This window comes from Heterocephalus glaber, unplaced genomic scaffold (genome assembly GCF_053883595.1).
Source record: "Heterocephalus glaber isolate CG9 unplaced genomic scaffold, H.glaber_assembly_v1.0 deba00001479, whole genome shotgun sequence".
NCBI classification, from domain to species: domain Eukaryota; kingdom Metazoa; phylum Chordata; class Mammalia; order Rodentia; family Bathyergidae; genus Heterocephalus; species Heterocephalus glaber.
The window spans coordinates 2,833,727-2,902,648 of NW_028258316.1; the positions used below are offsets into that span (position 1 = coordinate 2,833,727).

At 57.0% G+C, this 68,922-nt stretch overlaps 1 protein-coding gene and 1 long non-coding RNA gene across 8 annotated transcripts; one reads left to right on the top strand and one right to left on the bottom strand.

Annotated features, from left to right (window-relative positions):
- Positions 1 to 8,893: 8,893 nt before the first annotated feature.
- Positions 8,894 to 21,542, bottom strand: LOC110350145 (uncharacterized). 2 transcript variants are annotated; one of them, XR_002396507.2, is made up of 3 exons: positions 20,761 to 21,542; positions 17,157 to 18,700; positions 8,894 to 15,590 (listed from the first exon to the last, which is right to left on the bottom strand). It is a non-coding gene; the product is annotated as an uncharacterized LOC110350145 (long non-coding RNA). The 2 variants fall into 2 exon arrangements; XR_002396506.2 differs by having other exon boundaries at positions 15,823 to 18,700.
- A 78-nt stretch (positions 21,543 to 21,620) lies between these two features.
- Positions 21,621 to 56,298, top strand: Olfm1 (olfactomedin 1). Of its 6 annotated transcripts, none has more exons than XM_013073780.3 (6): positions 21,621 to 21,905; positions 34,374 to 34,523; positions 38,628 to 38,783; positions 40,871 to 41,090; positions 47,697 to 47,803; positions 54,681 to 56,298. In XM_013073780.3, exons 1-6 carry the CDS (start codon positions 21,840 to 21,842, stop codon positions 55,353 to 55,355), a joined length of 1,374 nt encoding a protein of 457 aa, XP_012929234.1. In that variant the 5' UTR covers positions 21,621 to 21,839; the 3' UTR covers positions 55,356 to 56,298. The 6 variants fall into 6 exon arrangements, with proteins under 6 accessions (XP_012929234.1, XP_004849060.1, XP_087039098.1 ...); XM_004849003.4 differs by lacking the exon at positions 21,621 to 21,905 and adding an exon at positions 32,620 to 32,845; XM_087182972.1 differs by lacking the exon at positions 21,621 to 21,905 and adding an exon at positions 33,946 to 34,124.
- The last annotated feature ends 12,624 nt before the right edge of the window (positions 56,299 to 68,922 follow it).

Sequence of the window (68,922 nt, forward strand, 5' to 3'; positions counted from 1 at the left end):
TAAATAGCTCACAATAAGGCAAGGGCAGAGAAATCAGATTCCTCCCTGCCCCAATCCTTGGCCTCTCATTATAAACAACTCGTCCCCCGACTTAGAATATTCCTCCTCCACATTTAAAAATCCGAGGAACCGTGTGCGTGCATGCATGTGTGTATTTGCACATGATTATTTGCACTGACAGCCCGTCCTCAGATGACAGGCGGCCACTCGACATGCTGGCGTGTGTCTCTCCTTTCCAAACTATGTCCTGTGCTCTTGGCAGATCCAGATACAGAGACTGTCATTGTCTTTACAGCCACACTGAACAGCCAAGGTCACTCGGTATTTTACTCATTTGTCCCCAGCTGACAGAGGTGGAAGAGGTCTCCAACCTCGCTGTCAAAGTGGCTCTTGCACCTCTGTCAGTTGGGCTAGATATCACCACATTTCCCTCCTTGGGGATTTCACAGTATTTTGCATTCCGTATTAGTTTCCTACAGCTGCCATAACAACGTACCACGAACCAAGTGGCCCAAGGCCACAGGAATTTATCATCTCATTTCTCAAGGCAGGAAGCCCAAGAGCAGGGTATGGACAGGTCACGGTCACGGGGCCCAGTAGGGAGAGCCCCCTTGCCTCCCCGAACTTCTGCTGGCTGCTAGTGATCCTTGGTGCAGGAACACTCACAGACCAGTCCTCACCCACTGTCCCAGGCCACCGTCTCCTTGTGCACCTCCCTTTTCTTACCGAGATGCCAGTCATATGGGATCGGCTGCACCCTTAAGACCTTCATCTTCACTTGATGCCAACTGCAAAGAGCCTACTTCCAGGAGGGTCACAGTCACAGGGACGAGGGTTAGGACTTCCAGGTGTCTCAGAGAGGAACTCTGAGCAGCAGAAAGTTTTTATTGAGCACCGTCTATGAGCCAGGAGTATACCAGCCAGCAGGCACAGCACCACGGTCATGAATGAAAAGACTGGCATTCTCATCTCTGCAAGCTTGCATCCTACTGGAGAAAAGAAACCAGAAACAAATAAGTGGAACATATGAGTCTCTTATTGCTGTTGTAACAAATTACTGCCCAGTTGGCAGCTTACAACAACTCCTGTTTTCTCTCTCACAGTGCTGGAGGTCAGACATCTGCATTTGGTCTCACTGGGCCACATCAAAGTATCAGCAGGGCTCATTCTTTGGGGGGCTCTGGAGGAGGAGCCATGTCCTTGGCCTGTTCAGCTTCTAGTGGCCACTGGCAGACCCTGGTCCATGGGGGATGTGATGGTTAGGGTTAATTTGACTGGCTTTGGTACCCACCCTGGGGATGGGTGGCTCACACTTCTGGGTGTGTCTGGGTGGGTTATGGAAGTGTGGCCTTGGCCCTTCACCCCTTCCCATCTGGCAATCTTCCCCTCCTCTGCTTCCCTGCTGACATGAACTAGTCATCTTTGCTTTATCACATCCTTCTGCCATGATGTTTCCGCTGTGCAGCAGCCAACCATGGACTGAACCCTATGAAACTGTGAGCCACATAAACCTCTCTTTTAAATTGTGAGTGTTGATGTTGTGTCCAGCAATGGGAAAGCTGCCTAAGTCAGGGAAGATCAGGCTATAGTGGACATGTGACCAGGGCAATGAGGGCCATCATTGGGGGTCCCAACTGGGGGAGTTTGCCTGTGGGGTGGGGACAATGAATCAGACAGCTCTTGGAGTTAAAGGGCAGAAATATAGAGCAGAATCGAAGGGGACAAAAACCAGGCAGTTTGGGTTTGGGTTTTTCACTGTTGTTTTGTGCAAGACAGGACAATGGCAGCATGCTCCCTGCTGGTGATCCAGTCAGGAGCAGGAGCAGGAGCAGGGCCAGCAGCCAGCATCAAGGTGCAGAGGGCAGCCAGCAAATGGCCAAGGGCTATTGCTCCATTGGCTGGTGCCTTCCTGACTGCACTGTAGGTCGCGGGTACAGGTGCTACCCAGCATCTGCCAGATGCCATCAGGGTTGTCACTGCAAGCTGTGTGTCCTGTGCTATGGAAACATGAGTCATGGTCAGATTCTGACCACCCTGGCCTTCATCCAGCTCAGACACCGGGCCCTTGCTTCCCAGATCCCTGGTGGTGATATGTGGTCCGAGGCTGGACCATGGGTGGAGGGACCATCGCTGCTGCTTCCCCTGGGGGCTGGGTGGGTGCTGAAGTGTGCTGGAGAGAGGAACTGGGTGAGTCCTGACCACCCACTCCCTGTGCACACTAGGGGTGAGGATGGATTGGCAGAGTTGCTGGCAAACACATCTTAAACCAGCACACACTTCAGCCAGTAAAATCAGGCAGAAAGCCCACTCGGGACAGGGACTCATGTTGGGGACACCCGGAAGGCCCAGGGCTGGCTTACTGGTGTTCTGAGGTCTCTGGGGAGAGAGCTTGGCTAGGGCTGCAGGCCCTAAGTGGTATGGGTTTCTGACCCAGCCTGGGCAGGGATATGTATTAGATTCCCCCATCCTTCCTGAACACTTAGTGTGTCCCACACTTAGTGTGCCAAACCCAGCAAGGGGCAGGGCGTGGAGGGTGGGACCTTGCTCCCAAAGTCTTATGGCAGTGTCAGTCCCTGCTAGGTGGGCCTTGTTGTGGACTAGAGGGTGCAGGGGGAGGATGCTCTGGGAGGTGGGGAAAAAGCCAGACTCCTGGACCAAGGAGGACAAGGGCCCACCATGAAGCAGGCTCCCACCTCCCTGGCCCACTGTCTCTGACATGCTCCCAAGTCTGGATAGGAAACTCACCCCACTGAGACCCTCACCTGAGTATGAGGGGCCAGAGAGGAAGGGAAATGAGAATGTGGAAGGGAGCCGAGGCTGGGCCAGCCCCTGCTTGGGGTGAGGCAGTATCTCTGCCAAAGGTGGGGCCTCCTCTGCCAATGCATGGACATCTCCCATGCCTTCTCTGAGAAGCCCACCTTGCCCTTCCAGCCCTGAGCAGAGCAGGCATCAGCTCACTTGAGGGCCTGGAGTGTGGCCCAGCAAGACCCCGAGTCTGGAGGAGGGGGTGCAGAGCCACAGCCAACCCCTGCCTGCTGAGGCTGCACTGCCTGCAAGGCTCTGTCCCATGTCCTTCATCTGAGTGCTTGCCTGGGCTGGGGATGCTGCTGGCAGGGCAGCCTGGGGATGCTGTTCAGGGTCTGGAGCTGTCTGCCAAGATGGAGAGGATTTTACCCCTGCCAGTGGCCTCCATCCTTGCAGACGTGGGTGGACAGCCCGAGGGTGGGAGCATCCACCTTCTCCTGAGAAAGGTCAGGACACCAGGCCCACCCCAGCCACCCGGGCAAAGGTACAGGCTGGTGGTCACACAGTAATGGAGCAGCCACAGTCCTGGTCTCACCATGAGAAGACAAACAGATCACCAAGTGTGGCTAGGACACTGGGAAGTGTCCCGGACGCATGCGAGGTCAGTGTATGACAAGGCAGGGCTTTGAGGCCAGGGAGTACGCAACTTGCTCTGGGTGCTGGGACGAACTCACTAGGGTCACAGCAAAAGAAATCCCAGGAGAGGGAAGATCTAATCATAGAAGGTGGAACCCTAAACTTACTAGAGAAAACATGAGATTTGTTGGGCAAAATCCCAGAATATAGAAGGCCTAAAACTAAGCATCCATTTTTTAAAAAATGGCAAAGCACCCTGTCATAAAAATTAAATATTTTCATGTGTTAGGAAAAGTCAAAGAACAAGAAGAAAATGGAGGAGAACATATTTTCAACATACAATAAAAGGCTAATTTCCTTAATATTTAAATCCTCATACAAGGGGCTGGGATATAGAATGCTTGCCTGTCTATCATACGAGGCCCTGGGTTTGATCCTCAGCACTGAAAACAAAACAAAAACCAAAAAAGCCCTGAAGCTGTAACTCCTCTTACAAATCCACTAGAAAAGGATCAAGAACCCAACAGAAAAAATAGGCGAAGTACATGAAGGGTTAACAAATAAGAAACACAAATAAATTTGAAATGGCAGTTTTAAGAAAAGCTCGGTAATTATATCAGAAATATAAATCACAGTGCCATGTGATTGTTAAAATATGCACATAAAATAGTGGAGGAAATATTGATTCAATTCTTTGGGAGATAATTCAGTTCTGTGGGCTAGAATAAAGATGCACATAACTTGGGGTGGGACATTGTCAGTCCCATGCTTTTATTAGCGCACAAGGACACAAGGGCATGTAGTGCAGGAATTTTAGCTGCACAATATTAGAAATAGCTTCTGTGTTCATCAATGGTAGAAGAGTCAAATTCACTACAGTAAAACAGTGGAACATAGGCAGCTGCTGAAAAGAGCCAAGAGAGGCTATCGGGACAGGAGGTGGGGTGGCTGGGCAGAGGTGTGTAACGTGTCATGCATGTGTCTATGCAAAGGAATGAGCACGGTATGTGTGTGTCATGGTTTGGTTCTAAAATGTCCTCCCAAAGCCTCGTGTGTTTGGAGGTGAGGCTTTTGGAAGTCAAGTGAATCATGAGGGCACTGAACTCAGCTGTGGATTAATCCATGGATAGTTCATGTGCGGTCAGGAGGTGGGCTCTGGTTGGAGGCTTAGGTCTCTGGGGGTGGGGGGTGACCTGAAAGGATGTGTTATCCCTGGCTCCTCCCTTCTTCCTCTCTCTTTGCTTCCTAGCTGCCGTGGGTGGAACAGCTTTCCTCTGCCATGCCTTTCCAATGTGCTGTTTCTGCCTTGGTGCCAGCCAGCCATGGTCTAAACCCTCTGAAACTGTAAGCTAAAATAAACCTCTCTTCCTTTAAATTGTGGGTGTTGGGCACATTATCTCAGCAGTAGGAAAGTGATTAATACAAAAAATTGGTAGCAGAAAAACTGAGTTGTTGCTGTGACTGTACCAGACCATGTGGCTCAGAAGTTTTTGGATCTTGCCCAAGAGAGGAGTTTGGAAAGGTTTAGAGATGCTAGATAGAGAACACTTCGGATGCTCTTAAGCACAGATTGATAGAAGATGCTGGTGGAAGCTGAGGAGACCAGGACATTGATAGGAATGTGGACAGTAAAAGCCAGGCTCATGAGGTTTCAGTTGGGAATGGGAATTCTATTGGAAACTGGACCAGAGGCCATATGCTTCTTTCTAGTGAAGAATTTGTCTATATTTTAATCCATGTCCTAAGACTTTTATGAGGCTAAATTTAAAGGTGGTACAGTCATTAATCTGGGGGCAGAAATTTCAAGGCCAACATTCAAGCTGTGGCATGAGCAGTGCTGGCTTCTTTTAGTCAGCACTATAATGAGAAATATGTACAAAAAGCAGAGCTAAATGATTTGAAAAATTTGTAGCCTGGCCAGAGAAGAAGTGCCTATAAAGTTGGGGCCAAGGAAAGTGTGGTTGTTTTAAAGATTAGCCACTGAAAAGCAGTCAAACACTTGGTGTTGGAATAATACAGAAGACAGCTTGAGGGCATCTCAGGAAATGGCCAGACCACATCCACCACAGACTCAAGGGTATAAAAAGGTGAACTCCTTTGAAAGATTTGCTTTCAAAAAAAATAGCCCAAGGGTACCCCGTTCATTTAGGGCTGACTAAGGAAGCTTATCTCTGAGTTTAGCCATCCAGGCACCTAGAGGCCACTCTAGCCATGGTCCGAGGGAGCCTAGCCTCTACTCAAACTGGCAGCAGACATTAGCATCATCCATGTGGTGCTGGTTTTTGAGGCATGCAGAAAGTAAAAGTCATGGGTGGGGTTGTGGAGATTTCCATCCAGATTTCAGAGAGGACAATGTGTAAAGCTGTCGGAATAAAGCCAAAGTTGCACTGAAGACCCTAGAAAGTCAGAGATACCAGGAATGAGAAATGCTTGCTGAGAAAAACAACAGGGAGTGAGTGGGACCCACCCAGGAAAGGCCATGTAGGCTGCAACCAGCCAGGCCATAGAAGGGGTGCTGCCCAAGCCTTTGGAGCAAACTCGTAACCTGCCCTGAGTGTCGAACATGGAACTACAGGATTTAATGTTTGCCTTGCTGGGTTCCAGTCTTGCTTTGATCCAATTCTTTTCTATCCACCTATTTTCCCTTTTGGATTGTAAATGTTTATCCTGTGCCACTGGATGTTGGTGTATTTAACTTTTTGATTTTTACAGGGAGATAAAAACAGCCAACAGTTTGCCTTGAGCCTCAGGATATTTTGGACTAGGACTTTTCAGCAATGCTGAAAATGTTAACACGAGCAACTCTTAGACATAGACTAGATGTGTTTGTATTTTGTATAAACGTATTTTGGGGACTGGACTGGAATGTTATGGTTTAGATCTAAAGTGTTCCCTAAAAGTCTGATGTGTTCAGAGATGGGGCTTCTGGAAGGTGATTGGATCATGGGGTGCTATACCATCAGTGGATTCATTGATTGATGAGTTCATGTGCCTGATTGGAAGGATGGGTCACCAGGGACATGACCTGGAAGGGTGCACTCCTGCCCCTGGCCCCTCCCATCTTCCTCCTTCTTTCTGCTTCCTCACTGCTAAGGAGAGAGCAGCTTTCCTACACCAGGTCCTTCCACCCTGCTGTTTCTGCCTTGGAGCCAACCAATTATGGACTGAACCCACTAAAGACATGAGTCAAACAAACTTCTGCTCCTCTAAGTTGTGGGTGTCAAGTATTTTGTCCCAGTGATGGAAGGTAACTAATGTAGCATATATGCAGGAAATGCATGCACAAGAATATATGTGCATATATATATATATAAGCATGGGTATACACACACATATAAATATATATAAAAACACATTACAAATGTATGTATATGTAACACATGTGTATATGTATGCATACATGTGTGCATGATATACATGGGTATGTGAAGATGCATCCATCCATTTATGCATCTATTTATTCGTCTACCTGTCTATCCATCTACTTGCCCATGGACCTATTATGCATCCAGCTGTCTGTCTACTCATTAATCCAGCATCTATCCATTCAATTATCTATCCATCCACCCGTTTATATATCTATCCATCCAGCCAGCTAACCAACTAGCCACCGTCCATCTATCTATCCCTTTATTATCTATTATCTCCTCCCTTGTTAAAAACTATAGCAGAGGTTCTCCTGGGGAGGGAGCCAGGAGAAGGGGCTGTAGGAGGCCTGGGGCAAAAGGACTTGCTTTGCACTGTAAACCCTTTCACTTTCTGTTAGAACTTGGTACTTAGTATGCTTCACCTAGTTAAGAAAAAAGTATGCATCCTTCTGGTTTTTGCCATTTGCTGGAGAGACAGACAATCAAATAGACCCACAACTCTGCAGCTCCCTGGAGGCCATTGGGTTGCCCAAGTGCTGCTCGTATTACCAACTGCCAGATCCAAGAGTCAAGGTGGAGGAGCTTCATGCCCTGGGCGGGGGTGCGGAAGAACCCTACAGAGGGTGTGCCAAAGAAGGGTGCTGGGCTCGGCAGTGGGAAGCCTGACCCAGCAGCTGGATGGGTCCCCAAAGCTCCCCTTACCTGGCAGCAAGGTCACTGGTCCAGGGCAAGGGAGTCTCTGAGCCCCATCCATCTCCCTCTTGGAGAGGCCCAAGTCTCTCTTGTGTCTCCCCTAGGGCTGACGGTGGAGGTCACCACACCTGGAGTGTGGATGCCTGCAGCTTCATGGTGGTGGGGACTGTGGCTGCACTGGAGGAGCAGGGACAGGGTGCTGGGGAGGAGCGTGGAGGTGGAGGTGGAGGTGGAGGTGGCTGGAGTCGGGGAGGGACAGCAGCCCAGTGGGAAGGTGCCGCCTGTCTGTGGTGTTCCGGGTCTGTGCAGGGCACCCGGGAGGCAAAGCGCAGTGGGCAGGGCGTGCAGGGAGTTCCCGAGGATCAGCACCTCCCGAGTGCCCTCCCTACGTTCCCACAGGGCCCACTCCACGGTGAGCACTGAAAAAATGCGTTTTAGCAGAAACTCAATGAAGTCTAGCCTATGTCCTTGTCACCCTCTCCTCCTGAGTTGGCCTGCGTGGGGTGTAAAGGACCTAGTTTCTTTGCTGTTTGCAGAGCAGAACTGGCCCGAAAGGAAAAGGGTTTGGGACTGGGACATGTGAAAATCCCCACTGACCCTCAAAATGGAAGATGCCCGTGTTCTGTGCCTCCCCGGATGGGGACCGTCATCTGCTGAAGGAATAAATAGGCCACGTCACAGGGCTGGGGAGATGTCCCTGCACCTGCTAAGAGAATCCATCCGCTCAGTCGATACTCGCTGTGACAGTGCACCGTCCCTCACAAGGCCTGTTGCTCCCTGCCTGGGGACCCCGGGAGGCTCATCAGCCTGGTGACACCCTGGCCATCGGCACCTGCTCAGCTCAGCCAGGCCCGGCAGATTGGGGAGAGGGGTCCATGCTCAACCCATCCCTGGTCCCAGGAATAGAATCAGCCACACCCGAGTCCTCCCTCTCCATTGCCTCCAGAAACAGGGGCTGGGAGAACACACTGTCAGGCCCCTTGGGCAGCGCCACCCCACAGTACTCACCACAGCTGCCCACCCCCTTGCTGGGGACTGTGGCAAGGCGAGGAAACCAAGCAGCACCCCTGGGTGCAGCAACCACGGGCTAAGGCATGATGGGCATGGTGCACCATGGGGTGGCCTCCCAGACCCGGGGAACAGCCTCCCTCTGGCAGGACTAGCCTCCCAAGAGTCAAGCCAGAGAGCCCTGGGCCCTGGAAGATGGGGCTTCTCCGTTCACCCCAAGACAGGAGGTGGGAAGGGGCCCCAGCTGTGGACACAGGTGTAGGTGGCGGGGCTTGGGAGAAGAGAGGGAAGAGCAGGATGCACAGGCCAGTGTGGTAGAAAGTTCACTTCCAGGAAGGGCGGAAAGGACAGAGCGGCTTTAGTGACACAGGAGATAGTGACAGAGACCTTCACTCAGGTCTCCATCACTGACAGGACCACGTGGGATGAGAAGGACAATATGCTTGAGTCCCAGGTCCTTGGAAAGCCGCCACCTGCAGTGCTGGAGGAAGCTCAGGCCTCATTGTTAGGGCTCTTGTCGACTGATTTGCATTTGTTTATTCCACAGGCATCTGCCAGCACCTGCTCCAGATCTGAGGCTTTGGCAAGTCGGAAGTGGCCTGCACCCCACAGCTGGCGGGCACCCCAGTGTACAGTGGGCTGCTGGCTCCACCCCTCCGCCCTCACTCTGATTCAAAGCAGTGTCTCCAAGCTGCAGAGGATCACGTGGATGTCTTCAGCTGGATGGCCCTGCCTGTGCCTCTGCCCTGCCTCTGAGCAGACCCGGGCCCTGCAGGTCCTTCACCTCAGTGGAAAGGGGAGCCAGGCCAGGACTCCCAGCACTCTCCTGGCTGTAAATCTGCCCTGTCCCACTGAGTCCTGAGTGCTGGAGGTTGCTGGGCCTCCTTCAGGAGCGGATGCTCAGGACGTGGAGGAAAGGAATGTTGAGCGGGGGTAGCTCCCAGCTGTATCGTGATGATCAGATGCAGATCCTAGGCGCAGCTGCTTTTCTCTCAGCAATGACAGGTGGGCGCAAGGCCAGGTGAGTTCACAGCACAGAGCCCTTGGAAGAGGCCCTGGCACAGCGGGGCCACCATCTAAGGGTCATTTTGTATTATGAGTGGGGGTCTTGAGCAGGACCTAGCACCATGCTGGAAACAAGGGTTCTTAAAATGAGTCTTCTGGGTACTCCCCCGGGGCTGCCAAAGGTGGAAGGCGGAAGCGTGGCTTGTCCTTTAGTGATACCAAATTCACTCATTCACCACGTTCTGTGGCAAATGATTTTTTACCAAACAGGGCCACCAGGAGGTGTCCCGTCCCTCAGACGTCCTGTCCTGTGACGCTGGCCCTCTTCCTACCTTGGGGCAGGCCGTGTTCCCTCTGCTTGATTCTGGGCAGACTGTGCCACCTCAGCTAAGAGAGCCCAGAGGAGGCAACATGATGTGGCTCCCAAGACAGGTCACACGAGGGCCGTGCACTTCCTCTGCCTTGTTCTCCTGGATGACGTGACCGCTAATGGTGATCTGTGAACTTGAATGGAGTATGAAACGCCAGGAGACTACTGCGGCACAGCTGTGGGTGTGCGTGTGGCTGGCTGACCCGGAGGCCGGCAAGCTGAGGGATGAAGGTCCACCCAGATGCGGGGGGCACTACCATTGGGCTCATAGTCTGGATGGAATAAAAAGGGGAAGAAGGAAGAAGTTCCCCCAGTTTGGAAGAGCCCCAGTCTTTGCCATTGCCTCTGCACACCAATCCCCAATTTCTTCATCTTTCAGCGTAGCCTTGCTCCAGCAATGCTGCGAGCTTCCAGGCCTCTGACTCTGGGCCGGGCAGTGTCCTCGTTTCCTCTTCTGTGGCTTCCATCTTCCTGGGCTGAGCAGCTACTGGACCCCACACTCTCCCACCTCTGATGCTGTAAGCTACCTGATAAACCCCTAGCCCCCGTCAGAAGTGAGCATGCACTCTTCAAGGATTCTCTTCCTCTAGAGAACCCTATCTAATATGCTGACCTCCCCAGTGTCCAGAGGCTGGGCTGGGAGGCAGCCTCACGGAACGGCCCCAGCAGCCAGCTATGTGAGGGACACGGCTGCAGAACAGTGCCGCCACCCCTGGATTTTCTCCCATCCTTGAGCCACCGAAGCTGACACTGTAGGAGCAGAGTCAAACTGTCCCTCTGAGCTAAACCACAATGATGGATCTGTGAGCAGAACAAAGCCCGTTGTTCAAGCACGAAGGTGGAGTGACTCGGCATGCTGCATTTGAGCAGAATGTGGCTTTCAGAAGGGACTGCTGTGACCAGAACCTACAGCATCTGTGCCAGCTCTGACACCAGGAGCTCGAGGAGGCTGGAGAAGCTTGCAGGAGACTGATGCCTTAGTTGCTTTCTTCACCACTGAGAAGCAATACCTGGCACCCACTACTTAAAGTTGGAGGGGTTTATTTTGACTCACCATCAGGAGCTCCAAGGCAGAACAGCATGGCAGAGGGGCATGGTGGACAGGAAGAGGAGCAAGAATGAAGAGAGGACCAGGGGAAGGAGGGCGGGGAGAGAGAGAGAGAGAGATCCACCCCTACAGCCAATTAAAGACTGGAAAAGGCACAGATATCGCAACACATTAGTTCATTGCTTCCATAAACTTCCAATTGGCATCTATTGTATCCCTGGCATTGGAAATCCAACCGTGCTTGATACTTAATCACAGGTTCATGTTCGGGCGTTCCAGTGATTGATACTCTATGCAGAATCTTACACTTATGCACCTCCAACAAGGACAATTACCACACAGGTAGAAATCTAGGTTTTGGGGATGAATGAAGAGCATCAGAAATGAGTGACATAGAGGGAAACAGGAAAAGCCTGTTTTCCCTCCGTGTCTCCGGAGCACTGTGGCTGGTTAAAGCAGGACATGGACACTGGCTGTGGGCTTGGTGATGTCTATGAAGCGACCATCACAGACCTACAGGACTGCAGGAGGTGCGAGACCAAACCTCAGCAGATGGAACAATGAAGGAATGTGCACCACTCTCCCTATTTATTTATTACTAAAATAATAATGTGAAGATGTAGAACTGAAAGCCCAAAGGGAGATTATAAAAGAATTCTAAAAACCGGTCCAAAAGAAGGTAGGGAAAGAAATGGAGGAGGAGGATGAGAAGGAGTATAAACAAACAAAATATCCTAATAGTCCTAAATATGGGTAGGACAGAGTGGCACAGGCCTGTAATGCCAGCACTAGGGAGGCTGAGGCAGGAGGATCATCATGAGTTCAGGGCCAGCCTGGGCTACATAGTGAGCTCAATGCCAGCCTGAACTATATAGAGGCTGTCTCAAACAAAACAAAACAAAACAAAAAACACAATAGTCCTAAATATCAACAGAGAATAGAGCAAATTCTCTAGAGAAGAGCCAGAGGTTATCAAAATGGAGTTTTAAAAGAGCAAGACTCAATCATATACTGATTACAGAGGAAGCATTTTGAATATAATGACAGGCAGTGGTGATAGCCAGAGTCAGAGCAGCTTTATTCACATTGGAGAACGGGGCTTTGAGACAGAGAATGTTCCAAAGAGAAGGTCAGACTTTTGCCACAGATAAAAGGGTCAATTCATCAGGAAGACGAAGCAGTCATCTAAGTGTGTGCACCACTAACAGAAGTGCAGGAAGAGATGGGTAATTCCACAATTGTAATAAAAGATTTTAATAACTCTCCTGGCATTTGCTGGAAGAGCTGGAGGGGAGAGTCGATAAAACCCCAAGGATCCGACACTACCAATTACATCGACAGCATTGATAGGTGGTGACCATTGCATCCAACAACGGAAAACTAGGTATTGTCTATAGGTATCCGCGGTCTGTTCACCAAGACAGTCCATATTCTGAGCCACAAAACCCGTAGCATCAATAGCAGACGGGTACACCTGTAATCCCAGCCTTCGGGAGCCTGATGAAGGAGGCCCATAAGTTGGAGACCAGCCTGGACAACTTAGCAAGACCCTGACTCAAAAGAAAATAGTAAAAAGGCTGAGGATGTAGCTCAGTGGTAGAGCGTTCCTGGGTTCTACCCCAAGAACAGGAAAAAAGAAAAACAATTAAAGTTACACAGTAGGTGCTCAGGCCAGAATGGAATTAAATTAGAAATCAAATGACAGTGGCATGTTTAGAAAGCCCTCAACATATGGGCGTCCACAATCTACTTCTATGTAACTTGTGATGAGGGAAAAATCAGAATGGAAATCGGAAAACACTTAACCAGACAATAACGAAAACACAACATAGGAGAATCTGTGGGATGCAGTTAAAGCCGTGCTCAGAGGCAAATCTGTAATTTAAAATGCTTGAAAATGAATAAAGCTCTGAAGTCTGCACCTCCAAGTTCCACCTCCAGAAATAAAAGGAAAGCAAAATGAACCTGGAGTAAGAACGGACAAAATGAAAATAAGAAACTACAGAAATAGGAAAGCAACAAAAGATAGGGAAAGTTAACAAAGCCAAAATTTGAAATTTGAGTCTTTGAAAAGGTTAAACAATCAGCAGAACTCCAGCTGAACTAAGGGAACAAAGAGAGAGGGACATACACCATCAGTACTAGAAACCAGAGAATGGTTGCTTAAGAGCTTCAAAAAGATAACGCTATCCAGCAAATTCAAGTTTAAAAAGAGAATATGATGAACAACTTCAAATATGACAACGCTGATAAAAGGCAGATTCTCTGAAAATACAACCTACCAAAAATTACGCTATCTGAAGATAAAATCTGAATACCTCTATAGCTAGTTTTTAAAATGAATTTTTCATAAAAACAAACCTTCCCTTCCAGAAAATTCCAGACCCAGATGGTTTCTCTGGTGAATTCAATCAGAGATCCCTGGAAAAATTAACACCAAGCTTACACAAACTGTCAGAAGGCAGAAGAGAAGGGGAAACTTCCTGTTTTTAAAAAAGAAGTCAGCATAACTCCAACCCCAAGACAGACACAGCCATCCCAGGAATGAAAAACTTGGAAACCAATGGCTCTCAGGAGCATCAGAATAAAATAAAATATTAGCCAGCCAGCAAGTCTGGCAGCGTATAAAATGGATAATACAGATAATACGTTGTGACTGACTGGGGTTTGTCTCAGAATGCAGGGCTGAACATTTGAAGATCAATCAATTAATTCACCATATGAGTTGGAAAAAAAGGAGGTAAACCATACTATCGTTTCAATAGGCATAGAAAAAGCATTTGACAGGATTAAATACAATGCAACCAATCCTAACGAAACTCGCAACCAAGGATAGGAGGGGCCTACGAAGAGCAGCTGTGTGAAATCTACAGCCACCATCACACGTGGCAGCATCTTCGGCTGTCCTTGCAGGGCCGGGAGCAGCACAGGCCCAGCTCCCACCATGTTTATTCAGTGCTTATTGGGGCGGGGCTGGTTATTGCAAAGAGAAAACAAGTCAGTGACATCACACAGACCTGAAAAGAAGTAAACTAGTCTCTATGCTTAGGTGAAATAACTACCTGTGTAAAATTGCTAAGAAGTCCATTAAACAAGGATTGGAACTAATAAGTGAATTTAGCGAGGTGCAAAATTTGAGGATCCAGAAATCAATCACAGTTTTATGTGTTAGCAAATGATTAGACTTTTTTTTTTTGGTGTTTTGAGACAGGATCTTTCTATGTGGTTGAGCCTAGCCTTGAACTTACAAGGTATCTCAGCCTGCCATCAAACTCTTGATTCTTCTGTCTCCGCCTCCTGAGTGCTGGGAATACAGGTGTGTACCACACCAGGCTAGAAAATGAAAATTTAAAGACTCATAATAACATGAAAACCTACTGAAGGTATGATTTCTCTTCCCTGGAAACCATAGAACACTGTTGAGAGAAACAAAAGATAATCCAGGTAAATGGAAAATAGGCCTCCTTTTTGCATCAGACTCCAGTATTATGAGAGGGAAATGCAAATGACACAACGGCCAAAACAATTAAATTAAAAAGAAGAAGAAACAAACAAAGGTGAAGCACTTACAGTACCCGATTTCAAGACTCACTAAGAACAGGTAGTAATCAAGACAAGCATTTGCAAAAGTTTAGACTTATAGATCAGTGGTACCTAATAGAGTCCAGAAATATTCCCACACATATTTGTTAAATTGATGTTCAACAAAGGTGCAGCGGCCATTCAAGGGGAAAGGAATTTGCTGAAGGACAGAATGTGTCTAGGAGAGAAAAATCCACACCTCTACCTTACAGTGTAGACAAAAGTGAACTCAAAGGGGGTCACAGCCAAAATGCAAAAGCTAAAGAATAATAAATAATAGAAGAAGGAAAGATAGGAGAAAATCTTGCCATCTTTGGGGGAAAGATTTCTTAGACTGGATGCAAAAAGCACAAATCACAGAATGAAAACTGACAAACCGGATTTTATCAAAGTTGAAACCTTTTCCTTTTTGGAAGGCACCATTTAACAAACAAAGGTCAAGGTCCAAAATGAAAGAAGATATTAAAATATATATGTGCCAGAAGATTTGTATCTATATAGATGAGAAGTCTCACAGCTCAGCAGAAAGACAGAAACAAACAAAAGCCTCCAGTGGAAAATGGGCAAAAAGGCTGTCGAGCCAGGGCAACTGAGCCACCAGAAGCCGGAGCTGATTGCCCTGGGCCCAGCGAGGTGACAGCCCCATAGGGCCACAGCAGTCCGGGCTCCTGGCTCCTGCTCCAGTGCCCCGCATGAGCTGTGCCCCCAGAACACTTCGCGGACAGGGGACACTTGCCAGATAAGCATTCCCAGGTCCTGGCAGAGCTGCTCCGTCCTTCCCCTTGAGGAGGTCGAGGAGTCTGACTTGTGTGTGACTACTGGGGTCTCGCCAAGCTCCTGAGGTCCCAGCATGCAGCCCAGCAGCCCTTCCTCGATCGCCTGGGGGCAGCGCTGCTGCAGCCACAGGGACAAGGGACCAGAGACCGGTGTCTCCTGGCTGCTCACAGATCCAGGCCCTCGAGCTGATGCTGGAAGGAGATGTGAGGCTGATGCCAGCAACGTCTGAACCTTTGTTTGGGAAACCGAAGCCTCGTGGGGGTCTCTGCCTGGCCCTTCCAGGGGCGGTCACTGTTTTTCCAGCTCCAGAAGACTTTGTTCTCTGTGTTCTCACCATTGCTCAGGGGCCACCGATGTCCTAGGGAAGGATGCAGAGGCCAAGCAATTACCTGCTTCATGCAGAGGCCCTGGCATCGCCAGGAAGGCCTGCGGCGATTTTTCCTAACTAGCAGGCTTGGTCCAGAATGATCAGACACTCTCTGTCTCTCTCTCCTGACTCTGGGTTGATGCTAACAGAACTGCTAGCCCAAAGACAGGAAACTGATACATCTTATCTCATTTTGCCTTTTGTTCTGAACCAATGACCTCACCTGCACTCGTGTGTTTCAGAGCTGCTGGTTTTCTTTGGGTTTTATTCTCAAACTGCACCCTGAGGAAGCAAGACCGCTAAGCTCCACATCAGACCCAGTGCTGTCTCTACAGATGGGGCTCAGGGAGCAGAAGGCAGCTGTCCAAGGGAGCCTGCAGGGAGTCAGGTTGCACAACCTCTGCCTCAGTTTCCACTTTTTCAAAATGAGCCCACTACAGTGCCCACCTCGAATGGAGAAAAATACGGCTGTGGAGACCTCAGCTCAGGGCCAGACCAGGCAAGTGCGCAGGGAGGGGCAGCCATCTCGGGAGCATGAGGCTGCCAGGGTGGAATCCAGAGGTGGGCACCATCCCGGGAGAGGAAACGGCAAAATCAAAGCTGGGCCTGGCCCTGCAGAGGGGCTGTAGCTCAGAAGACATAGAAGAGCTGAGGCTTAGGCACTGCTGGGGTGGGGACTCTGGCCTCTGAGACTCAGTTTCCCCACTTTAGGAGGGGGAGGCAAAGTGGCTTCAAGGGATAGGAAGTGAGGATGAAGGTCGTGCACTCAGAGTCCTGGGCACCACGATCCGTACCAGGACCTCCGAGGCAAGTCCCCCACCCTCTTCCACTAGGAGGGGACAGAACCGGGAGCCCACCTCCGGAGCCCACCGCGCCTGCAGACCGGGGATCTGGGCTCCTGATCAGAAATCAGGGCCGTGGAGTGGGACCAACCCCGAGGTGGCTCTGCCTGCAGCCTCTCACGGAGTTCACAGGGCTCTGAATGTTGGGGGCTGAGCCATTGCTGGGACCCCATGTTCTCCGCTCAGCCTGCGCGCACCTCGGAGTCCATTGTTCCCAGGCGCCTCCGCCACCCTGCCCTGGGCTTGGGGCTGGGCTCCTGGAGGTCCCTGCTGCCTCAGCTTCACATCCTGCCTCTCGCAGGGAGCGGTGAACACTCAGCCTGGGGCCTGCCTGTCCTGGAAGCCTCCTTGTTACCTCCCTGTCTCACTGGCTCTGCTGCTCCCGGCCAAGCCTCGAGGCCCTTGTGTGACCCCTTCCAGCAGCCCCGGGACCGAGCCTCCTCCCTCGGGATCCCATGCTGCCTGGTCCTTCCCCACTCACACCCAAAGCCCACACCTCTGGGAGCCCACAGTCTCCAGGCCTTCCCTGCCCCGAACTGCACACTGCCGGTCCCTCGCCTGTACCTCCACACTGGCATCTCTCCCTCCCTCTCTGCCTGTCTTGCCCTTCCCCGCAAATGTCCCAGCCCCACTCCAGGCCTCCTCCTGCCTCCCCTAAACGCCCTCCATGGGTCTCAGCCCCAGCGTCCTACTCATCAGCTTCACAGCGCTGCACCTGTCAATATCTGCCTGGTTCTTTGATTTGCTTGTTGTGTGTTTGTGTCTGTCCCTGCAGCCAGCTGAAAAGCAGCGTCCAATAGAGATCCCTGCTCGGCCCTTGCACTGGACCTTAGGGAAAACGCGTGGATGTGGCCAAGCAGCAGTGACCAGGTTAAGGACCTCACGATCCTCCCAGCCTCTCCTCCCAGCGGCCCTGAGTGCAACCACAAGTGAAAGGGGCCCAGGGAGACTGGACACAGAGGAGCACATGTGATGCAGGAGCAGAGAGAAGGGACAGTCCAGCCTCGAGACCTGAGGGAAGAAGCCCTGAGCGGAGACACTGCAGCTGGAGCAGGCGGGGCGGGTCCCTCTTGGAGCCCCCAAGGGCATGCAGCCCTGCTGACCCCATGGCTGGTGTCCCCAGCACGAGGGAGGCCCTGTCCCTGCCCCAGCCTGAGAATCCTGCTGGTCAATAGTAAGCACTAGATAAACATCTCTGGTTCTCCAGCCTCAGCCCCAGAAGGAGCCAGGGCCCAGAGGCTGGGGAGCCAGGCAGAGGCCTCCTGACACGACAGGTCCTGAGAGGGCCGAGCTGAGTGCCTGAAGACTCTCAGCACAGGCATCCCTGCAACTCCGTAGGTTTCAGGCCCTGTTTGCTAGAAAATTCACAGAGAGGACGGGGAGAGTTAGTGCCGTTGCCTTGGCAACACTCTGTCACATTGTAATGAGGCTCAGCAGTCGAAGGAGGCCTGTCTTAAAGGAGCACGAAGCACATCGATCCTCCCGTGTCCCGAGGAGTCTCAGCAGGAAAGTGGCTGCTTCCTGGTGGTCGCTGGCCCCAGCCTCGGGGCGATGGCAGCACAGGGCGCGGCGGGGGAGCGGGTACCCGCTGTGCCAGGCCAGAAGCACAGGAGCTCGGATGGCTCCACACCCACTGGGCTGTTCTGGCCTCCGAATGGTGGGCAGAGGTGAGGCTGATCCCTAGGGTGGGAGCCCTGGAACCCAGGCCTCACCAGGGCCACTGCCAGAGAGACTTCGTGATGCTCCAGATGGGAGGCCAGGGCATGGGAGGAAGAAGCCTCTAAGCCAGGGGCCAGCGAGGATGTGGTGTGGGGCTCGGGAGGCCAGCTGGTGGGGCAGGAACTCAGTCCTCAGCAGGGCCAGCGGGCTGGGAGTGAGTACCAGGACCACAAACGCTGACACAAAGCCGGAGCTGAAGGCACAGGGCTGGCAGAGGAGGATGTGGTGTGAGTGTCACCCAGCTCTCAACTCAGGGGTGGCCCAGGTGGTCAAATGGGGAAGCAGCAGAAACGCATCCCGCCCCAAACAGTTGCCGGTCAGCCCAGGTTCCTGGCCCAGCTGAGATGCTCCCCCAGGAAATAGCGCCTGGTGCGGCAGAGACAGAGGGGTGGGAGTCAGCAGCTTCGTCTGTTTTACTTTGGTTTCTCTTTCTTCTTTAAATTCAAGTGTTTCTGCAGGCTCCACGTTGTCCGGTGGAAAGGAGCTGGGTGGGAAATTGTGTCTGTATGGAAACGGGAACTTTCTTTCTTCTTGTTTTTCCTAAACGACACACCGTAACAGGGATTTATGTAGCATTTATTTTGTATCAGATGTTACAAGTAATCTACATGCAATTTAAAGTACAAGGGAGGAAAGACAGTAATATCTTGATCCATGGACAACTCAGTTCATGAATAGAAGCGTTTGGTAAAATTTGGCTTCCATTCTCCAACTTCCCATCAGGGGATGAGCAAGACTGGAGCCATCTTCCCCAGAATCATGAAACAAATGATGTTCTTGAACTGAGGCACCGCCATACCATACATCAATTAAAAAATAAAAATGCAAAATCAAAACTAAAAAGATTGACCAAAACTAAGCAAGTTAATAAAGAAATAAAGTACCCGGGGGGTGTGGTAGGTTACAGGTAAGCAAGAGGCTGTTTTATACCGGGGAACCAGGGACAGGAGCATCCCAGGGTGTGGGTGTCTGGGGGCCCCTGGGAGGGAGGACCGAGTTTCTAAGCAGGGTCTTGTCCCTCTCCGTGAATGATCACTCATCTTGCTGTCAGTTTCAGGCCACTGCTGTATGCCAGGCTCGGTTCTGGGCTCTGGATGGGGCTTCTCACCAGCCCCACTCACAGGGAGGTAATTAATGACCTGCCGGGGTCACAGCAGCCCCGAACCCCGGCTGCCTGTGACTTAGGAAGCCAATGTCCTGCTCTCACTAGCCCCGCCTTTGACCCTGGCACAGCATGACAACTCCATCAGGGCTGTAGGTGCCAAGGGGCAGTAGCTTTTGTTTTCTGGTCTTCTTTGTGCCTAACCCTGAAGAAACAATGATAACTCTGTGACTTTTAAAAATAGCCTTAGTAAGCTGTAGTTTATATACCATACAATTCACCCACTTGAAGTACACAAGGCAGTGGTTTGGGGTTCATTGTTATGATGTTTTGAAAATTATGTTAAAATATATACAATGCGTAAAATTTTTAAGTGCATAACTTTTCTCAGCGTACAACTCAGTGGCATTGTGGACATTCACCACTGGGCAACCATTGCTACCATCTATTTACAAACTTTTCATCACTTTAAACTTGTACCCACGAAACAATCATCCTGGGTCCTCCTTCCCCTGGGCCTGGGAGGCTGTGTGATCTGCTTTCAGTCTCTAGGGGTGTGACTGTTCTGGGCCCCTTCTAGGAGTGGACACAACATCTGCCCTCTTGTGACTAGGTTATTTCACTGAACATAACATCCTCAAGGTTTTAGCCTGGTGTCAAATGTCCTTCCTTTTCAGTGCTGAATAATATTTCACCAGGCACAACAGGTAGACAGACCACATTTCCTTTTCCACTCCTCTGTTCAGGGACATGTGGGCACTTCTACTTCCTGGCCTTTGTAGACAATACTGCTCCGAACATGAGTGGGCAGACAGGTGGTCTAGTGCCTGCTTTCAACTCCCATGGGAAATACCCAAAAATAGAATTTCTGGGTCATAGAGTTATATAATTTTAAAAGTGAAAACAATTCTAGCTAAAATTGGAGGAGATTGGCATAGCTCCCCTCTTTCCCCAGCCCATAGAAACAGAACCCCAGAGGCTGGGGTTCTCACCCCAGCTCCGAGACCTGATTCTCACATGACTCTGATCTGCTGTCTCCTCCTCTGCACACCATTGGCATGCTCAGAGCCTCCTGACTCCTTCCGAGGCCCTAAAAGGTTTTCCCATCATGGTGTCATTCCATTCTACAGGTGGGGAAACTGAGGCCCAGGAAGGGTCAGCCTCTCATCAGCCCTCCAGTGACCATGGGAAGCCTAGAAGCCTCACAAAGCTCTTGCCTTATTGAGACAAAAATGAGAACACTTGGGTTACAAAAAAGCTGCACTTCTCAGAACCAGAGGGCGGGGCGCCTGGCACCCTGGAACTCCAGCCCACTCTTGTCTTGTTTCCCGGGCTCAGTTTGCCTCTGAGAGGGCAGCCCCCACTTCCCAAGGTGGACACGCCCAGGTCCCCAGGACGCTTCTGCAGACACCCAAGCAGGAGTTGGGACCTAGGCCTTGCTCCAAACTCCTTGTGTGACCTCACCCCCCCATCCTTCCTGGGGCTCCCATGTCCCTACCTCTGACATAAGAAGGTTGGACCCGGTTGCCCTGTGGCTCTGCCTTCTGTGGAGGGCGGGAGGTCCGGGCCTCTCACTGTCCAGGCTTCTGTAGCCAGGTCTCACCAAAGTCAGCGGGACACTTCTAACGTGTGCTGCGGCCTCGCCTCCCAGGGACACGGGGACGGGAATGGGGACACGGGGACAGAATGGCAACATGCAGACTCCTCTTGCTGGAAAGCTCTGCATACATGGAAGGGGGTGGGGCAGAAGGCAGGGATGGGAGCCACATGTCCACCCCCGTGGGGCCATCAGGACCCAGGGTACAAGGACAGGTGGGCCCAGGGGTCTGGAAGCCCCGCCTGGTGAGAGGGCTCCTCTCCCGGGCTGGGGGAAGGCAGAGCTGTCAGCACCCAAGGCACAAGATGGGATCCTGGCAGGCATGAGGCACCTCGCCCCAGGTGCTGCACACCAACCACAGGTGTGGACCTTCAGCCGGAAGGAGCCAGCAGCTGCCCCGGCGGACACCCCACAGGGACAGGGAAGGGCCTGGGGTATAGCCCTGGCTCCTGGAAACGGCCTTCCTGAGTCTGAGCCTCGGTTTACCCCCTTCAGGGGTCCTCCCTCTAGTCTCTGCGCCTCTGGGGATGGCGATCCTGTCCGACCCCCACTCGCTGCGTCCTGGGCTCCCGGTTCCGAGCCCCACAGCCCCGGCCGGCGGCCAGGATGGAGTTCGCCGCCCCAGTTCAATTTCCCCCGCCTTTTGATGTCACATCCTGTCCCGGCCTGCACCCCCCCCCCCCGCCCGCGCCTCCCCGGCAAACTTTTGGCAACCGCTGCAGCGCGCGCCTCCGAGCCCGAGCCCGAGCCCCAGCCCCAGCCCGGCGCGCGGGAGAGGACGGCGAACCCCGCCCCGCGCCAGCCCTGCCCGGGGGCAGCCGCGCCGGAACCGGGACCATAAATATGCGGCGCGGAGCCTCGGCGCAGCACAGCCCGCTCGCCGCCCGCCCCGGGTGCTGATCCGCGCCGCGGCCGAGCCCAGCGAGCCGAGCCCCAGCCCCAGCTCCGGCCCCGGCAGGACGTCGGAGTGGCCGCGAGACATGCCGCCCGCCCGGAAGCTCCTCGGCCTCCTCTTCCTCATCCTGATGGGCACGGAACTCACCCAAGTACGTGCGCCAACGCCATTTTCCTCCGCCCGGCGCCCGCGCGGCCCGGGGAGCCCCTGCCCGGCGGGCCCATCCCTGGTCCAGAGAGGGGGGGGTCCCAGTCCCCGGCCGGCCCTGGGGCGGAGGGCGGGGTGCAAGTCGGCCGGAGACCGCGGGCCCCCAATGCTGGCACAGCCGCCCCTCTCGGGGCTCCCTGCCCTCCGCCCCCGCTGAGAAGTTCACGGGGCGGCGCCGGGGGTCGTTGGCCGTGGTCACCGCGGGGGGGGGGGGGGTCCGGAGCGCGCGAACCGAGCCCCCCGCGTTCCAAGGCAGAGGGGCTCGCTCTCAGCCCCACACACGGCCCTGGGGCGGCTCGTCCCTTGTCTCCGGCATTGCGCACCCCCAAGACCCCAGGCAGGCTGCGGGAATTGTGCCCGGAGCCCCGCAAGGGCAGGCGGTAGTGCAGGTGCATTGCTGGCTTCGTGCGGAGGGCGTGGGGACTGCGGCCCAGGGCAGCGGGCACCTGCGCGGCTCGCCGTCCCCTGAACAATGTACGCGTGCGGGGCGGCGTTCTCCATGTTAAAAAGGCATCTGGAGCGGCAGGTCTGGGAGAAGTGGTGCGCCCTTTGGGGAGGGCGCCTGGCGCCGGGTGCTGGGAAGAGCCTGCCGGCTTCGGACTGCCTGGGAGTGACATTAAAACGCCCTTTCCGTGGAGCCACTGTGCCGGGCTCTGCACCCAGAGACGCTGGCCCTTGGGAGTCACAAGTCTAGGAGGGGAGGGCCGCCAGCCCCGTGGCCCTGACCCAGCTGCCGGACTTCCCTGGCTCGCTGACAGCCTCCCTCGGGAAAATAAAAGGAAACAAAGAAGAGAAGGGAGGGCCGAGAGCAGGAGGAAGACCACAGGGAGAGAGAAGACTGGAGCGAGCCTCCCTGTTTCCTGCAATCCTTGCTGCCCCAGCTCTCCCCAGGAGGCACGGGGCTCCCTGGCCCCACGGTGGGGTTTGTCCCCCTTTACCCTCCGCACCCCTGCCCCGGTGTCGCTGGTCACCTGCCAGTCACCCCTGGCCGGCTCCTCATGGCCTCCGGGAGAGAAGTTTCCTTGCCCCTCTGCAGAGGCTCTGGGGAGGGGTGCTGGCTGTGCGCGGTGGGTGGACAGACGCACGGACGCCTGTAGCACACACACAAATGCACACACGTGCAGAAAAACCCAGCAGGTCCCCAGCAGCAGCAGGCTCTTTGCAGAGGGCTGTGCCTGCTCTCTGTTGCCACATCTTGGCAAAGAGGCTGCTGGTTCTGGGTGGCCTCGCAAGTGTCTGTCCCCAGGCCTCCTGATGCCTTCCTGGTAGTCTTTCATCAGGAGACATAAGGTGCTTTTGCTCACCAAGTTTCTCCTCTTCGTATCTTTTAAAAGATCCCGTGTTTCGGGGAGAAACTTTCGGTTCGACTTCAGCGAGAAGCTCTGTCTGAGTGGTGAAGTGTCCGCCCATCCACGCTCACCGTGGTGGACACCACGCCTACCCCCCCCCCCCCAGGCCTCTGCATCTCGGGATCTCCAGACCGGGGGCCCCCCCGCGCCGTCTTCAGCACCCTGGCCAGCTCCTGGCCTCTCCCCACTGGTGGCGCCAGGGAAATGTTTTCTTTGCTTGCTGGGGAGCTTTTGCGCTGTCTGAGGCTGAGCTGGGATTCCTCTGGGGAAAGTGTCTCTCGGCTCAGCTGAGAGACACCTCCTCCCCGGTGGAGACACAGCCCTCCCTTCCCTGAAGCCAGGCTTTTAGCATCTCACATTGGAAACCTAGTGTCTCTGTTTGTAGTTCAGAGTGAAGCTCACTGGTGAAAATCCCCTCCATGCCACGACCACTTACGAAAGAGGCAGAGATGCTGCTCTTGTCCCCCCTTGTGGGTGCCACCGGGCTTGGAACAGGTGGTTCTCACCTTTAGCAGAGGCCGCTAAGGTGGAGCTTGTGTGCAAGCACCTGTGGGGTGGGGCAGAGCCTCGGGAGCTGCCCATGGCCAGGTATCTTGCTTTCTGGATCCGAGATCCCCAGGAATGAAGGAAATGCCCTGGGCTTCCAGGAGTGGGGCTGAGCTGCCAGGTGTCTGTCTCCCACCTCACTGAGGAAAAGTGCTCCCCACACCCACACCTCGAGCTCAGTTCCTCCCTGGGACAGGGATGGGAGATCCTAGGGCCACTGAGCCTGTGGGTTGGCATGCGTGGAAGTGGGTGCCTGTCAGGGCCCTACAGATGTTACCTGTTCGTACAGAGGGCCGCTCTCGGGGCTCCTGCAGACAGGTGGGGAGTGCAGCACGTGGCCCGGCCATCTGTCCTCCCGGCAGCTCCCTGTGAGCAGCCATTCAATCAGGTGCCAACTATTGATTGACAGCCTACGGCTTTCAAAGCTGTGGCTCCATGTGAACTGCATCCTCACCTGAAAGACACTTGACATGGCCTTGGCCTTCGATTTTCAACGAAAGGCTGACATTTCATGCCCTTGAGAAGTCGTGTAAAGTGACAGCACAGTGAGCCTCCGGTGGGATGCAGAGAGGTTGGTCGCTCAGTCTTGGGGAGGTGCGGGGAATCAGGCTCCTGGACTCAGGCCCACCTACAGCCCATGCGGCTCCCCGCCTTCTGCTCAGATAAATAGGCGCAAGGGGCATGGCCCCGTGGGTGCTGGTGGGAGGGGCCGGGAAGCGCCCAGCGGTGACCTTGAACCCAGGTGGTCCTGCTGTTGCCCCCTTCCCAGCAGGCTCTTGCTGGGTGACCCTGAGAGCAGCTCTTAGCCACTCTGAGCTTGAACTCCCCCCTTTAAACCAAGGAAGCCCTGCGAGCGCCCCTCCTATTCTTCCATCTGCTCACCTACCCTTTCCTGGCTACCCGCTGGTGGGTGTAACCCCACCCAAGCTGAGCTGACGATGTCTGGGAAGTCCAAGCCCTTCCATCTGCCATCTGGGGTGACACGCTTTGCGGGAGACCTGGGGCTCCGCCAGATCGTGTGAGGGTCGCCAGAGCTGTCTGCACCAGGTGCTCTGCTGGGGGCCGGGGGCACGGCGGAGAGGGAGGTGCCCACCCAAGTGGGTCCCCAGGTTGTATCTGGGTGCACGAGGGAGCCCCAGGGAGGAAGATGGGAGGAGGTCAGGAACAGAGGCTGCTGTGGAAGGAGGGCGTGCGACCCGGCTTTCCCACCCCGGCTCTGTGCCTGTGTGCGGTGTTGGTTTATTTTAAGCCAGAAGTGGCTCTTCTCATTAGCCATGTGCCCCAGCCAGGCACAGCCCCTCTAAATGCCCCGCATGTCCTGGTAAGGCTCCGGCTACAAATGCACACAGAATGCCCCAGGGTGCCCACCGGTGCTGCCGGGCTTGTTCGCTTCTGGGCTATGGAGTGCTGCTGTGTCTCCTCCCTTGGTTTGGCGAGCTGTCTGCTGGGCTTGGTGCCTGCAGGGAGCCCCAGGGGTACAAGGACCGGCAGGGGAGATAGACCAGGGGATGCTGTCCTCGCTTCTCCGGGAGGCCACCCACTCCCAGGAAGAAACTGAAGGCGGAGGGAGAAACAGCTCCCCGTGGTGACCAGCTTGAGCCTCCAGCGCCCGCCCACTGCCACCCTCCCTCCCCAGCTCTACTCCCGCAGGCCCTGGACATGGGGCAGCAGAGGGTCTGTGTGGGAGGCGCAGAGGGGCTGGGGTGGAACCGGGGTCTCTGCTGGCACCTGTCGTCCCCCAGTGCATGGAACGCAGTCTTGGCGCTGGAGTTTCTCACTGCCCAGGGCTGCCGATGCCTCTGGGTGCATGAACACCAGGCCCTTGAGACCGGAGCTCCTGCACCAGGCCTGAGCCCCGGGTGGGAGGGGACGATGGCTGTGACACCGAGGGGCAGGATGCTGTAAATCCTCCGAGGGGCAGCTGCTTCCTCTGGAGCAATTTACCTCTCATTCCACTGACGCCCCCAATCAAAAGCAAGGTGATTTTCTGCCTTGGGTTGTATTTATTACTAAAGTTATCAGGCCCTGTAATCAGTATTAACATCACCGTGTAAAGTAATACAAAACTAATTACTAGCTAAACTGAATCAGATACATGGCAACTGAGCTGCTGACGGAAGGAGAGGAGCCAGCGTTCAGCTCTGAAGGCTGCTGTGGATGCAGCTAGGGTCCAGTCAGGGGCCGCATGGTGGTCCCCGAGACAGGGCGACCCCATCACAGCGAGGTCCTGACCGCTGGGCAGGGGTCCCGGGGGGTCGGAAAGTGGAAACGCAGCTCTGTTTCTTTTTGGTTATTCCACACAGGAGAAGCCCCCTTGGGGCTGGGCCCAGTTCCCCTGCATCAAACCCTGGCCGGGAGGAGCAGCCTCTTGTCACGCCGCTGTGATCCTTGCCCAGGGTGAGGACAGGAGCTCGGGGAGGGGACTCTGCACGAATATCCGGCTCTGTCTGACACCGGGATTCAGGCGACAGTCACCACAGAGAGAAGCACAAACAGCAGAGAGCAGAGCTAGCATCACCGGCGCCAGAAACTGGGCAGTGGCTGGGCTGGGCTTTCATTACCTCTGTGGCCACTCACACTGGGGGCTCCCCCGCGGGCCCAGCTTTCTGAGCAGACAGGGAGGGAGGGTCATGCGGGGGGCTGAGACCCCCAGGCTGCACCACCAGATGTGACTGGGGGAGCCCTGCTACCCCTCGGAGTCAGGATCCTCAGGGGCAGGCACGTGCTGAGGCTCCGCACCCCGGCCTTCCTAGCATAAAACAAGGGGCCACGTGTGGAGCCCTGTGCTCTGAGCACCCCAGTTTCCTCAGCTGCACAACCGGGGGATGCCATACGGCGTGAGTGCGGCCCTCAAGGGGCTCTGAGCCTCCCGCCACTTCCACATCTGGCAGTTTGAGCACTCAGGGAGGGCGGTGGTCCCCGCGGTCCTGTGCAGCCATCCCCACCTCCTCTTGTCTGGGGAGCCCTCTGTCCCTTTCTTCTGCACCCTGTTCAAAGCTCATGACTGCTGCTCGGGTGACAGCTGCGGACACTGGCTTCTTTGGGGGGCTCTGCTAATGTGGCTTCACTAGCTTCCTGTTCCACAAAGTGGCCCGCTCGTTCTGGTCCCGGAAGCGGCCTGCGTGCTCCTTCTGTACACTTTGGTGACAAATTCCAGGACACGGAGGGCCTGACAAGACGTGGGTGCTAGGAAGAGTGGAGGCTGAGGAGCCCAAGGGGAGGGGCGGAAAGATGCTGAATCCCCAGCTCTTTCCACGCCCAGTCCCGCCGAGGGCGTGGGATGCGCACATCCAGGAGGACCTTACACCCTGAACAGATTTCTGAAGTGCCAAGAGTGGTTCTGAAAAGGGGGGACCCCCGCTCCCTCCAGAGGATGCTTGGGGTGTCTGTGGCCAAAGAAGGGGCTCAGGTGCCGTGTCAGTGGTTTTATCATTTAAAGTCGGGTGGCAGAGCAGGCCTTGCAGAAGTGGGGAGCAGCCCTTGGCTTTCAGACACACGTGTTCCTGCAGCCCACTCCCACCCAGCGCGCCTGTGCACCTGCTTCGCTCCTGGGGCCAGCAGCCTGTGTTCCACAAGCGACCCCAGGGAATAAAAAACAGGAGGCATCTTCAGAGACAGCACCAATCTTAGGGGTTACCTGGGAAGGAATTTTTCGGGGGGACAGTCTCACTATATATTTCAGGCTGGCCTGGAACTTGAAGTGATCCTCCTGCCTCAGCCTCCCAAGTGCTGGGATCACAGGCACCCACCAGCATCATGGTGACCAGGATGTTTTGGGGAATCAGCAGCAGAGGGCAGAGCATTGCTTGGGGACCAACCCTGCCTGGAGCACAGGTGTGCCCTGCCAGGAGTGATGTGATCTCCAGAACCTGCCACCCTGACGCCCTGCCCCTTGGGGTTTCCTATTCACCCTGGGGACCCCAGATTGAGTCTTCCATGTTTCTGCTGTGACATCACCTTTCAGCGCGTGTCTGGACCCGTACACGTCTTCCACAGAAGTCAGCCCGTCCTGCTCCGTCAGCCACGGCGAGTTCTCTGGCTCTGGAAGCCGGAAACAGGACATCAGTGATCTGGAAGTCCTGGGGCAGCCCAGAGGGTGGGGTGGCCCCCGAGTCATCTGGTGTTCCGAGTGCCAGTCCCAGGACTGCACCCCTTTGGTGGGGGCAGCTGGCGGGTGCAGAGCTGTGGCTTGCACTGCCTGGTGACACTTCTGAGGGCAGCGTGGAGTGGGCAGGAGAGGGAGGGACGGTGTGCGGGCCAGGCAGGGACCCACCGAGCCGGGCCTCAGCGGAGAGAACGTCTCTCGAGAGCAGAGTGCCCTCCCCAGCAGGAGGGGTCCCAGCCCTCGGGGACTCCAGAGCTTGAAGCCGCACAGAGAGCAGAAGGGGACACCACAGGGGCCGCTCGCTGGCCCCCGATCACCTGCCCTTGCTAGTTGCACTTGGAGGCCCCACACAGCGGCTCCCTGGTCTAGGCTGGCCCTGCCGACTGCACCTCGCACTTGGGGGATCCTGGGGGAAGAAGCCCCTCTTGGGGACCTGCTTTCTCGTGCCAGAGGCAGAGAGGGGATGCACAGAGCCTGCCAGGAGGGTGGGATGAGGGGACAGGGGCCAGGGGGCCCGAGAGGCTTCCAGGCTGGAGGCTGAGCCCACCGCCTCTCGTCTCCAGCGGAGAAAGTGGATGAAGGAGACACGCAGGGCAGGAGCCAGGCTCACCAGTGGCAGGCAGCCCTGGCTTCTCTGTCACTCTGTCTCCCCTCCTCCCACCCCCGCTTCCTCTTGCCCCTTTCCCGCCCTCTCTCCATTTCTTCTCTTCTCCAGCCCCTCAAACTGTTTGCCAATAGCTTGAGAATAGGCATATTTTAACCAGCAAAAGGGCCTCACCCCTTGTCCTCCGGTGTGTCCTTTTGTCAGGGAGCGCTGGGTGGCCTGGGGACCAGTCCTCTCGAGTGGCCATTCCTGGCCCTGGGACCTCAGGTTTCAAAGCAGGTCTGGGGCGTTCCGCATTCTTGTTTTCATGTGTGCTGCTGGGTTTGTGCAGTGTCCACCGAGGTCAAAGTCTGCAAAGGGCCACTCTGAGGACAGACCCGGGCCATCTAACTTGTTGTAGGTGAGCCAGCACTGTAGGCCGCGTCAAGATGTGAATGCGGAGGGGGTGCCTGGTGTCCCTCCTGCAGACTTGGTGGGCAAGGCGGGAATGCTGAGGCAGAGATGTCTTTCAGTGGGCCAGGGGGCCTGGGCTGTGCAGGTGGCCAGGGGTTCTGTGGGGGCCGTGTCTCCCTGGACTGATTCGACGGTGCGGCGACATGCAAGGGGCTTGCCCTGGCAAGTTCATCTCAACACGTGGCCCTGGCCGTTCATCTTCCCGAGCTGAGACTTCTCAGCTCCGTACTGCCCCGTGGGCCTCCGTGAGGATCAAGGGACGTCATGCGTGGGGACCCCAGTGTGGTCCGCGTGCTGCAGCAGCTCCACTGGTGTTGGGATTGGTCAGCTGCAAATGCAAGCTAGCCTTGCTTCAAGGAAGACGTTGGAAATTGAGGCTTGAAGTCCTCGTTAGGAACACCTAGTGTCGGCAGGTGTGCGGGGCCGGGCCTTTAATTCAAATGTCTTTCCTTTTCAACAACACAAGGGTCGATTCTGGAAATACTGTGTTGCCTTCCCAATCAGATTATACCTACCTGTGGACTCTTTGACGACCCTTACAGAAGAGTTAAAAGTAGCACTTGCTCCTACTGAATCGTGATTTAAGACACCAGGCAGGACTTTGCTCAGAGCTGGAAGGGTGGGAAGTGGCTGGCCTGAACATCCCCGCTGCTTACATCAGCACCTGCATGGGCATGCGTGTCACAGCAGCCCAGGTGCGAATCAGAGCGCTCAGATACAGAATGGAGAACACAGGCGCAGATGAGTGCCAGTCAGGGCAGATCAGGTGCAAGTTAGAGGAGTCAGTGTAGGTTAGAGCGCTCGGGGACAAATTAGAGTGCACAGGTGCAAGTCATCAGCTTGTAGGGACTGGGACACTGTCAGACAGCCCTGCAGGGGTCCTGGCCTCCTGCGAGCCAGTACAACATCCAAGAGACAGGAAAGAGGAAATTAAAAGCTCACCGACAGAGCCTTGAGAGAAACTGAGTCTCAGGCTGATCTGAGCTGCTCTGGGCAGCAAGGACAAAGGACTCCCAGGATGTGCAGCGTTTATTCATGAACGCTGTGGGACGGGGGAGCTGGGCAGGCCTCGGACGCCTGCTGATAACAAGGTTCGGGCAGGCAGGAGTGGAGAGTGAGGGCACAGCATGTCTGTGCTGAGGAGAACACACGGTTAATGCAGAGGGGAGAATTTAGCTGGGGTCGGTGGACCCTGACTGGGAGTGGACACAGTCGAGCTCTGCTGCTTCCAATGTCACACAGCCCGATTACAGAGGGGCAGGAAGCTTGCGCCACTGCAGCCTGCTGACCCTGGGCAGAGGTGCCTGCCGCATCAGCTCAGGCACAGGTGAGCGCAAGGCCAGTGCAATTCAGAGGAGCTCGGGCGCAGGTCTCAGCGGCTCAGGTCCAGGCACAGGCAGGCCGGGTGCCGCACTGGTCCCCACACACCGGTCCATTCACACTGTACTCGGCTGGGGGGACAGCTGTGCCTGCTCTGCTCTCTACAAACAGACAAATGATGAGGAAATGGCGCCAAGGCCTGAAGGCAGCAGGGCGACAAGGGCCAGCCTTCCTTCCCTCTGACCTCCTTTGACCCCCAGGCCAGCGTGGGCCCTGGGGATTCCAGGAATTCCGAGGCCCAGCTCCCATTTGGCGAGGGCAGTGTGAGCCATTCAACACCACTCCTCCAGGAGCCGCATGCTCGCCAGCGTGCCAGTGAGCTCAGGACAAACTCGATGGGAGTTTGAACCCCCAGGTCGTGTCCTGGATGCCCGATGGCAAGAGGGTGGGAGAGAGTCCCTGGGCAGGGTGTCAGGTGGACCCTTGGTTCTCCGGAGCAGCACTCGGCTTCTCATTGCAAACTACTGCACCAGCTTTCATTTCCCACATCCAAAGCCCAGACGTTAAGAGCTCTTCAAGTTTAAAGCACCAACTATAAATCCTCCTGGACATCACTGACGTAGAGGGGAGTCTGGCGTCCTTGAGAGCCGGGAAAGCCCTTCCTTCTCATGCCGTCCATCTGCATCGCCCACCTGGGGCTGCCCCCCAGGACGGAGCACTGGCCACTGCAGGTTATCCCCATATTCAGCAGTGTGTGGGTCCCAGTGCTCCTGTATCCATGGCCCTGGGCCACTGAGGCTCTAAGGAATGGTCCAGAGGTCTCCAGAGCCTGCGGAGGCACACGTTGCCGGGCTGAGCTTCTCTCCGAGCCTCTGCAAAGTGGGCGGCAAGGTCAGGCACCTTTACTTGGGGTCAAGCGTGCTCCCACACTAATTCATTAAATCCTAATGAGGCCTCACAGAGGAAGTTACTGCCATAAACCCGTTTTACAGATGAGGAGACTGAGGCAAAGGAGGGCTCATTGGCTGGGCAGGGTCTCACAGCTAGGCTGGACTGGACAGTCTGAGGGGCCTCCCTCCAGCAGGATCACCGTCTGCGAGGTGGCAGGGAAGTGCCCGGAAACCTCTGCCATCCTCCTGTCGCTTCTGTTCGGGCCCTGTGACAGGCCACACCCCACATCTTGCCCCCAGTGGATGACGCATGGCTATGTGGGCTTCTGAGGTGGCCTGAGAGTTTTGTGGACTTGAAGTGGTTCCGACGCGATAAGTGGCCCTCTTCCGTAGTGGGAGGCGAGCGGGAAGCGGGGCAGTCTGTGTCTGGGGGGCCGAGCCCCGCATCCTCCCCACGGAGGTCACGCGAGTGACCCGCGGGGGCGGGTGCTGCGCCTGCAGTACCAGTCTGCACTGGGAGATGGCGCCCTTCCCCAGCAGTTGGAGTTTGAGGGCAAACAAGCCGCAGGGACTTCTCCGCCCCGCCTGCGCCAGGCCGGGGTCCCCTCGGCTGTCACCAAGTCCTGGCGGCCCAGACCGAGCACAGGGAGCGAAAAGCGCCGGCGAGACGCCGCGAGGCTCCCGGGCGGGCCCCGGGGGCGGCCCCTCCTGCCCCAGCCCCCCCTTCCTGCGGGTGGAGGCGCGGCGTCCGGGGCAGGGCCGCGCGCACTGGGCGACCCGGGCGTCTCCCAGTCCCAGCAGCCCGGGGCTTACCGGACCCTACCGGAGGGGCTTCCGCCCCGACCGGACCCGCAGCCTCGATGGGGCGTCTGACCCCGCCAGGCCGCGCCCGCCGAGACTTACGGCCGGGAGGAGGGGCAGGTGCGTGCGCCCCACCCCGCACCGCGGGCCTCGGTCCCGGCGCGCACGGACCCCCCCGCCTGCCCCGTCCGGCCCCGGGCTCGGCGCCGCGCACCTCCCGTCCGCGGGCCCGGGGGGTCTCGAGCCGGCCCCTGCCATCCCAGTGCTCGCCGACCGACTCTGCAGACCTCGCTGCCGGCGCCAGGGGGCGCGGCGATCCGGGGCGCGCAGGAAGCATCCGCCGCTTCCCGGCCGCTTGCGTCGCCGTCGCCCGGCCGAGTCCCCGCCCCCCAGCCGCGGCCCCCGCGCGTGTCGCGCGCGGCGCTCAGAGCCCGGCGGCCCTGCTCGGCGGAGGAGCGCGAGGACGCGGCGGCGGGCACAGGGTCGCGGGCGGGCGGCGCGGGGTCCCGGCCTCCGCGGCGATGGCCGGGGCGGGCGGGCGGCGGCGGCGGGCGGAGGGCGCGCGGGGACGCGGCCGGGCGCCCCTGCCCTCCGCGGTGCCCGCCGCCTGAGGCTGCCCGGGCGCGGGGCCGGCGCCGGCGCGGCGCGGGAGGCGGCTGAGGCGCGATGTCGGTGCCGCTGCTCAAGATCGGGGTCGTGCTGAGCACCATGGCCATGATCACCAACTGGATGTCCCAGACGTTGCCCTCCCTGGTGGGCCTCAACACCACCCGGCTCTCCGCGGCCAGCGGCGGGACGCTCGACCGCAGCACCGGCGTAAGTGCCGCGCCGGGCGGGACCGGGACGCGGCGCCGGGGAGGAGCGAGCCGCGGCGGCAGCGGGCGGTGTTCCAGCTGCCCTCCCCGCCTGGACCCTGGGGGCCTGGGGGACCCCGCCCGGGCCGTGCACGCTGGCGCCCTCGGGCCCTCGTGATAAAGAGTCTTGCGTTCCAACGCTCGGGAAACTGAGGCTGGGGACTTGGGGACTTGGCCAAGGTCACTTAGCAAGTGAGGGCCGGGGGCGCCGACAGACCCCGATCTAGCTCGCTCCAGCGGGACGAAGCCCGCCCCACTCTGTCGGAGCCGGCCTGGACCAGGAGTGGGCCCAGGGCGCCCCTCCGCTTGCGTCCCCGCGCGAAAGGAAGGACCTGGGTTCCCTGCGAAGAGCGGGCGGGCGGGGCCCGGGAGCGGCAGCCTCGCGCCTGTGCCTCCCCTGCCCTCACCGGGAAGGCGCGAAGGCAGAGGGAGCAGTGGGGGCCCCTGGGCAGGACCTGGAGGGTGGTGCGGTGGCTGGAGGGGCCGAGCGGGAACCGCCCCGTAGCCAGAGCCCCGTGCTGTGGGAGGGACGCCCCTGGCCGTCCGGGAGTGGAAGGGAGAGGTGAAGGGCAGAGTCTCCATCCTGCGCCCTTTTTGCTGCCAAAGGCTCGAGGGCTCTTTCTGGAGGTCTCAGAGTGTGACCTCTGCCCCAGACTCTTGTCCTTCCAGCTCCCGATATTTCGGATTAGGAACTGTGTCCTCTGTGATTTTGTTCCCTGCCTCTGGCTCCTGCGCTCCCGGGTTGGACATGAATGAAATGAAACATATCGCTACTATAGGTTCTCCCGCCCAGCTCTGCTCCTGTCCCCTTCTAAAAATAGCGGGGAGGTGACCTGAAGCCAGGGGTGGTGCTGGAAGACTTTCCGGGCCAGGGTGTGGGCTCCTTGTCCTGGTGGTCTTGGGCAGTCCTGGGGTGGAGGTTGGGGTGACCCCTGCACGACTTGTCACCAGCAGTTGGGTGACATCCACCAAATGGCTTGTGGGCGGGAGCCCTCTGGGAGCTGGCGCCAGCGTCCTCGGCAGGCTGCCAGCAGAAAGCTTGCCGGGGCTTGGGCTCCACTGCCCTGGGCCCTCTCTCCAGGGCTGGGGCCGAGGGTGCAGCGGCTCCATCTCCGCCTCCCGAGTGTCCCCGAGTGTCCGGGACGGCAGAGCAGGGCGATGGTGTCCGATTTCTGTCAGTCACTTTCCTGCTTCCCCAGTCCAGCTGGTGGCCGCAGCTGCCAACACGCAGCAGACAACGGGTTGGGGTTTTAAACTTTAAAGTGCTATGCCTCTCTGACTTCTCCCAGTCCGGGGCGCTCTAGCAGGGGACCTGCCCTCTTTGTCCCCAGAGAGCCTTTCCCTTGGTGGGGCCCAAACATGTCCCCTGGCCAGCCCCTTGCGCCTTCCCCAGGGTGGCTGTGGACAGTCTCCCCCGAGTCACTGCTGATGCCTGACTTCCCTTTTCCTTTCCTCCCTGCGCCTCCACCTCGACTGGCCCGGCCCTGCAGGTGCTGCCCACCAACCCCGAGGAGAGCTGGCAGGTGTACAGCTCTGCCCAGGACAGCGAGGGCAGGTGTATCTGCACAGTGGTTGCGCCCCAGCAGACCATGTGTTCACGGGATGCCCGCACAAAACAGCTGCGGCAGCTACTGGAGAAGGTGAGTCCATGCTTGGGGGTGTGTGTGTGTGTGTGTGTGTGTGTGTGTGTGTGTGTGTGTGTTTGTGTGTTTGTGCACAAGCCCTTGCCAGCCCGCCAGGGCCGTCCCTGACCTCTCCTGGCACAGCCCCACCAAAATGTTTGTGAAATAATGAATAAGCACATGAATGGATGGATGGATGGATGGATGGGCAGACAGATGGGTGCATGGAGACCCCAGGGTGGCCCGGGAGAGATGGATCTGCCACTTTCTGGTTCCTTTGGGCCCTGCTGAGGAGCCCTGGAGAGCAGGGAGGCTGGACCGGCTCCTGTGCTACACGCCCCCTCCCAGTGGCACTCGCAGCCCACAGTCCAAGGCTCAGAGTCCCCACGAGGGTGGCTTGTCCAGGTCAGGGATGCTTGGCCCCTCCGGTCTGACGTGGTGGGCCATTGGTCAGGGTGTTCACCACTGCGGATGCCTTCTGTGAGGAAGGGCCAAGGGTCACCTTCATAATCCACCGGGACGGCTTGTGTCATTGGCTTACACATTACAGCAGTGCTGTGGAGATGAGGTGAGGTGGTCACTGTTTCTGGAAGGGAAGTTGGAGCCCAGCAGAGGACTGACTTGCCTCGGCCAAACAGCCGGTTAGCAGGGGAGTCACGGGATGGCCCTGGAGCTCCCCTCTTCGCTGGGCCCCTGCTCCCCATAGGCCTCCTCTGGCTGCCCAGGACCTTTGTTCTGCAGCTAACGACATGCTGGGTCCCTGGGTAATACTGAGGGGAGGGGAAAGGCACCTCCGCCCTCCCCCGGGAAAGGGGGGCCTATGTGGCACTTGCAGTTGGGGCACCCTCCCCGAAGTGGGCCACACCAGACCCACACACCCTTAAAGCCATGATGTACATCCTGCAGATTGGCCTGGGGCTTTCCAAAGTGGATGTCAGCATGGGGGACCAAGAGGAAGTCTGGGAGGGTTGGGGACCCTCTGTGACTCAGATACCCGCTCTGTGCCCCTTCATATTGGGGAAGGTGGAGTGGGTGGAGGACAGCCACCCCTCCTGGTACCTGGTCCCAGTCCCTCTCCCTCCCTGCTCCCAGCTTACCCACAAGCCCTCCATGCTGCAGACAAAGCGGGGCCCCTTGTGGGGCTCAGTTTCCCCAGCTGTCAAGGCAGGGGGTGACCAGAGGTTCTGAGGGTCCCCACAGACTGCAGTGCTGGGTCGTGTGCGTGGTGCCCCTGGAGGGCGTGGCCTTGCCTCCTGGGGCTGCCGGAAGCCTCCCTGATTGCCAAGGAGGAGGTGTATATGTTTTTTCTGTCATCTTTAGCCACTTGAATAAATCATTTGCAAAGAATTACAGAAAAATGCATTTAAGGGAATCCCACAAACATTTATTAACACCAAACTAGAGCGGGGTCCTAATTGGCCTTTAATTATTTAGATGCAGGAGCAGGCTGCAGGGCGGGGCTTGGGGCTCGGGCCCTGGGGGAGGCTAGTGGCAGGGAAATGGTTTCCAGAAAGCCCCAGAGCCCCTGGGAACGAGGTGGTGAGCTTTCCTTTCTGCCTATGCAGGCCACAGCTACTGCTTAAAAATTTAAAGCCCTATTTCGTGCGCGCGGGCACTTTATTTTCGGCAGCACAAGCCATTGGCTGGAAGAGAGGCCACCTCCTGAGTGGCCTTGCCTTGAAAGGGGCAGGTGGGCTGTGGCATGAGCAGCCGCTCTGCCTTTCCTCCTCCTCTCCTCTGGGCGCTGGCTGAGCCTCCACAGGAGGAGCCGAACCCAGCCTGGTTTGCATAGCCTGGCTGTGCCATCCCACTAGGTGGGATGGCACAGGTGCTCATCCTGGGTCCCCAGGGGGTCTGGGGTGCCGGCCTGGAGTCCTCAGGGGTAGGTGGCAGGTGGGGCTATGCTCTGGAAGAGTCTGACTCGGAGTTTGAGAGACCAGGCTCTGGCTCCCAGTCCTCCTGTTTTAACCTGGCTATGTGGCCGAAGCAAGTTGCTTAACTCCTCAGCACCCAGTCAGGGTGTAAAACGACCCAGAACAAAGCCCACCCAGGGCTTTGCAGAGATCTCGGGGCTACTTGCGGGACAGGCTCTGCCAGCGCCTGGGCAGATGTTCAGTGGGAGCCAGCAGTTACTCACTTCAGAGTGGGTGTGCAGGCCAGGGGGTCCCCTCCCCGCTCCTTAGCACCTGCTGCCACACGGGCTAGGGCGCAGCAGCGTGGCTTTGTGACCTTGAGTGTGCCTCTTGGCTTCTCAAGGACACATGGTGGAAGCAGTAGGATTTGTGGGCCCCAGAAGCAGCTGTGTGCTCTGATGGCAGTGGTGACCCTGGACTCCTGTAGCCAAAGACTCGCTGGGTATGGCCAGGAGGCATGTGATTGGCTGAGAAGAATTTCCTTGCAGGCAGCAGGGTGGCTTGGCATCTTTAATGTTTATTTTTTAAATTGAAAGTCTCATCTTTAAAGCCTGAAATGTGGGAAAAGTAGTGGTGCCCTGGGACACAGGAAGCCCACGGTGCAGTGTGTGTAATTCTCCTGACAAAGCCAGGTGAGCTGGGGCGGGGGCTCTGCCCTGGCCCTGGGAGCCCTGGTCCTCTGCTCTGCCTCCTGGGGACGGGATGGGAAGAGGGTCCTGATCGGAGCTGCCTGAGGGGGGACATATGTAGGCAGGGCTCAGCTCCCCAGGGGTTCTTGTCCCACGAGGGAGATGGGACAGGTATGAGGCTTGGGCACGAGGGAGGACTTGCGGGATGAACAGAAAACCCAACTTCACAGCTTTTCCCCAGAAGTGTTGTGGATCTCCAGAGACACACCAAGCCAGATGGTGGTGAGGGGGCAGGAAGCACAAAGCAGCAGACAAATACATTTCCGTTTCCGTAGAAGTTCCAGTGAGAAGAGGTGGGGGCCCAAGTCACCCCCACACTGGGTCTTACAAACCTGATATTTTGAAGTGAATCGGTGTACATCACTTCCAAATAACAAGCCGTAAAACCCCACGCAGTCTTTAAGTGCTGAAATCAGCAGGGTTCGTCTTCCTCCTACGAGAAGGATTTTGGTTGCTCTCTTTTAATATTATTTTAAGGTTGTCTCGGGAGGTAGAAACCTCGGTGTCATGTGTTTGGTCACTGACCAGGTAGGAGTCAGCCTTGGACCTGAGCGCTTGTGCTCTTAGAAGGGAGAGCATTTTCAAATTCAGCAAGCGCGAAGATGGAGATTTGCCGTTATGAGGTGCCTTCTTCCTCCGTAATTGGATTAGATTCCGAAAACACCCCCCACCACTGTGGCCGCAGGGCTTCCTTGCTCCCACCCGCCCGCCCTGAGCACATTTGCACAGAGCCTCGAGCCGGCTTCCTGCAAATAAAATGCTCTGGCAGGTAGCTGCAGGAAAACTGTTTTCCTTTTAAGCTCCCTAGAATCCTGTTGAATATTAAAGTCCCATCTCAAGGCGAGACTCAATTCAGATCTGCCTGTAAAGATGTAAAACAGCGATCCTTCATTTGCTGGGTGATTGATTCCTGACTCTATGTTCTGAATGTGCATGTTTGCCAAGCAGTCATCTGCCTATGATATTGTGGGGTGTGATGGATGGCTGAGGAGAAGGGGAACAGGCTCAGGGCAGAGGCTGCAGAGCGGCTCTCTTGTTCCTTCATTCTGCACTTAATGCCACCGCCCTCGCCGGAAGACAGTCGGCAAGATTGAAGGGGAAGGGGAGGGGAATTTATGCCTGGGGTGGGGCGGCCCACCGTCCTGTTTGTCTCTTGCTATTTATCCCTGCCTCACCAAGATCATTGCGCGGCATAAACAGCATAGAAACAGCCTCCACACCCAGGCAGGGGAGAAGATAAATCACCCGGGTTCTCTGCCTGGAGCTGCAGCCAAGGAGGAACCCAACTTCTGCCCAGGTTTGCAAACCCTGGTTGGAAGATGGCAGAGAGAATGTTTACCAAGCCGGTTTGCTGGGCTTGGGGAGTTCTAGGTGCTGGTGGTCCGGAGCTGGTGATAAATGACGCATGGGCCCCTTCTGGCGCCGGCTGTGTGGAAAGGTCAGCATGGCGTGTGAGCGGGCAGGCCCCATCGCAGGCACCTGCTGTGGCTCTGGCCTTGAACCTGTTGCCCTTTTGACAGGTGCAAAACATGTCTCAATCCATAGAGGTCTTGGACAGGAGGACCCAGAGGGACTTGCAGTATGTGGAGAAGATGGAGAACCAGATGAAGGGACTGGAGTCCAAGTTCAAGCAGGTGGAGGAAAGTCATAAGCAACACCTTGCCAGGCAGTTCAAGGTATGTGCATCTCCCCTCCCCGCCTTGCCATCGCCGCCTCCTCCTCCTCCTCCTCCTCCTTCTCCTCTCCCTCCTCCTCCTCCTCCCCCTCCCCCTCCTCCTCCTCCCCCTCCTCCTCCTCCTTCTCCTCTTCCTCCTCCTCCTCTTCCTCCTCCTCCTCTTCCTCCTCCTCCTCTCTTGCCTCTTGCTATTTTTCTTCATCCTCTCTCCTCTTCCTCTTCTTCCTCCTCTTCCTCCTTTCTCCTCCTCCTCCAAGGCTGGGCTTGTTTTCCCTTCCTGTTTCCCCTCTGCCCACAGAAATAGTGATTTCAGAGCAGGAGGGTTACAGAAAGAGCTGCTCTGCCTTATGGAGGGTTGTTGTCCTTGAGAGTAGAGAGCCTCCCACCCTGGTCCTGGTCTGGTAAAGACACCTGGAGAGGGTGAGCCTGGCCCATACAGCACCCACTGGCTCTGGTTTGGAAGCCAGTCTGGCTTAAAATCTGGGGTCCTGCAGGCTTCACTCCTTCAGCCACGTCGCATATTAGCTGGGAAGGAACATCATTTTGGCCCTTGTCATTCCACAGCTGCGGCAGGTAATCACATTACCCGAGGATTAGCTTAATTGATCAGAGCGGTTTCCGAGCAGGGATCAGTCAGAGCAGTCTTTCACATCTGACCTAATTTGGCTAAGATGAGGCAGGCGGTAGACGCGGGGAGACGGAAGGCCGAAGCTCTCTCTCGGCTCGTGGTCAGCCTTCGGTGTCTCCAGGCCACTCTGGACACTGACTGCAGTTCCTTCGACCTGGAACTCTATGTACATAGAATCCAAGTGTGTATATGCGCACCAGCTGTGCACTGCTATTAGGTTGAGGAATTGTACACCACCTTAATTAAGGTGTACATGCATGTTAATGAGCAGTCGAGCCCTGCTGTAAGTGAACAGGTCAAATTACACAGCCTTGTCTCGTGGCTGCAAATTGCTGACATCCCCGTGTCTCTGTCTTCCTGTCCTTTTATGCTAATACTTTCCTTTGATTTGCTTGGTGAACCCGCAGGCTAGCCAAGTTGTAAATCTGTATTGTACGTAAAATCCTCCCAGGCTTGACCCTGTTGAGGTGAAGTGCCCCGGGCTGCTCTCATCTTAGGCAGGTGGATGTTTTTGTCCTTGCCTCCCATGTGTCATTGTGAATTATCCCAAACAGAGATTTTGACCTCTTTCGTCCAAAAGAGTTTGTCTTTTGGCAAAGGCTGGCATGGCCCTTGTTGGTGCCTTGGCAGGCCTCTCTAAAATGGGGTGTCTTCAGCAGTCCCCAAGTTTCTCACCTTTTTGGACCTTGTCTCCAGAGACATTGAGTTCCAAACTGTGGCTTTAGGGAAAGAAAAACAAGCCCTTGCCTTTTACATTGCTTTCATTGCATGAAGAAATTCATGAAAATTGCTGTGAGGGACTCCGCATCATGTTTAAGTCAGTTTGTTTTGCTAGCATTAAAGTGTGATTTTTTTTTTTTTAAAAAAGAAGTGACCATGCAAATATTTTGTCTCTGTGTAAGGCAGGCTAGTGAGCTAGTTTTTCAACAGTGTTTCATTTTCTTGCTTGCAGGGCTAACTTAAAAGCGTTTTTACAATGCTGCAGTGACTGAAGATGCAGTCCACTCCCATGTAACCATGAAAGAGCCAGAGAGCTTTTTGCAACATGCATTTTTACTATTATTTTCCAATACTTAGCACCATATCACTAAGGAACCTTGAATCCAACCAAGATCTTCCTTTGCATGCGACTCTAGATGCATTTCATGAATAGTTTGAACCCTTGTCAATGCGTTTTTTGAAAAAGAAAGAAAAAAAAAAGAACTTTGTGTATGTGATTTAAAGCATGTAACCCTAAGATGTTGCATTCTAAACTGACAATAAAGACCTTTCCCAAATATATTGGTGTTCTGAGGACTGTTTAATGTGCTCTCCTAACTCCTTTGGACCAGAATAAATGAATGCATAACTAAAGCGGTAGTGTGCACACCTTCCCTCACGTAGGGAGAAGCCAGGCCGAGGCAGGGTGTTACGAGTTCTTGCATGCACTGCACTGAACCCAGCTTATTTTAACCTTGCAGGCGATAAAAGCGAAAATGGATGAACTTAGGCCTTTGATCCCTGTGTTGGAAGAGTACAAGGCCGATGCCAAATTGGTATTGCAGTTTAAGGAGGAGGCCCAGAATCTGACGTCAGTGCTTAACGAACTGCAAGAGGAAATTGGCGCCTATGACTACGATGAACTGCAGAGCAGAGTGTCCAATCTTGAAGAAAGGCTCCGTGCGTGCATGCAAAAACTAGGTAGGCCCAGCACCCTGCGGGCGTGGCGCCGCTCACGCACAGATTTAGTGGTGGTGCTGCACGGACAGCGCCCGCCTGGCTTCAGGAGGTGGTAGGGCTGCTGGGTAGGGCCACTGAGAGAGACAGCAGCCAAGGAGCATAGGCGGTACCACCTAGGCCTTGCCCACGCCCAGGCCCTGTGTGAAGGCCAGCTCCACACTCCCTCGCATTGCACATCTGGAGAAGAACAGGGTGCTAGGTCCACCTACTACCTGATGGAGGAGGTGTGTGTGAGCGTGCGCACGCGCGTGTGCTTTTAGGACACTAGTTAGTTAAATGGGGCCGGCAGCACATCTCCAGTCCCTAGGTTGAGAAGGGGCTGATGAAGCCCTTGAGAGGCCGCTCCTCGCCCAGGCTGAGTAAAGAGGAGAAGAGAATCCCATCACACCACAGGAGGAGAGGTCCCTGTCCTGCTGGCGAGGGAGCCCCGAGCGGCCAGCGCGAGTGGGGCTTGGGAGGGATTGTTCCAGCGGCCCCTCCTGAGGTGGGGCGGCCTCCTGGGACTCGATCGTAATCGATGGCCCACTTTCCAACTTTCAGTTAAAGGCTTCAGCAGATCGAGTGTGCTGTTGTTGGGGTCTGCTTTAAACAGCACATTTCCTACCCCGGTCCCAGTTTTTCCTGAAGATTAGCCAGCCTTCCCCACCAAGGGTGGCTCCTTTTCATACTGTGTGCTTTCTAGAGGGATTTAGAGCCATCACTGGGGTAATAGTGCCTCATGAAGAATTTTTCAGCCTCTGTTGTTCTAATCTGTTCCCCTTTTCCCCTTTCCACCCCATGCCTTATGATAAGCAAAGCATCCAAAAGAGAACAGACTCCTTTAAAATTCCCAGGGGTTGCGAGGTGGAAGAGAGAGGATATTTAATGGGGAGGAAACCAGACTCAGTTCTGGATCATTCCTAAATGCTGTTCTGGGCCTCCCTGTGAGGCAGAAAGCCCCTGGTACTGGGGCAGAGTAAGAGGGGAGACTCTTGCCCTGTCACCGAGCGATGTCTCCTGCACATTTCCTTAGTGACATGCCTCACGGAGCCCAAGTCCCAGTGTGGCAGGGACAGTCCCATCAGCCCTTCCTGGGATGACATCTAGGAGCTGGCCGAGTGTTTGGAGCATTACTAACCTCACAGACGTGTGCACAAGTGATCGTGGGCCCCCATGATTCCTCCCGCTGTGTGCGATTCTGGGTCCCGGCCTGCTCAGCACTCCCAGTAAGCAGAAGAGCCACGTTCAGTGCGTGCTGTTATCCATTTCCCCTGGTATACACACTATGTATTCCATGAGACGCGGAGAGAAGGCCCGCATGCCCTGCAGCCCAGGAGGCAGGGGCGCGGGGTGGGAAGTGGCAGTGGGAGGTACTGATGCTGGGTATCTGCTGGCTGAGGGAGGGAAGCAGGCTTCCCAGCTGTCCTCACTAATTGGAGTAGCCAAGTGAGCCCACCTATGCCTTAGGCTCTTGGTCCTTCATGTGGTTATCCTTGGGCTGCTGAAACCACTGATTCTGAGCAAAGAGAGCAGCTGGGCCTCACGGCTGTGAGCCGCACCACCGCTACCCGGGAGGGCTGTGGCATGGGAACAGACCCTGAGGCGCAGCGGCTGCACCTGGATAGGTGATGTGGAGACTCCTAAGAGCCACATGATAGCTGCTGGCCTCACCTGAGCATTTACCTTCTTGAGTTTCAGCTGCCTCTCGTCTGTAAAGGAAGGTACAGGGAGTCCCTGGGCCCTGGGGGATGACAGTACAGATTACTTCTCAGATGCCATTCGTGTCACCGGCCGAGCACTGTCTGGTGACAGGATAGGTTGGTAAGAAGGTAGGTAGGCAGGCAGGCAGGCAGGTAGGCAGGTAGATACGTGATGGAGATGACACCTGGTGGGTGAATGGATGGATAAACAATTAATAGAGCTGATGGATGGATAGATAAATGATAGATGATTGAGTGATTGATGGGTAGGTAGGTGATAGAGGTAGAGGACAGATGATTGACAGTTGATAGACGCATAGGTAGACTTAGCAGCTGCTGCCCCTCGTCCTCCTCTTCCTAGGGTTTTATTAGTAACTTATTTTATTTAGTAACTTAAGGACCCAGTCAGCATCCCCTGGCTACTTGATGAGTCATTGCTGTAGCTTTGTAGCAGGCAGCAGCCTCTGGTCTGCCCTAACAGCCTGTCCCCTTGCTTGGCAGTGGCCAGGGACATGGCTTCTGCGCTGTGGAGCCAGCACTCCCTGCTGGCCCTCCCAGGAGGGTGGGATTCTGCAGGAAGCCATAGCTCAGTAGCGGGCAGGGTCCCTCTTGTCCCCTTGAGTCCCTGGCTCCTTGGTGTGCCCGCTGCCTCTGGGTTCAAGGCCTGACTGTAGGTTCCTTGTGTTGGGAGCAGGGTCTTGTTTTCCTTTCTGGGATAGCAAAGGGCCAGGTGTCCCTGTACCCCTCACAAGTCCTGGCCAGAGATGTTCTTGCCATGGGCAATCCCTGATCCCAGAGCATACATAGAAGCAAGCAAAACCAGGACCCAGGTCCCATTGCTGTCTGATCTCCTGTCTCTATGGGATTTCATGTTTTTCCCAATGGCCCAGCCAGAAACTTGAATCCCTGCCTCTTCTGGGCCTAGCAGTTGAGCCTGGCATCTCGTGGCCTCCTCTGGAAGGGAAGCCCTTTCTCAGAGTTCCACTGCAGCACGTCTCATCCAAAGGGAAGGGAGAGGCAGTATTGCCTGTGGCCCGCTTGGTCCCCCTGATCTGGGCCCTGGGCCATTCTCCCTGGGCACTGCAGTCAGTTGCAGCTGCTAGACCAGGAGAAGCCAGAAGCCCAGCAACGAGGCTGAGACCCAAGCACCTCCTGGCTGGGAAGTTCTTGTGCTGCAGGCCTCAAGAGTCCGCTCTCTGCCCCCAGTCACAGCATCCCCACATGCCTGCTGCCGGCTTCCTTAGTGTCTTCTCTTTGGGAGGCTGGGGAGGTCACCTCTAGCCAAGCCCACTGGGCCCAGCCGCAGAGTCCTGCCTGCCAGAGGCAGCGGGCAGCAGTGTCTGCTGAGCTGAGCGTAGGTGTGGCTCCTGTGGCCTGGGGGAGGCCTGGGGAGGTGGAGTCTGACGCTGTTCCTGACTCGCCCCTGCACTCTCTGCTGGGAGCCGAGTCTGAAGGCGCCCCTGTTCCTAACAGTGGAGAAGTACGGAAGGGCCGCCAGGCAGGGGCTGGCCCTCGCCTCCCGCTGGGGCCCTGGGTGGGGCTGGACCTCTAGGCTGAGATCAGGAGACCTGTGCGCTTGGGCCAGAATCCGGAGTTGAGGGTGCCTCAGCCTGAGAAGAGCTCCTAGGAGGACAGGAAGGGAGGAGCCAACCCAACCTGTTGCCCTGGGCTGACTCAGGAGGAGCTGGCAGGACAGGGCCTCCCGCCAGTTCCTTCCAGGAAGTCCTCAGGGAAGCCTGCGCTGAGGTGCCTGCCAGGTCTGGAGCGGAGAGGAGAGCACATGGCTCGGGGTCGAAGCCTGGGGCTTAGGTGGTGCCTACTTGTGTCATTTGCACCCTGGACGTTTGTTTAGCTCTGCAAGCTTCTGGCCTAACTTTTCCCGGGGTTATGGGGATACAGCTGGGAACAGAGGCCAGGCCCCCCGCTAGGGGGCTGCCAGTGCCCTCCGCTGCCCTCTGGGGCCTCCCAGGGCCCCGTGGCCTGGCCTGAGCCCCGTGGTGGCGTTTCTCCCAGGGCCTGTCCCCTGAGTGCCGTGGTTTCTCTCCGACTGGCCTCCATCGCAGGGCGTGGGTCTGTCTGTGCGTCGGGCCTGGCCAGGGACCTCTCTGGGATGGCTCCCTGCTCTGCCTCCTCTGGGATGGAGCCTGCATCCCCCTTCCCAGGCCTCCTCTCCTGCCCTCTGCCCCTCTCTGTGCCTGTCGGAGTGTGGGGACCGGAGAGGGCCACTTGCCCAACTGGATGTGCCAAGACTCTGCCGAGCTCTGCCGTGGGCTCTGTTAGATCCTGTCGGTTCCCAAGGCCTTGGCAGATCCAGTCTGGACAGAGGACCGAAAATAACTCCCTGAGTCAAGGAGGGCGGGCAGCTCCAGCCCCGTGGGTCCTGTGGGAGCTGTGCCCGTGGCCGGCCGCTAGGAGAGTGGCACACATGGCCAGGGTTGGCAGGCTGGCATGTGGCCAAGTGTGTGTGTGTGTGTGTGTGTGTGTGTGTGTGTGTGTGTGTGTGTGAAGGGCACAGAAGAGGAAGCCCTTGGTGTCTGGGCAGCCTGGGAGGTCCCAGTGGGCAGGCAGTGGCAGGGCTGACCGAGGCTGTCCCTGGCCTGGCCACGGCTGAGAACGAAGCCCTTTCTCCTTACTCAGACTGAGCTCATGCTGGTGTAGCAGGGCTCTTGCTGTGCGGCTGGCATGGCTCCGCCCCTTTCCCAGCTCCCTGCCCTCAGAGGGGTCCTGGGTCTCTCCCTGCTCCTTGGTGGGAGTGCCTGGCTCGTCCCACCGTCCCTCTGCCGGGTTAGACAGGGAGGCAGTAGGGTAGGGTGTGCTGAGAACTGAGTCACCAGCCAGTCCTCTTGGGGACAGGGGAGGGAGACCCAGGCCCTCGTGTTCCCTGAGGAAGTGTGCGGTGCCAGCTGAGGTCCCCAAGGGCCTCAGGGTGAATTTAGGAGGGGAGGCCCACCCCCACCCAACAACCAATGGAAGGAAGGCGAGGCAGGGCCAAGGGTGTAGTGGCAGGAAGGGCCAGGCCAGCACCAGGCCTCTGAGCCAAGGTGGAGGTCTAGGTGGGGGTCTGAGTGTGACAAACAGGGCAGATGTCTGGTCCCCTTCTGGTGGCCTTCCATCCTGGAAGGGGTCTGCTCGGTGGATTGGAGACACGGCCTGAGTGTAAATCCAGTGTGGGACAAAGCAGTGGCACTGAGCTGTGTGACCCACAAGATGCTGCTGGGTGGCAGCCAGCTGCTGTCACCTGGGGCCCCTGGCCGGGTCACCCTATGGGCAGCGGCTCCTCTGGACTTGAAAGCCACATCCCTGGGTCAGGGCAGGTGGTCGCTTCCTCTTCCTCCTCCCACAGGAAATTCACGGGGGCCGTGGCCCTGTCTGAATGGATGCTGGCTGAGGACAGGGCTTCCATGGCGACGCTGGTCCCCGCTGGCTTCTCCCAGTCCCCGCCCAGTTAAGAGGAAGCAGCTGTCCATCCCTGTCCCCTAGGTTGCCTTAGCAGCCCTGTAAGGGGGTGTAGGGGTCAGCAGGGGTCAGTGGGAGCAAAGGAGGAAAGAGCCAGGGCCTGGGGTGGTGTCCAGCTGGGCCCCACTTCCCCGGCCCTGTCTTCCCCACTTAAACCCCCACCCCAGATCTCCAGAAGTTGGTCCGGGCTCTCATGGAAAAAGACTCTCCGGAGAGATTTCCAAGGTCACACCAGAGCTTTGCCTTCCAGTCCCTGCAGAACTAGGCACCTGGTCCCCTCCTGTCCGTCTCCTCCCCAGGCTCAGTCAAGGCAGGGCTGTGTGCCCAGAGGAGAGGCAACCCACCGGGAGTCTGGGCCTTGAGGGCGCAGAGTGGAGGTAGAAAATGTGGGGTCCCTGAAGGAAGTGCGACAGGGGAGGTGTGCAGAGTAGGGTCGGTGCTGGCCTTTCTTCCTCCAGGCTGGGCGAGGCGCTGGCCCGAGACTTTGGTGGGACTCGGCACAGAGCCCAGCCGTCTCCTGCTCACAGTGGCTCTTAATCCGGCCAAGCCTCCCGCTGCCCAGAGACGCACGCTCCTGCTCCTGCCAACGCAGGGGCTCGAGGTTCAGCCTCTTTGTCTTCCCAGTGGGCACCCTCACCCCGCTTTGTTTTGGAAGGCAGCAGGGGGCACCCTGAGAAAGCAGGGTGGTGGCCCGGCTGTGCCCTCCCGGGGCTGGACTCGCGCTCCTCATGCTGGGGATTATACTGGCTTCCCATGGTCCCTGGGTTAAGTCACCGACAATCTTCTTAAGCCCCAGATCTCCTCTGAACTTTGCAGACGCTGTGTACATATGCTAACTCGGGGCCCCTGAGCGGAGGGGAGAGGACGCTTTGCGAACACCGCGCAGGGAGCCGTCCAGCGCTGTGCTCGGTAACACTCTCCCCTCTGAGATGCACCAAGGAGTGGGGCCTGGAACAGCTACGTGGCTGCAGCAGCAGGGTGGCATTTCTGTGGGAGGGCAGCGAATTGACTGAGGAGAGCCCGGCCCTGCCTTGGCACTGCCTGAATGGTGGGGTGGCCTGGGCACCTGCTGTGAGGTGAGAGGGCTCTGAGGTCAAGCCCACCAGCCCTTCAAGTCTCGTGCTTAAAACCTAGGCCTTAGCCCAGCGTGGTGGCGGCACAGGTCTGTAATCCCAGCTACTCTGGAGGCTGGAGCAGGAAGATCACCAGTTCGAGGTCAGCCTGAGCAGAGTAGTAAGACCCTGTCGGGCCTCCCCAGCAGCTCCACGAGGAGCGGCTGCTGCTGTCCTCAATTCCCAGAGGTGAAAACTGGCTGTGTGAGGCTGACTCTTCTCGGGGTGCAACTCTGGCGTCCAGTCCCCAGACCCGCTAGGCGTGGGCGGGCCAAGGCCCCCCTGTACCCCAGTCCTGACCCCTGTGTGTTCTCTTCCAGCCTGCGGCAAGCTGACCGGCATAAGTGACCCTGTGACTGTCAAGACTTCCGGCTCGAGGTTTGGGTCCTGGATGACGGACCCGCTGGCCCCAGAAGGTGACAACCGGGTAAGAGTCCCCTTGTGTTGGACAGTTGTGCTCCCATGGGACCAGGCGGGACTGGTCCCCCTGCAGGCTGGGGCTGGGGGAGCACAGTCTTCCCCGGGTGGGGCCCCAGTCCCTTGCGGAGGTCACAGACCACAGCGGCCCCTTCAAGGCCCTGCAGGACCTCTGGCCGGCGCTGGGCTGAGCTGGGCTGGGCTGGTGCTGAGTCCCTGTGTCCTAGGAAAGCCGAAGCAGCCATCACTGCCTCTGCGGCAGGCAGAATCCATCAGGCCTTTCTTGTTGTAATGACATCTCATTTGTACTTCATTTGCCACTCCTTTCATGGCTGATAGAAGCTGGTGTTCCTTTTTGATTTCGGGAAGAGGCCCGAGTTCTCTTTTCCTTGGCATTTCCCCCGGGGCCAAACCTCCAGAAAGCAGAGGCCCCCCCAAAAGGCTCTGCGGTCCTGTTGCCCTCGGGTCTGCATTGCAGCGGGAGCCCTCTGGGAACCCAGCGAGGGCGGCTGCTGGGGGCAGAGGAGGGAGCCTGGCCCTTCCTGGACCACACTCAACCCCTCTGGGCCCAGAGAGGTGACTTTGAAACTCCAGATGCCAAGCTTTATCTGGGGAGTCTGTAATGGGGAAAGCTGGCTGAGGTCCCTTCCCGGGGCCTGTGGTCCCGGGACAGGCATGGTTCTCTCCTCCTGCAGGAGCCTGGGCAGGCATCCTGGGTGCCTGACACTTCTGTGTTTATCTGACTTGCTCCAGCGCACCCTGACCCTGCTGGGGAGCTCTGGACAGCCTGGGGGAGCACAGGGTTAGGGCTCAGTGTTGCTTCTGTCCTATTTTCTGAATCCCGATGGCAGGTGCTTGGAAGTTTTCTGACAGTGTCCCTGGCTGTGACTCCGGCTCCTTCTTCTTTTGCATCCCATCTGGAAAACCCACCTCTCTTGGAGTTGGTTAGGAATATCCTCTCGCCGCAGATGTCAGTGAAAATGATGATAACACGGGAATAAGATCCAGACAGCGTAGCCGGTGCTTAGAAAGCATGGTCTGTGTGCCCGGCACTGTTCTGAGCACTCGGCATGCAGATGCTCCACGTGCAGATGTAGTGACCCTGTGTGGGTCCCCAGGGCCCTGCGTGTCCCCCCTCCCCCGGGATGTTGTTCTTCCCAGGCCAGTGCAGGTGTTGTTCTTACCACCTGTGGGAGGGCCGCACACCCTGCCCAAGTCCCAGGGGGTTGGTCATTGGCGTCGCCGAACACAAGTCTGGTGGGCACTGATATTCCAGGCTGAGCCTCCCGATGCCACTCCAGGGGCCTCTGTCCCCTCTCCCTGTGTCTTTACCCACCCAGGACACAGAGCAGGGGACCACTGCAGACCCACGCCAGCCCAGCTGGGACCCGCGAGCAGGAGCGCAGTACTTCCTGCTGAGAGGGGCCCAGACCTGGATGTCTGACCACGTCTCGCACTGCAGATGGGCCCCTCAGCCCTGTTGGTCTCGGTTCCCTTGTCCTGGAGGCACCAGTCAGAAGGTTGCTTTTCCAGCTAGCGAGAAGCCAGTGCCCCTGGGAAGCCGAGGCTGTCGGCTTTGCGTGGTGGAGCGAGGGTATGGAAATGGTCTGCGAAGCTGTCGAGGTGCCTGTGGGTGCTTTTGAGAGTTAGACATCCACTTCCTGCTTTATGACGCTGTGGCCCTCCAGGAGAGGAGACCCTGCTGGCCGACAGTGCCAACAGAAGGACCTGCGGGTGAAGGGAAGCCTTTGAGGGAGCCAGCAGCAGGGCAAGGGGGTGCTGGGCTGGTGGTGACAGGCGGATCGGTGCCTGCTCCAGGCACTTTGGGCTCCAGCTGCTCTGGGCCATGCACTCCGCACGCCTGCTAAGTGACGCATCACCTGGTCCTGCCATCGATCTGGACCGGCAGTGTTTTGTTTTGTGTTGGTCTTTTTCAATCTCTTATCCAGTTTTGCTCACACACATGCAGGAGACCAGTAACTTGGCCCAGAAAAGCAAGCAGTTGATGTTGGCCTCGGTGCAGCGAGGCTTGGGGGCATGGCCAGGGCCGGGCAGAGAGCTGCTGCGCTGCCTGCCCGGTGCTAGAAGGGCCGAGCTGCCCGTCCCGCAGGTGCTGCTGGGCCTGGCACTAAGCTGTTAGCACGGATAGCTTAGGACACCCTCGCGCCTCTCCTGCCTCCGTTCATTCATTAAGTGCCAGCTGGGTGCCACGCAGTGCTGAGCCTGGTCCCCTCCTCCAGCGCTGGAAGAGGGACAGCGTATGGCACTGTCCGAGTTTTCCACCTGACGCATGGACCACCCCGCCAGGCTGTGACTCTGGCCCAGGCGACCACATGGGCTCCAAGGATCCGGTTCCTGACTCCAGCCGTGGGCTGCCCTGCGAGAGCCCAGTTCCCCGCCCCTCTCACTGGCCTGCTTCTGCCAGTGCACGTGGAACATCACAAAGGGGCCTGCGAGGCCCTCCTGCCAGCCCCAGGAGGCTCAGGTTCACAAGGGGAGGAATAATGACTGAAGGACTGTCGTCCCACAGTCAGCAGCCAGCGTCCTCCCTGCCACCTGAGCAGCGTCAACCATCCAGGTCCTCTGTAAGATCCTGTGGCATCCAAAGGGCAAACGATCCAGAATGCAGCAGAGCGGGCAGAGGCTGCTGGGTACCCGCAGCCCAACCCTAAACTCCTAAGCTCTTCCCCCAGGGAGTGGAGATGTTCTTGGGGCCACCCCTGCCCTCACTCTGTCCTTCCCCTGGGGCCCCAAGCGCCTCTCCTCCCCTTCAGAGCATCCTTCCTAGTGCCGGCCTCACAGCATTAGCAATTCCAGCAGGAGGAGGACATGAAAGAGTGAACTGGGCCCGAGTCACTGAGAGGCCCTTTAAATAGCACCGCCGCGAAGTTGCCTCCCCTCCAACACCGTGCAAGTTGCCTAAGGAGGGGCTGGATTCCTTCGGGCACCAGGACGAGACCCCATCCCCCCAGTCCTGCCCTGGCTGGCCAGCCCTCTTTCCTAAAAAGCAGTTCAAAATGGGACAATCAGGAAAAGCAGCATTGTCCCTAAATGCGACCATATGGGCCTGTACCATGGTAGGGAGACCCATTTCTCCCCGGGAAGCAGTGCTGGGCACCTTGTCTCTCAGAGTGGCAGCTGCAGGTGGAAGGCTCAGCTGCTGCTGCTGATCGCTCCGAGGAGGGGAGGGGGTTGGGCAGGGACTCGGGTCCAGCCCAGCAAGAAGACAGCAGTGGCAAGGGACAGAGGCTGCTGCAGGTTTCAGAGATGTGGATTCCAGAGCGTCCTTCTCAGGCCCGGGCAGCCAGTGCTGCAGATTTAAGGAGAGGCTGTGTCAAAGGCCCCTGGGGGACATGTGGCTGTGACCTGCTGCCACTGGGGTTCAGAGACCCCCCACCTGCCCTTTGGGAGGCCTGGTCCTCCCCTGCCTCTGCTGGGGCAGTGGGCACAGTCATTGACACCAGAAGTGTCACCAGGGAGTCTTCACCTGGGGTCCCAGGGTGCTCTGTGGCCTGGAGCCCGGCTCTGAGGTTTGCAGCTATCAGAACTTGATCCTAGGTGTCCCTGCCACCAGCAGCTGCTCTCTGACCTTGGGGCATCCTTAGCTGTCCTCAGGGAGACAGAAGGTGATGCAGCGAGGCCCAGAAGAGGCTGTGGGTGCTGGGGTCTGGGGGGGTGGTGGCTGCAGAGTCGCTGCCCTCCCCTGTCCATGCCCTGGTGGCCCCGCTTTATGGAACAGGGTGAAGGCAGCCTCTGGAATCTGGTAGAAATGACCTGTTTTGGGGACCAGGATGTCACGGCCCGGGGAGGCCGTGGTGGCTGTGTGGTCTCAGACAGGCAGACACACCTGGTAAGGAGCAGAGCAGGTGACCCCAAAGAAAAGTGTCCTGCTTGCTGGGCTTCCCCCAGTTAGCAGTCTGGAAGCAGTGGTCTTGGGGCCTCCCACCCTGCAGCCTGTGGGTCATAGAGGGGTCATGGCCTGTCTGTGCTGGTGTCCTGGGCTGACCCCAAGGCTGAGCACCGTGTGGCCAGGGTGACCCCTCCCTGGGGCTGAGTACACAGACTGTGTCCTCAAGACTGCCAGGGCCAAGAGGGCCAAGGGTGTCTTTCTGCCTCCTGGCCTAGGAATGAATGCTCTGGCCACTCTGCCAGGGTCTTGACAAAGCTGCCCCTAGCCCTGTTCCCCCAAACTCCAAGATGGGGCTGGTGGCCTGCTCCCAGGGTGTCTACTTCTTGGTACATGCAGGCTTGGACTGTGACAGGGGATCAGGGCTCTGTCTTTTAGGGGAACAGTGAGTGAGCAGGAGGGATGGGTGGACCAAGGCAGGTCCCAGTGGGGACAGCTCCAGGCCTTGCAGCTGTAGCTCCTGACCTTTGGGAGCATCCTGGTGGGGTGCCCTGGGCCTTGCAGTGTGACTCAGATCTCCTCTGCCCAGTGTCCTTGACCATGGTGATCCAGACTCCCCAGACACAGCCTGTAGGTTGTGATTTCGGTCACAAGTTTGGAGTCAGCCCTGGCTGTGTCCTCAGCAGGGTTGCCAAAGCTCCCCGGCCTCAGTGTTCTGGTCTGCACATGGGGCAGAACCAGCTCTGTTGGTGCACGGGCTGGAGTGAGAACAAAAAGCAAGAAGGGGTGCAGGCACCCAGCACCACGACCGCCCTGAGTGAAGGTACCTGACGACCAGGTGTCCTGATGCTGGGCTCTGCCTGGGACCCGGAGCTGGGCACCTTTGAGGCTCCTGGAAGGAATCATGGGTCCTTCCAGAAAGCACCAGGAATCCCTGTAATCCAGCGCTGTCTGGGGTCACCTCCCCAGAGAGACATAGCAACACTGATGGATCTACTGGAGCCGGGGGCTTTGGGGGGAGGGACACAGGGCCTTTCCAGTGGGGATCAGGGCTGGGGGCGGCACCTAGGTGAGCAGCTCCTGCTCCCCAGGCCCTTGGGGGCTGCCGAGGTGGCTCCGTGCTGCAGAGTGGCTCCTGACCATGACACGGTGACAGGGTGCTTACACCATGGAAGCTGGCAGCCCTCCCTCCCAGGCGCCCACCGTGACTGTTGCTTCTGCCCTGAGCTGCGTTTGCAGACAGCCTTGGGTCCTGGGTCTGATTTACCAGCAGACAGAAGGAGAGGACATTGGAAAATCACTAGTGGTTGGGAACTGATGTCGCTGGGTACTGGACCCTGCGGGTACAGGGACGCGTCACTGGCTCTGTGCTGTCACGGGGAGGCTGGTGTGAGAATAGCCCGGAAACGTTCTCCCTACAGAGAGGGGAGCGGTGGCTCCGGTGAGGGGGCCTCCAGGAAACCACGCTGGAGCTAAGCCTGGAAGAAGCAGTGAGCTCCCCGTCCCCGGAGAGAACCAAGTGGGGCCTGGGGAGGGTGGTGGGGGCCCGCTTTCAGGCCATGTGATCAAGGGGGTCTTGCACGTGGCCCTGGTGCCCGTGACAGCCCCCCCCCCCCGGTTCTGATCTGTGACCCACATCATGGAGGGCTGTTCTGCGGGAGGCGAAGGATAATAACAGCCTCAAATGAGCCCCAGTTTAAAAAGTCTCATTAAGAACAAAAAGCACATCTGCCTAGGAGCATGTGAATGGCTGTCTCAGAACAAGGTTATGATGTTTTTTTAAATTTTTAACGCACGTGTCGTGCCAAGCCTGAAAGCGTCCGCGTCCTTAATCTCTCCTGCAGCCACCGAGCTCTTGATGGATAAAGCAGCTGTCTTATTGCCAGACAGATGCACACGGAGCGGCATTAGCCTGGTGGATTCTTGTCTGCTAACTGCATTGCTTTTTCATTTGCTCCCATATTGGTGGAAAATGACTAAAGCGCTTTGTCCAAAGTCTAGACAGTTCCAAGTCAGCTGGCGTCTAAGCAGCCGGCGGGAACCCTTTCTCAGTGGCCCAAACGGGGGCCTCTCCCAGGTTTGTTGTCTGGTTGCTTTCCACAGCCAGAGCTGTCTGCAGAGCCCAGTCCTCCTCGGAGAAGCGCTTTCTTTCCCTGGATTAGGTGTGACCCCGTGTGATGGCGTTCACAGCCTCCCCAGGGCTGATGCTGCTCCGTGTGGATGCGATGATTCAGTCAGTGCTGCAGCGGAGCTAGCGCCATGGAAAGGCCTCCTGCATGGTGTCTCATCCGCCTCCGGAGCTAGCCCTTCTCAGCGACCTTGAGAGCCAGTTGTCACACACAGGAGAGCCGCTGGGGCTCTGAGCATATGTCCCTGCCTAGGGGACGTACACATCCACAGCCTGCTGCTGTGCCCTTTCTGTGCCCTCTGCCATGCAGATCGGTGAGCTGGGCCAGGCCTTGGCCAGGGATGGGGCAACGAGCAAGCAGGTGTGACCATGGCCTCATAGCCTGGCGTGGCCCTGACAGAGGGCTCAATATGGGCCCGACTGTTCAGTGCTGCAGTGATGTGAGTCGCATGGGGCGGCTGCAGCCCATGTATGCCATGAGGCTACAAGGCCCAGGTGTCCAGTCCCACACCTGCCTTCCCAGTGTCCTTTCCCATCCAGCAGGAGTCGTTCTCTGGTGAGGACATCACCCCGTCCCTTCTGCAGGCAGGGTTTCCTGTGGGTTTGGAGGAAGGACGGGACACACCCTTTAGTCTTTTTGTTTCTTTCTTTTATTTTGCTTTTTGGTTTTTTGAGACGGAGTCTCGCTGTGTAGCTCAGGCTGGCCTTGAACTTGCAGCGATCCTCCTGCCTCCTGCCACAGAGTGCTGGGGTTCCAGGTGTGTGCTGCCAAGCCTGGCCCTGTGGTCATAAAGCTGCCTTCCTGGTTCTTTGAGTCCCTCCTCTTGCAAATTCCCAGTGCGGGGTGCAGCCCATCCCCAGGAGCCCCGCTCCCCTGCCTGCCGGGAGTGCTAACCAGCTGTGTCTCCGCAGGTCTGGTACATGGACGGCTATCACAACAACCGCTTCGTCCGCGAGTACAAGTCCATGGCGGACTTCATGAACACGGACAACTTCACCTCGCACCGCCTGCCCCACCCCTGGTCGGGCACCGGGCAGGTGGTCTACAACGGCTCCATCTACTTCAACAAGTTCCAGAGCCACATCATCATCAGGTTCGACCTGAGGACCGAGGCCATCCTCAAGACTCGCAGCCTGGACTATGCCGGCTACAACAACATGTACCACTACGCCTGGGGCGGCCACTCGGACATCGACCTCATGGTAGACGAGAACGGGCTCTGGGCTGTCTACGCCACCAACCAGAACGCCGGCAACATCGTCATCAGCAAGCTGGACCCCGTCTCCCTGCAGATCCTGCAGACCTGGAACACCAGCTACCCCAAGCGCAGCGCCGGTGAGGCCTTCATCATCTGCGGGACCCTCTATGTCACCAACGGCTACTCGGGCGGCACCAAAGTCCACTACGCCTACCAGACCAATGCCTCCACCTACGAGTACATCGACATCCCCTTCCAGAACAAGTACTCCCACATCTCCATGTTGGACTACAACCCCAAGGACCGCGCGCTGTACGCCTGGAACAACGGCCACCAGACCCTCTACAACGTCACCCTCTTCCATGTCATCCGCTCCGACGAGTTGTAGCTCCTCCCCGGAAGCCAAGGTCCAAGTCCTCTCCTCTGAGGGCCCCTCCCCCGTGAAACAGCTGCCAAAAGGGTACTAAGAATACTAACAATACTAATTTTGAAACAAAACATCATCAGCAACGATTCTGACACCGAGGGTCACATTACCTCCTCGTGCCTCCCACTCAGCTGGCGGGCGACAGATTTTGGAAGAGACTCCCCCGTTTGCAGCTGGAACTGCAGCCCGAGCCCTGTCCCCCGCCCCGTCCCTCTCTGGTCCAGTAACCTACTTCAGCAGCAAGGCAATGACTGTTGGCCACTCCTGCCCGAGGGCAGCCCACTCTTAGGATCGCATGGACAGTCCCTTAGGCCGTGGGCAGTGCCGTGGGCGTGATGCTCCCATGGCCCTGACACCCACCTGCCCAGGCGGTCAGCTGAGGCAGGCGGGCTCACCTCCAGCGCCGCTGAATTTCCTGACTGTGTTGTTGTCTCTTAGATTAACTGTGTCGAGGCTGCCAGTAGCTGTTGGACCCGTGTCTAGTACTTCCTGAAGCGACGGTGGTGTGTGTAGTGCAGTTGCCGTACTCACCTTGTTCGGACTCGCATACCCCATAGATATTTTGTGCAGTGTCTGTCTGTTCTTTCCTTGAGGTGGTAACTTCGTGTTGTTAATGCGATGCCGTAGTTTGGATTGATAAGTGGATGGTTCTTGTTTCTAAACAGAAATCAGTGTTCACCCTTCTAGAGACCTAGTCGAGTTCGTGTGGATAAAGATCCAAGGAATCCTCCTCTTCCCGTTCAGTTCTCTGGATCGTGTAACTGCAGGTGCCGAGGGCTTGTCTCAGGAAACCCCGGTTTCCCATGAGAAGGAAGGCCGCGGAAGGCTCACTTTTTAGGTAAAAAAGAGGGAAACTTTGTACTATCCAGTTATCTAAGGAACAATAAAAATATTAGGAGATGTTTTTGCTTCTCTTGTCATTTCTGAGGGTTTTAGATGTGACAGAGACCCCCTGGGCCTTGCACATGTGTTCCAAACATGAGTGGCCCTCCAGGAAAGGACAAAGGGCTTGGGGCGGGACTGTGATGTGTTCCCCACTTCCCTCCCCCCAGCCCCCTCCCCGACGGCCAAATCTGGGCTGCCGACCTGGGGGCTGCAGCTGGGTGTCCCTACTCCCGGGAGGCAGACCCCACCTCTGGATGGTTGCTCCCTGAGAGGCCGGCCCTCCTCCCTGGCCCCGACATGTGTCCCTGGGCAATGCCAGGGAGCCAGCCCATGGCCAGCGTCCCTGTGGGACAGGACTTTCTGCAGTGTCCTAGGAGATAGAGTTCTCCCCACATGACAGGATGCTCCTGGCCCCAGCATGGGGCAGTGGGCAGAGCCGCCCGCGGGTCCCCTCTGGTGCACTGTGGAGTGGACTCTGAGACGGTCTGAGGACCGTGATCCCATCCCTGTGCCCAGTGGAAGGTGCAGCTGCTGGTGAGGTAAGCTGGCCAGAGAAGGAGGCAGCTCCATGTCTGCCTTGGTCACCACAGATCTCCTGGACAGTAGCTGGGAACCCACGGGCGATGCCGTAGGATGAAGTGGCCTCTAAATGCTGGGTGGGCAGGAGGGGCCGCGGAAGCCTCTGGAGGCACGCTGGGAACTGTGGGTGGCTGGGGCCTCACGCACACTCCACATGGCCATTGGCCACTCTTGGGGCCCCAGTCTGGTCCTCAGGCCCCTTTCTCAGTGGCTCAGGTTGGGCTGGTGATGCTGCCGACGGAACAGTCCAGACCAGTGGTGGTGAACTGAGGGCACGTGTGCCACAGCGGGCTGTTTGTTATCATGGACAGCTCTAAAAGGTTCATCGTCCCTGGCCCAGACCTTCACTGCAGTGGACAGTGCCCTCTCTCAGCCTGCCCAGCCTGGCCCCTGAGATGTCCCCAGACTCGCCGGCCTCTTCCCAGCTCACAGCTGGGGCCGTCTGGAAGCTCCACTTTCCTTCTGGGAAGGATGTGTACCCAGCGTACTCTTTAGTACTGGGATAAAGCTTGTTTCCAAAATAGGAGCTTCTCCAAACCTGAGCCAAAAGCAATCCTTCCATGCTTTCTGGTCATTGCACAAACTTGGATCCTCCCCTGAAATGCGACAGTAGGAGAGGAGGGGGCTGGATGGGAAGCTAATTCTTAATTACAGCCTCCTTAGCGGAACAGCTCCTGAGCAAGGCAGCCCCACACCCCACCGCAGGGCCAGCCTCCGATTAAAAGTTTCAGAAGTGGGATCCAACCTCTTCTGTTCATGTTTACAAATGACTTTGGAGAAAGATAATCCCCCGGGACGGAGGAGCTGTCTATTAATATGAAAGCCCAAGTTTTAACAAAGCCTTAACTCGGCCGGCCAGGCCAGGCCTGTCCTGGGGTGACAAAGCCCTATCCATGCACATCTGGGCACCGGAGCTGTAGTTACGGTGGGAATTATGGGCTGATTTCTGCATCATTTCTCTTCACAGCATAGTAAAACACAAGTATACATTTACCTTTTCTACCAGTCCGTTCCAGGGGACAAAATAATGACCCACTAGGTCCAGCGTAGATCTGCTGTTTCAGACTGAGAATTTGCTAGGGAAAATAATCTGCCAGGAGATTAAACATGCAAGAAAAACGGTTCCATCCAGAAAGCAAATTCAACAACTGCCTGCCACTATGTCTCCTGGATTCCAATATCGGGCTGTATTGGCTGATGGAGGAAACATCTGTGGATGAATTTTCTTTATTAACTTTGGCCTGGAATCAGAGCCCAGCAGTTCTTGGGGGCAGTCTGAGATCACAGTGTGAGACAGACAGCAGTTCCTGGGCCCCGGACCCAGCTGATCTGTAGGATTCCCTGCCCCAGAGGAGGCTTGGGACAAGGACCCTGGCATGCATGGAACTCCCTGTCCCAGGTGACAGCCACTTCAGAATTAGTGGAGGGTGGCCTGGGGCTCTTCCTCCTGGCCAGCTACCCCAGTGAGCCAGACACGGCCACTGGCCACAAGTCTGTCCCTGGGCCCTTCGAAGCAGTCATGTGAGGCAGCCACAGGAACTAAGTGGTGGGCCATTCAGGTGGCAGTGTTCGCTGTGAACTAGCAGCTGGTATCTTTTGTCCGTTTTTCTCTCTATCCTCTTTCTGTTCTTTCCTCCCTGTCTTCAGGGCATCTTTCTGTGTGGGAAGCGAGGCTTTGTGATTGCGTGCTATACCCTGTGGGTACTGTCTGACCGGCTATTCATCTCTTAATTTTGGTTATGGTCGCTTTTTGTTACTCAACTGTAGTCAAAATTATCAGCTATTCATTTCATGCCCTTGCTTCTGAGCTGCAATCGGGCCTGTCTTCTTATCTGGGCTTATAAGGAACTCTCTCGGGTTTTCTTCTGGGACTTGTGAGAGTCCTTCTGGTGTTGACTCTGCCCAGGCTTTATTTTTCTCAGAGGCCACGCATTTGTCCTGATGCTGTGTATTCAGGCGACCAACTTTCCCCATGAATCTGCATCCTTGGGTTTATTTCTGGACCCTCCTCTCATGGAGTCTGTGTTTGATGCTCTTCTTGGAAATTCCACTCCCAGGCTTTCAGTCCATTTACACAGATGGGGCAGGGTTTTCCCTGCGGGTGAATATTCAAGGTCCCTGTGACTTAAATACTTCACTGCAGTTCAAAGCCATCCTTCAGAAGCTTATGTACAATGGTGGCTAACTCCTGTGATCATCCGAATGTCTTAGCTCGGAGTATTTCTGGAATCTGAGCAGGATTTCTTCCTCCCTCAGCCCTGCTGGGCCCAGAGAGAATGCAGTGGCTTCGGCGGGCTGTTCCTGTCCCTCCCCTAGGCAGGTGTCTGCGGCTCTTCGCCAAGTGCTGAGTTCCGGAGACCGACCTTCAGGGAGACGTCCCACTACGCGGGTCTGCACTGTCCCCACGTCACAGGAGCGTCGCAGGGAGCCTGACAGCAGCCAGCGCCTGGCTGACAGGTGGCAGGGTGGCTCAGAGCATGCACAGTGTCCTTGATGTCCTAGCTCATGAGCCAGGGCACAGCAGGCAACTCGGGTGTCAGAGCCGTATGCACAGAAGACCTGGCTCAGCCTCCAGCCCTGGGCCGTGAGTCATGGTGGCGGGACCGAGTGGGTTCTCAGGGGGAGGCAAAGCCCTGGCCAGCGGGGACCACCTGCTCCCGCCTCCGCCTTCCAGGAAGGGGCCGGCAGGTGGGCAGGGACGGTGCCCCTCTGTGTGCCCTGCTGTTGGCGGGTCGTGACTGTCCTCGGTCCTTGGCATCTTGAATGAAGAATCGAGCAGGACATGCAGAAGTAGAGGTGAAAGGAAGGATTTAAGAAGAACTCACGGCCCCAGAAAAGCCAGCTGTCAGGGCCTTGGTGTGGCTTCCACAAGAAGGGAGAGGCTGTTGGCACCGGCACAGGGATTCACTCCAATCAGGGATGAGTCTCCTGTCTGTTGGAGGGGGAATTTCTGTCTCTCCAGGGTCCTGTGAGGAACTGTCACGCACCCAAAGCCCGTGGCTGTGGTCAAAACCAAAGCCAGTGAGATGGTGGTGAATTATAACTCAGTTGGGGTCACCTGCAGTGGTTTGGGGTTTTCCATCGCGCATGTGTCCCCAGGCGTGTATAAAGGAGGCAGGGGCTTCTGTGATTTCTAGAAAGCTCATCTTGGGCCCTTCAGATGCCACGGCACTCGGACCCTCTGGCCCTTCCTGGTTGTGAGCAGTCCAGGTGCCAGCACCGGGCACACTGTGGCTTTAGAGAGCTGAGTCCTGCCAGGGATTTTCCTCTCTACTTCCTGCCTCACTGCGCCCTGATGCCCTAGCACAGGCTCACACAGACACCCCTGTGCACATGCACACTTGAACACACACGCACAAGCACACCTGCACGTGCACGAGCACATACCCAGCACCGAGCAGAAGGTCCACAAGCTGGCCCTGGAGCCCTCCGCCCTCCCCACCCTGCTCTGGGCTCAGTTTCCCCATCTAGCACGAGGGATACCAGTGCTGGCCTCAGGGTCACATCAGAGGAGCCTTATCAGTGGGACTGAGAGGGACTGAGAGGTGTCCTGAGGGGAGCCGCCCTGGCTGCAAGCCTGTCCCTCCTGCCCCGGCTCCCACCTCCCCTCTGGCAGGGATGTTCAGCCCTGTGCAGGGATCCTGCAGCCTGGCTCAGCCTCCAAGGCTTTGTTATCTCCACTCAGCAGGTGGAGGTGCCACAGCCCAATGGGACCAGTTAACACCTGTAGAGTCAGTGCAGCCAGTTAGCAGCAACCCCAAGGTGGGACCCCGGTCCCCTGACACCAGCCTGGGGCGCTTGTCGGAGAAAGTGATGCGAAGTCACACAGCTGGGCTGCGATTGGCCCGAGAGTCCCGGGGGTCTGCGGCTTCCTTCCCTCGGAATGCTTTGCTTTCTTCCTGGGCGTGGGGCGGAGTAAGGGTTGGAGGACACAGGGCTCCCAGGCCGGTGCTGAGGCCTGCAGCAGTAATTTCCTTATTGATCTTCTCCTTCCTGCTAAGAGCTGGAAAATAAGGTCGCCAGGAGCAATGTTGGTACAGCTGGTTGGTGGCTGTTTGTGTTCTGCTGATTGAATTCTTGGGTGACCCCTGGAGGACGCTGCTCCTGCCCCAAGGACATAACCGCAGCCTCTTTCTCATCAGCTCCCGGGCTGCCTGCCTGGTTCAGCCTGCACCGCTGTCCCCGTTAGGTTGGCTGTGACAGGCTCTCAGGAAGAGGACACTTGGCTCCGAGGGCTCTCGGTCTGCACAGTCCACAGGTGTTCAGGGGTCTCCAAGTCCTGGGTACGAACCTAGCAGCTAATTTTGCCATAAAAAATTCAATCAAACGCTAGGCAATTTTAGGCCCTTAAACAGTCCTATAGATACAGGCAGGGAGTGGTCCACAGATGACTGACCCCCCTCTCAGGCCTGGAGCCCCCTCTGTCCCCCTGCTGCTCAGCCCTCAGGGAGCCAGTTCCAAAGGCAGCGGGAAGAGCGCCCTCTGGAGAGGTGCCAGGGACACCACGGTGCCCGGCAGGGGCCAAGGGCCAGTGAGGCCCCGGAACAGTCCCTGCTCCGCGCTGCCCAGCTGAGCCCAGTGCACTCCCTGGCCAGTGTGTTCTCAGGGGCCATCTGTAAGGGGGGCTGGCCGGGACTCTTCCTGAGGGCTGCCCTGAGGGGAACCAGCCTGGGGACAGCCAGTGGCCACCCCACCTTGCCACACATGGATGGGGCTGCTTCTGCCTCCCAGCTTTGAGCCCCAGGGAGCCTGGAGCCTCAAGGCCGGTGTGGCAGAGGACACCCAGGGGTGTCGGGTCTCTGTCCCTTCAACCTAGCCCGCTTTTCCTGGGGAGCAAGGCTCACGGGCCAGCCTCTCTGGCAGAACTGGGATTCCCCAGCCAGGCCCCTATCCTCCCTCACCCACCCACCCACTCTGACCTGTCTGTCCCCCTGCGCATGGGGATGCCGCCTGCTTGTCCCAGGCCCTGCCGGGCAGCTGGCTGGGAGGAGGCGCTAGGTCAGCCCCCTTTGCTATGGGTTTGCACCCGGAGCTCTGTGCCTGACTGAACCCCACAAAGAGTCTGTCCTGTCCTCTGCATCTGGCTTTGGGGACTTAATTCGGTAGAATGAGTGCCACTTGGACACAGCCCTGCCACACCTTGACTGTGGGGCTGCTGTCAGAGAAGGGTACCGTGTACCTGACGGGCAAGGAGTGTGTCCAGCATGGGCAGCCGGACCTTGGGATCATTCACATCCCCAGTGGGACATTTTGGCTTGGTAAGAGATTCCATCATTCTCAGAATAGCAAGCAACTTAAAATGTAAGAATTTCTTATGTCTGGAATTTTCCGTTTAGCATCATTGTGTGGTCAAGCAGTTGAAAGCTTAGAAATCAAAACTATCAGTGTTTGTTGAATGAATGCATGATGGTGAGGACTGGGGCCGTAGAGGCCGAGGAACATCGATCCATTCTGGGAAAGACTTCCAATGCAGACTGAAGTCCAACAGCAGCCAGTGCATGGAAGAATTCGTAAGGCCGATCCTGAAAACAAATCAGCAGTGACTTCTAGAACCTCCCGTCCTTTATTCACTTTAATATTTCCAGAGCTTCAGGAGGGGCCCTCCGTGCTTGGGGGACCTTGCTCAGGACAGCTGCTGGCCTAGTTCTGCCTCCTGCCCTCCCCGATGGACCCCGGGCAACAGGGGCTGCAAAGTGACCCGGCGACCCTGAGTTACAAGGCCACGGGATTGAGACTGGACTCTCTTTCCACCCGGGAAGGAAGCGGCCTCCAGCCAGCACGGGTGTCCTGCTGCGGCCCAGGCCCAGCAGCAGGAAGCAACTCGGTGCTGTGAATTATTCAGAGCGGCCAAATGGAATGAAGAGTCGAGGTAACCCATGTAGATGCCGAGAAGCAGAAATAGATCCCGACTTGAAAGAATTCGAAAGGCCGATCCTGAAAACAAATCAGCGGTGAGTTCCAGGAAAACGTCCGCTGATTAGATGCAACTGGTTGTTCTAACATCGCTGGCAGATGGTTTCCCTCCAGACAGCTTTGCTCGGGACTGCTCTGGCCGATGCCCACCCCCGGGGCCCCAGGAGGCAGAGGGCCTGGGACAGCTTCACACGGCAGTCACTGTCAGGATGTGGGGTGGGGGCCAGCAGGGCAGGGGAGGCGGGCCATGTGGAAGGGGGACAAATACGGGGCAGCCGGCCTGGGACAGGGCAGGGTCCCCTCCTGGATGGTGGGGCTGAGCGGGGCCTCAGGTCTGCTGGGTTTTCAGCCTGAGTGCGGTTGGGGGCAGGCAGGGTGGGGCCCAGGCTGGCTTCGCAGGGGCATTGTGAGCACATTCATTGGAGGGGGCCGGCCCCCAGGTCCGCGTGGGGTCTAACCGCAGCTGGGTGCCCGAGTGAGCTCTGTGGCTGGATTCCAGGGTGACCCCCATCCACCTGCCCTTCTGGAGTGCCAGGTGTTCTCAGGCCGGCACCAGCTCTGGGTCCCAGGTGCGGCCATCCAGCGGGGGACACAGGGAAGGGGTGGTCAACGACGGCCATGGCCAGGTGGGTGGGAGGCTGAGTGGGGGTCCCAGGAATCACTGGGAGGCCAGGAGGGGAGGGCGGGCAGGGGCCAAGAGGACGTGGGGGCCACGCAGCCAATGCCGGAAGCTGTCAGACGAGCTGGAGGGGGCTGAGGAGGAACTGCAGGGCATGGGTGCAACCCTCCGGGAGGACGGCTGGTGGGGCCGAGGAGCAAGGCCACCGCTGCATTTGGACCCCAACGGGGGGAGCGCCCGCCACAGGAGGGGAGGATGTGGCCTCCCAGAGAAAGGGACAGTCAGGTTGCAGGCAGCCAGGGACCCCCAGGAGGGTGGGGGGGCTGTGGGTAGCAGAGCCCAGGGTGGGGCTCAGGGTAAGATGGGGGGGCACAGTGCGCGGGGCGCTGGGCAGGGCAGGGGCTGGGGTGCAGGCCATGGGCGGCCTGGGGCCAGGGCGACTCTGCTTTCTGTTTCCTGGAGCCCCAGGGGCAGGTGACAAGGTGGAGTCAGGGCCCCCTCTGATGGCCATCAGACACGTGTGAGTCCTGGCGCACAGCACGATCATGTGGAGGGGAAGTGCGGAGAAAGGAGAACCGAAACAGGAGACACCAGGAAGGCTTCCTGGAGGAGGTGGGTCCAGGTGCACAGCGGGGCCCTGAACACAGTGGGGTTTGGAAAGCGGAGAGGGCAGGAGAGGCCGTGCTTCCGGATGGACAAGGGGGCAGGGGCCCTGCCAGGGCTCGTCTTGGAGGTGAGGAAGCTGGGTCCACGTTGGTGACCTTGTGTCAGGAGGGGCTGAGGGAGGCTCCGCCATGCCAGGCACCCAGGGGAAGGGCTGGCTGGCCAGCCCTGCTGTTCTGCACCAGTGGGGCCGCCTCTTCTGAACAAGACAGGGTCACACTCGCCCCTTCCCCTTTAAATATGGAGCCACGGAGGTGGGGTTCTGAGGAGAGGTCTCCAGGGAAGTGGCGAGCATCCCATCACTGGGAATGGTGGTATGCAAGCAGAGGCGAGGAAACCCGGGGCAGGGTGTCAAGAAGCCTTGCATAGGTGTGAAGGGGGACTGGGTTGGATGCCCCCAACCCCTCCCAACAGCCCGAGGTGTGTAAATCTGTGTCCCCAGCACCTTCTCCCCTTTGAGTTTTTCCATCATTAACAGGCAGGCTGTGAGCAGCCAGGGCTGAGTCGGGGTAATTTCCCTGCCCAGCTGGGAGAAGCATTGGCCCCACCCGACCATCTGTCGGTGCTCAGCGCCAGCTCCTTTTTCCATACATCAGCAGCGCGGGAGAAAGCGCAAGGCGCCCCGCCCACCGGGCTTTGTCGCCACTCCCACAGTGACATTTCCACCCCCTCTCTGTCAACAGAATATGATTTTATTGATTGGCAACTCCGGGCTTGTCGATTTCCCACGTGGGGGAATGCGTGCATTTTCCTGTCTCTTTCTTAAACAAGTCGTAAAATGGATTGTGTGTCTAAAGGAGCGACGTAAAACACTGGCCAGCCAGCACAAGCTTCGCGGAATCCGCTGACTTTATAAATCAGGGCGATGAGTCCGGAGAAGCCTCCCCCCTCCCCCATCTGCGTAGAAAATGGTCGACTTCCAACCCGAGGGGGAAGTCAGCCCAAACATCCCGAGGCTGCCACAGGATGCCACCTGGGCGGGGACAGAGGCCAAGGACACAGCCCCAGCTGGCTGGGCACCCGCACAACTGGAGAGCCTGCATGGCCTGGCGCTGGCCTTCCAAACTTCCTCCCACCTTGCTCCAACACCTGTCACTTCCGGGCCACCTGTGCTGTGCAGTTTGGGAAAGAGTCCCCAACACACATTCTGTGGCCTCGCTTTGGCAGCTGTGACCCTGACCCGGGCTTGGAGAGCAGGCTGTATTTTTCCTGATATTGCAGATGAACTTCACCTTCTCCTTTCTCCTCCAATGCTTTGCAGGGACCAAGGCTGCCCTATCTCTGGGCCTCCAGGGTCTCCCCAGAAAGGGAAGGCTCCATCCACATCCCATTGGCCAGAGCTAGTCATGTGATGCTGGCCCAGAGCAGGGCAGCCTGGGAGATGTGGTTTCCTGGCAGCAGGGGAAGCAGGAAACTGGAGTGGGAGCACCAGTCTTTGCCATCTTTGTTTAAAAAAAAAAAAAAGATGTATCTCTGTGGACCTCTTGGGCCACACCCAGGAAACCTGGCTTTGCTTCAGAGAGGCCAGCATGCAAAGGCCTTGCCCTTTCTGGGCTGGAGTCCAAGTTACCCAAATGCAGAGGTTCCGGGGATTTGCGGAGCTGTGAAAATAAGAGAGGAACCACACCCAGCGCCCGGGCCAGTGCAGGGCCCACAGCCTGTGTCGCAAATGTGTGGCCTTGCAGGTCTCTGCTCTGAATTCCTTCATGACCAGCCAAGTGACACCTTTAGTCAGCAGCCGTACAGTGGGTAATAGCTAGACGCACATCTGTCCAGAGAGCACGGGACTTTCCTGGGGACAGGACCATCATCGGCTGGCATGGGTCCTTTAGTTTGAGGCCCTGGTGTAGATCAGGCCAGCCCTCAACAGAAGGATCAGCTGGTGGCTGGGGTCTCCGATCCGGGTCCCAGGCCAGGGGTCACAGCTCTGGAGTCCTCACAGCTGAGAGCCATTCTGTCCCCACAAAATGAGTGTCCCTGTCCTGGGGGTCTCAGTCCCACGGAGCTCAGCTTCCCCTGGAACCAGGTGGTCACAAGTGTGGGACGATGGCTGGAGACCTTGGGGCACACTCGGATGTCCCTGAGAACCTATTATCTGGGTGTCCCTGGTCTGGAAGGGGGACATGATCCTGTGAATTCAGGGCCGATCAACTCTGTTTTGCCAACTTTTAGACATCCTCAAATGACTACCATACCCCTGCGCAGGGCCGAGAAGGGATTTCATCCTGCCTGTTATAAAGTAACAAAGACATACAAGCAAGCCAAGATTTGTTAGTTACTTATTGGACATCTGCAGGTCTAAGTAAAGAGTCAGGTTTTTTAGGGTCTTGTTTTGTTTTTAGAAGCAGTCTCACTATGTAATTCAGGCTGGCCTTGGACTCGCAGTGATTCTCCTGCCTCAGCCTGCTGAGTGCTGGAATTATAGCAATGTGCTGCCATACCCAGCTTCAGAGGCACAATTTTTAGCAAAAGTAGCTCTTAAGTCCCCCACTGTCCCAGAAGAAAGCACAATTGTACTTTTAATGAGTTGCAGGAGAGGGCCCAGGAGCTGGCAGGTCCCCCATCCCTGTAGGGGTCTCTCACTACCTCATGCCCTCTGTGCTGCAGGGCCCAGCTGAAGCAACTGCATCCCCACCTGCTACTGTCTGCCTCCCTGTCGCTGTCAGGTCTGACTTCACACCTGTTGTTTTTTTTCTTTTCTTTTCTGGTACCGGGGATCGAACTTGGGACTTTGCACTTGCGAGGCAGGTGGCAGAACCACTGAGCTAAATCCCCAGCACCAACTTCACAACTGTTTTAAAGAGCACCCAAAGGTGCTGGGCTTCGGGCAGTGGAGCTGAGAGTGCCAGGGTCCAGGGGTCTTAGACAGGGCACTGAGCAGGCGCTTCCCATCCTCACAGGTCTGGCAGTGCAGGCGCTGCTCGCCGTGGCCTGTGTTGGAGTATCTGGCTGCATTATTTAGTTGCCTAATGATAGCAAGAGAAGCAGATGTGATCACCTGTGTTAACATGGAATTTATTCTACGTCCATAATCAGGTTGTGCAGCAGCAATGACAGTGCTGTGCTCTGGCTCACGGGGTGCTGGCAGATGTGACCACCTCAGGGTGCAGCTGCTGGTGCCACCTTGGCCCTGCTGCTCCTCAGGCAAAGTGGGGCTGGGGGGAAGGGTCAAAGGACAGGTGAGACAGATGGGCTTCCCACCCTTCAGGTTGTCGTGGTGGTGGTGAGGTGACTGCATGCTGGATGAAGGAGGTTGATTAAAGGACGAGGTGGGCAGGGAGGGTCAGGGCCAGACCAGAATAACAGCCCCATCTCGGAGAAGAAGTCCCTGGCATGTGTGAGTTCGCCATCTTAGATGTCAGAGGGACTGCGGATGAGGCTAAATCAAGGATTCAAAATGGGATCATTAGCCGGAAGTGGTGGTGCACACCTGGAATCCCAGCACTCAGGATGCTGAGGCAGGAGGATCACTGCGCGTTCGAGGCCAGCCTGGGCTATAGTGAGTTCAAGGCCAACTCGAACTATACAGCAAGACCCTGACTCAAAACAAGCAAAAGAAAACAAAAAAGCAACAGGGCAGTTATGTGGGGCAGTGGGGCAGCCCACTGTGGTTGCTCGAACCTTTCTAAGGGGAGTGGGGGAGCAGATCAGAGAGAAGAGGGCACACATGTGGAGGTCAGGACTGAAGATGCAGGACTGCTGCCCCAGAGAGAGGTGGGCGAAGAACAGGATTGCACCCCAGGGCCTCTGAGGACCGGCTGCCCCTCGGGTTGGATTTCAGAGCTGGACCGGAACCCACAGAGGACACTGTGTGCTGAGGTCCCCGGGCTGTGTGGGTACAGCCTCGGCTCTGGGCTCTGTCCCACCAGAGCCACGCCCTCCTGCAGTGCCAGGGGAAGAGGAAGGCTTTTTACCTGGGGGTGAATGGAGGCCCCTCCCCGGCCCAGCAAACCCTGCAGGGGCAGCTGGCGATGCTCACTTTTCAGTCCGAGGGCTGAGAGGCAGGTGGCGAGGGTCGCCTCTCCCCCAGGCCTCAGAGCCCCTCCATCTGTGGGTCCTGCACACCCTGTCATCACAGGCACGGCTTCCTGCTAAGATGGTGGGGGGCACTATGCCTCCATCCCCCAGCCCAGCCCTGGCCGAGACCCAGGGAGAGGGGGAGCCCAGCGAGGGGCCTCTGGTCTCGGACCCTGCCCAGGGCAGGTGAATCAGGGACCACAGCGGTCCACAGGGGAAGAGGCGCAGCCATCACCCCAGTTGCCCTTGGCAGCCAGAGGAGCCCAGCGCTGGCTCATGGGCAGATCAATAGTGTGATGATGACCTTGTTTGTTAACTTTCATTCCCTGAGGGCCGAGGCTCCCTGTGGGGGTGCTGGTGGGGGTGAGGCAGGGGCCTTGGGCCATCAGTGACCTGCCTGAGGGTGGGGACTCTAGGGAGGTGGCTGAGGGAGCCAGAAACCGAGGCAATCTCCTCTGAATCCCTTTCCAGCCCCAGGATCTAATTTCCCCGTGGATCAGGCTCAAAGACACCTGGGGGGGGGGGGGGGTTAGCGACAAATATAGAGCAGCATGCAAGGTGCTGAGTCACGAACTGCTGTTTGGAAAACAGAGAGCTAATTGCGTTATTGTCCCTGCGAGGAGGTGGCAGTGGAAAAAGCCACCTGAGGCTTGGAGTGGCTGGGGATGTGGAATCAGAATCGCCCAAGGAGACGCAGCCAGGCGCAGGCACCCCTCCTGGTACAGCCCTGAGGAGGAGCCTGTCCTGAGGGGATCCCTGGGGTGATCCAAACTCCCAGGGCCTCCTTCTCCAGCCTTGGGTCTGGAGGTGACCAGCCAGATGACCATGGTCCCTCAGGGACAGAGGCGGTGG

What these genes read in the sequence shown, in the direction of transcription:
- Olfm1 (XM_004849003.4), top strand. Translation starts at nt 32,696, where the DNA reads ATGTCGGTGCCGCTGCTCAAGATCGGGGTCGTGCTGAGCACCATGGCC. An exon ending in ACCTTGCCAGGCAGTTCAAG is followed by an intron (nt 38,784 to 40,870) that starts GTATGTGCATCT and finishes TTAACCTTGCAG; the next exon opens with GCGATAAAAGCGAAAATGGA. An exon ending in CCCCAGAAGGTGACAACCGG is followed by an intron (nt 47,804 to 54,680) that starts GTAAGAGTCCCC and finishes GTGTCTCCGCAG; the next exon opens with GTCTGGTACATGGACGGCTA.